At 36.8% G+C, this 71,652-nt stretch overlaps 5 protein-coding genes across 7 annotated transcripts; 2 read left to right on the forward strand and 3 right to left on the reverse strand.

The window, feature by feature from the left end:
- The first annotated feature begins 2,289 nt into the window (after positions 1–2,289).
- Positions 2,290–7,932, forward strand: LOC137742064 (uncharacterized). The gene is made up of 8 exons (XM_068481809.2): positions 2,290–2,549; positions 3,900–3,937; positions 5,262–5,327; positions 5,457–5,540; positions 5,621–5,655; positions 6,669–6,754; positions 7,497–7,562; positions 7,699–7,932. The coding sequence occupies exons 1-8, from the start codon at positions 2,483–2,485 to the stop codon at positions 7,731–7,733; spliced, it is 477 nt and encodes a 158-aa protein (XP_068337910.1). The 5' UTR covers positions 2,290–2,482; the 3' UTR covers positions 7,734–7,932.
- Positions 7,933–19,708: 11,776 nt separating this feature from the next.
- On the forward strand, positions 19,709–25,406 carry LOC137742206 (putative E3 ubiquitin-protein ligase ZFP1). Of its 2 annotated transcripts, XM_068481998.2 has the most exons (7): positions 19,709–20,020; positions 20,210–20,268; positions 22,650–23,534; positions 23,739–24,133; positions 24,297–24,389; positions 24,602–24,769; positions 24,924–25,406. In XM_068481998.2, the coding sequence occupies exons 3-7, from the start codon at positions 22,688–22,690 to the stop codon at positions 25,068–25,070; spliced, it is 1,650 nt and encodes a 549-aa protein (XP_068338099.2). In that variant the 5' UTR covers positions 19,709–20,020; positions 20,210–20,268; positions 22,650–22,687; the 3' UTR covers positions 25,071–25,406. The 2 variants fall into 2 exon arrangements, with proteins under 2 accessions (XP_068338099.2, XP_068338100.2); XM_068481999.2 differs by lacking the exons at positions 19,709–20,020; positions 20,210–20,268 and adding an exon at positions 22,209–22,558.
- Positions 25,407–26,856: 1,450 nt separating this feature from the next.
- LOC137741711 (ras-related protein RABA1f) lies at positions 26,857–28,784 on the reverse strand. The gene is made up of 2 exons (XM_068481420.2): positions 28,365–28,784; positions 26,857–27,606 (listed from the first exon to the last, which is right to left on the reverse strand). The coding sequence occupies exons 1-2, from the start codon at positions 28,580–28,582 to the stop codon at positions 27,174–27,176; spliced, it is 651 nt and encodes a 216-aa protein (XP_068337521.1). The 5' UTR covers positions 28,583–28,784; the 3' UTR covers positions 26,857–27,173.
- An 8,990-nt stretch (positions 28,785–37,774) lies between these two features.
- LOC137743877 (basic leucine zipper 34) lies at positions 37,775–40,609 on the reverse strand. 2 transcript variants are annotated; one of them, XM_088678946.1, is made up of 5 exons: positions 40,498–40,609; positions 39,588–40,269; positions 39,342–39,432; positions 39,093–39,219; positions 37,775–38,536 (listed from the first exon to the last, which is right to left on the reverse strand). In XM_088678946.1, the coding sequence occupies exons 1-5, from the start codon at positions 40,601–40,603 to the stop codon at positions 38,334–38,336; spliced, it is 1,209 nt and encodes a 402-aa protein (XP_088535072.1). In that variant the 5' UTR covers positions 40,604–40,609; the 3' UTR covers positions 37,775–38,333. The 2 variants fall into 2 exon arrangements, with proteins under 2 accessions (XP_088535072.1, XP_068339912.2); XM_068483811.2 differs by lacking the exon at positions 40,498–40,609 and having other exon boundaries at positions 39,588–40,427.
- Positions 40,610–51,709: 11,100 nt separating this feature from the next.
- Positions 51,710–55,402, reverse strand: LOC137743727 (glutamate receptor 2.8). Its single transcript, XM_068483672.2, has 5 exons — positions 55,129–55,402; positions 53,334–54,577; positions 52,899–53,211; positions 52,402–52,799; positions 51,710–52,323 (listed from the first exon to the last, which is right to left on the reverse strand). The coding sequence occupies exons 1-5, from the start codon at positions 55,397–55,399 to the stop codon at positions 51,931–51,933; spliced, it is 2,619 nt and encodes an 872-aa protein (XP_068339773.2). The 5' UTR covers positions 55,400–55,402; the 3' UTR covers positions 51,710–51,930.
- Positions 55,403–71,652: the final 16,250 nt, after the last annotated feature.

Here is a 71,652-nt window from a genome sequence, read left to right on the forward strand (position 1 = left end):
AGGCCTTCATGTTTATACACATATCAAGGCGTCATTCAAACCCATAATATGCCACAGTGCCTTTCCCAACTCAAGAAAGTAGGGTCGACTCTTCAAAGTCTACCTAACATGGCATGTGGCCTGACCTTATAGCTACATGTGAGGAGTCTCGCTTATAAATAGCCAAGTATTGAAATATACTACTATGAATTCTCTTTATTCTATTGGTTTAGGTTGATATTGGTTGAACTTGTTAAGATAACAATTTGGGTTCAAGAAAAACGGTAATTTGACCGTTTAGATTAAGGACATTTTGGTATTTTAATAGACAACTAAAGAGAACGTAGGTCATGATTCAAATCCTTCTTTATTTTACAAGCTCAACGTAACTAAAGATAAATTGAAGAAATCATAGAATGTTGTAGTGGACTTGCATGAATAGCAAGGTCGATGACTAATTATTATATATAGTTTTGAAGAAATTTGATCTTTCAACCACAATACTAATCCACTAAAAGCATTCACATTGGTTTAAATAGGTGATAAATTGCGGCCAAGTTTTTTTAAAACAAAATTGGAAATAACCCTTTTTTGTGTGTGATTTTGATTGAAAAAACCTTGTAGGCAGTATCTGGTTCCAAACAATCGGATAAGAGAAAGGTGAAGATTCCATTTCCATGTATTCCTTGCCTTTTATAATGTTCTTACACCACCCAATTTTCCATGAACATTGACTAATGTGCATTTGGGGACCAATATGTAATTTTCTAGGAATAGCAACAAAAGAAAAAGAATATATATATATATATATATATATTTTTTTTTTTTCTGAAAGAATTGTTACACTAAAGAAGAAAAGAAACAATCTTTACAGTTACACAATGCAAAAGTGGTAAAAAGTAGTAAATATAGAAAGTGGAGAAAGATATTGGGAATTTGGATCGTATCCGGATTTTAATGTCTGGAGCCTAAGGATTAAGAAATCTGAGCTCTTAGTTTGTGTGAAAGAGAAATCGGATCCCTTGATTTGTGGGAGGCAAACCATTTGAATGAGTTAATTGATCATTAAGGGTACTTATTGGATCACTGCTTTGAGTTTTAATGTGACAGAAGGTAGAAAAAGGAAGTTGCTTTATTTACAATTACAAAAAAAGAATTTAGGCACATCTTATTGTTGAACTCAGTTTGAGTGGTCTGTATTGCTTGATTTTGAACTCCAGACAGTGAGATCCGTAGTGGATCTTTGTTTGGCAACTTTTGATGCATATGCACAATGTATTTACAAAGATGGAAGCTATTTTGGGCATTTGCGTTACGATTTTTGCGAGGTGAAACCCATAATTGTCATTAGCAAAATTCCATTCAATAATAAATATAAATGAGAATAAACTCAGTAGGATTTTAGCAAGTGAGAATATGGTTTTGGATTGTGTTTGCATAGTTCCATTTTTTTATGGTTTAAGAAAATTGTAGGTATCCACCCATCGTTCGATCTTGATACAATGGTGGACGATAAGGTACAACATCAAAGGCTAAATAATCATTTACTGTTAGATTAAGGTCGAATGATAGGAGATCATAATTTCCTTGGACCATGGGGTGTAAGAGAACAATACCGACAACTTGCATACCATTGTTAGTAAAAATCACGATACGATATTAACTAGTTTTCAATCTAAGTTGGTGACAAACACACAATTTTATAGTTGTTTGCCAAATGCGCAAACCACAAGAATCACAAAAACCACAAACTCATATTTGGATAATGATCGTCGCTCTAAGATCTTAGGTTAGGCAATAAGGTATTGTCACTGCAAGAAACTCTCATCGATAGAGTGAGTGAGTGAGTGATCACAACAACGAAGGCTCTCCTTGATAGAATGAATAACGACCACAAACAAGAAATGAAAATGGTTAGAAGATAACAAAAACATAAAATGGAACAGAGGGAAAAAACCAATACAGATTGCCACCGACCGCAAGGCCAAAGAGAAATGTTGGCAATGTGAGTTTTTCTCTTTGTTTTTTTCTCTAGCTACTTGGATAAAAAGTATTGGGTAATGCTAGGGAAACCAAAATTTAAACTAAATTTGCAAACCAAATGATATGTCACCAATAAGAAACAAGCACGTTAATCAACGGTTAAATAATAATCCAATCATCAACAATTACATCATTTGATTTACAAATTTAATTTAAAAAATTTGATCTTTATAGCATTATTCAAAAGTAGTTACTTGGATATAAAATTTCAGTAATATGGTTCAAAATTAGCAGCCCAAACTCCAAGTGTGTACTTTGACATGGATCAAGATGGTTAAATAGACGGAAAGTGAAAAATACACCCACGGAGAGACGGTAGGTTTCAAGTGCAAAGAGGCAAAACCCAAAAAGTTGCAGCAGCTGCCTGCAACAGCTATAAATACTCAGCCAAACCCTTTTCTCTAATCCCTACCTTTTCTTCTCTTTCTCTGTCTCCCTCTCTGCAACTTTAATTGAGAAAATGGGAAGAGGAAAGTTCAAGGGCAAGCCCACCGGCCACCGCCACTTCTCCACTCACGAAGAGATGGGTAAAAATCCTCCCTCTTTCTCTATCTCTCTCTCTTTACTTCAAATCTGGTTCGAACAATTTATATGTTTTTCTCTATATCTGTATATGTATATGTATATGTGTATTGATATGTGTATGGGCAGGGTCTCAGTTGTTTTCGACTCTGTTAGATCTAGATTGATTTTTCAACCTTTTAGGCATTTCTGATTGTGGAATTTTGGTTGCCAATCTGAAATTTTGTAAATTTTTCCATGAAAGTTTGTTCTTTGAAGAATATTTTGATAATTTCGGCATGTGGGTTCTATTTGTATTAATTCAGTAAGCATTTCTGGTTGTAAAATTTTAGCTAGTCTAAAAGCTCGTAATTTTTTCGTGAAAGTTAGATTTTTTGAAGAATATTTTGGTCATTTTCGCGTGTGGGTTCTTTTTGCGTAGTTCAGCTTAGGAGCAGTTAATTGGATAACCTATGTAAGAAAACAAAATGGAAAACTTGTCCAAAGTGGTTGCTTTTAGCTTTATTGGTAGTGGCTTGGCTTGAAGACTATTTTTGGTATGCGGGTTCTTTTTGTTTTCAACCGGCTTAATGTTCTGCAGTCTGGACCAGTAGATTGGATAACCGTCGTAAGAAATAGAAAATGATAACTTGCGCAAAGTTGTTGCTTCTAGCTTATTGGTAGTGATTTGCCTTGGAATTTGAAATATATTTGCTGGAGTATTTACTCGGGTCGGCTTGAAATTTGGGATGATTAGTTGGTTAAATGAATCAATGTAACCAAGCTTTATTAATTGCTAGTTGGGGACCTTGGGGTTGGTGCATGAATGATGAATCCCTTTTCAGATATATTCTCTGAAAACATTCTCAGTCAGATTTTCACTTCCCCGCTACTTTTACTTGAAAAACCCATGACTTTGTAGGGACACTTTGAAATTTGACGCTTTGAAATTTACAACAAATTAAAGAAAATATGAAGTTTAACTATTACTTGGGTTATAGTATATGTCAGACTAGGGAAGAATATTTCCCTCCACTATATTAATTCTACTCATGGTTTCTCTTGGACGGCTTTATTGGTTTATGTAAGGAAAAAAAATTAAGATTTTTTTTATGTCAGCAATTAAGATTTGTTGTTTATGATTGTTTAGTTGTATTATGAGTTTATCAGTTGTACTCCTGAAGACTGTATGAAGTTAACGGTTTGTGAGTTTGTATATTTGGGTGATGTTAGCAATATCAGTTTCACTTAAGCTCAGACATTTTTCTTCAAATTAGATGGATGATTGGTAAAGTTGTTTCAAATGCTTTTGAACTTTTATATCTGCTATGAGCTGACTCAGCTTGCCTTTGTGTCTATACTTCAAATGGTTGCAGTTGCCGGTAGCTCTGCTCGTCCACGTAGTTTTAAAAGGGTAATAATCTGTCCCTTCTCATTTTGTATTACACTTTTCCTATATGATTTAATTGAAGACACTGCACTTTTCATGCTGCCGTCATGATTCTCAATTTTAGAGGCGACAGTATCACTAGGCTTTTATAGTATTTTGTTTGAGCATGCATACATACACAGATGCATGTAAAGTGTATAGGTGCTCATTATGCTCATTATGGAGTTTGCATTGATGGGACTACATAGAATTGGAATGTTAAATTAATGCACCGAAGACATCTATATTAACTTAATGATGTTTCATATCCGTCATATTACCAAGGGAAAATTATTTTAGCAGAAGTCACAAAACCAAGAAGTTCTGTAACCCAAACTTTGTGGCTGATAGGAATCATATGAATCGTGGCTGAACCAACCATTGGCAATAAGAATGCATCTTTTGTTGATGCCTCTAAGCATTACATGTTTCAAAGGATGACCATGTGAAACAAAGTTTTCTTGCCCTGTAGGGCATGTCTCCTTTTGGCAGTTATGGGCAGGCTGCAGTGTTTAAGGGACTCTTGAAAACCCATCGACCCAAAACCCATAATAGATATGTCCCTAATATGAATCTCATATAAGTAAGGACGTATTCTGATTTTGGTCCCTGTAGAGCTCACATTTTCCCATAACACGCTGAGTTTGGCAAAGAAATTGACAAAATTATTTCATTGTCCTGAAGTTGCAACAATTAGTAAGCTACATGTCTAAATTTGAAAATTAAACTACTGGAACCAAAATGGAACTTCTCCCAAACTACGGGGACCAAAATCATATTTTTCCCGACAAATGAAAAAGAATTCTTAATATGAATTGCTTATTGAGTAGCATGTTATATTTTTCCTCCTTTTGGGGTTGAGCTCAAAACAGTCAATAAGTTCTCCTGATTTGCTCCTATTGTAGTCTGGCATTGGGAGTAGGACTTTGAGTCTTTGATCCAGTGAAACACACACGTTAAACTTAAAGTAAGAATGACATGGGCAGGCCATGAATGTTGGGCTATTAAGTGCTTAGTTTCCAAATATGAGATTACATTCCAAATATGGATATTAGCTATAAGCCTACAAATAACATGGGCACTGATAGTTTCATGTAGTAATTTTGCTCAATTACCAGTTTAAGAAAGAGAAATTTCTTGTGCCATTGATATCATTGTGTACAACGTATGTGAGCTATATAGTGGCTTTATTGATTATATCCACCCTGCCTTGTCTGTTACTATGTCCCCCTCTTTCTCTTGCATATGGATGAATTTAAGTTTTGTGCTGTTGCCGGGTATTAAAGGTTTATTTCTTTGATATCGTCAGGAAGAAGCCAAAGAGGAGGAAGTAGAGTCTGAAGAAGAATCAGAAGAAGAACAGGAAGAATCCGAAGTCAGTATGCTCATTATTTCTATTCCATTCTTCTTTATATTGAACTATTCTATTGTTAATTTGGAAGCATCTACGTTTCTTATTAATTCCTACATGTACCTTACTGCAATTTTGGCTATGTGTTAACAGAAACGGAAAGGCACTCAGGGAATCATTGAAATTGAGAATCCCAATCTAGTAAAACCAAAGAATGTGAAGGCTAAAAATGTCGACGTAAGTTGGTGAAGAGAATTTTTGTATATTTTCAGTATTAACTCATTATAGTAAATTTATTTTCTGTTATTGTTTTACAGATTGAGAAAACGACTGAACTCTCGAGGCGTGAAAGGTATGCAATGTTCCTTACCTCCTGTACATTCAATATCTATGGAACAAGTTCCGTGGCAAGTATCTGAGCAGTGTCTAAATTGTGAAACAAAATCTTGGTTCTTCATTGATGATTCTTCTATCCCATTTTTCTTCAGTTTTATTTTCACATATTTATAACTTGTTAATATCAAATATATGATTATTAATGCATCTTCCATGCGACTGTCAGTAGAGCATGAGGCTTTAATAGTGGCATCCAGTTTTATCTCTAAGCACCGGAATTATCCTACATTATCTAGGCTGACCTGGATTTTTTTTTTCTTCTCCTGTTTCTAGTTTTAGTTTTGATATCACACAGGCAAAAGAGACCACCGGAATTTGTTCAATGGATATGAAATCTGTTAAACTGTACCTCATATGAGGCTTTTGACTCTGTACCCTATGATGATATGACCTTAAAACATTTTTGTTTTGGTCAAGCCCTTAAAACATTTAACTCATCACTCTGTTTTTAGTGTTCTGAACCATAGGGAAGCGGAATTTTACACATAATTTATCAAAAATGAACTTTATAGGGGTAAATTATAATTTGTTTTTTAGATTATTTTCACCAGCTGGCAGCCACACTCTTGAATAAAACAATAGTTTTATCAAAAGTTATGTTTTGCTGAAAGGATTTAGGAAAATGGTGGATGAAATTGAATTTATTGAAATATGTTTGTCATGTTATGCTTATGCCCTGGCATTCTGTCTGTGATTCCGTGTATCTTTAGTCATAGGGGTACTGGATGTTATTCTCATAGTTTTATGCTTCCAAATAGTACTTTTGACGATTGAACCTCCTTGAGGTCACATAATTTTTAGTTGCAGTTTTCTATTTCGATATGATTGATTTGTGAAATCTCATGATCAATATTTTCAATTTCGTTGTCCATAGAGTCAAATATTTGTTCAATTTCGTTGTCCATAGAGTCAAATATTTGAGTGATCCAAGGCCAAGTATTGTGTCAACTTAATGTCCATCCCTTGCAGAGAGGAGATCGAGAAGCAAAAGGCTCATGAGCGGTACATGAGGTTGCAGGAACAGGGAAAAACGGAACAAGCCAAAAAGGATTTAGGTAATGTGGGAAATTGACAAATTCCAGCTTTGTATTTGGCAGTTGATTTACTTATATTAGGCACGTAATGATATGTTAGCTGAAATTTCTTAATTCGCGTACACATAACATGGGTTCCGATATTTTTGCTTGAAAAGTCATTTTTTATCTTGTAATTATGTCTCCTTGCTGATATGTCACTCCAGTAACTAGTGGCTAAAACTAGATGTATGCTTTGCCCAAAGTTGAGTGACAATTAGTTGTACGGAAGAATCATAGAATGTCCAGGCCATCCATGGTTCTTCCTGGATAGATTTTTCAACTTAGGTGGTGACTTTTTGTGTACTCCAACCTATGAAAGTTCTGTTTCTGGAACTTTGCAAGTGATTTGGAATTTTGTCTTCAGTCACCTGCATACTTACAGTGTCGTTTGGTTGTGCCGAATATCGATGTGATCATGTATCCCTGCATGGTTCTAAATGCTTTTGGTTAATATAAAGATGCAGCTCATAAAATTGCTCCACTGTACCCACTATCATATTGTGTTTTCCATATTTGCTTTCCTTTATGGCTTTCTGGCATCAAGTTCCAGGATATAGGAATAATTTCTCAATGCGTTTGTTACCCTTGTTATGTGCGTCTCTGTATCGCTTAACAATATGGTCTGTGACCCTGTATATCTCTATCTGAGTCGGTAGTTTATTTTCCTGTGCATCGCCTCTATTGCCATTGTTTCATTCTTTAATTTAAGTTGTTCTTGCAGAACGCTTAGCCATGATTCGCCAACAGAGGGCTGAGGCCGCTAAGAAGCGAGAGGAGGAAAAGGCTGGTGTGTACCCTGATTCATCATTATTTTTTTTGTTCCCATTTGTGATACTCCTCTGCCTTTCATGTTTTATTTGTTCAAAATCTTAATAATCCTTCTTCTTTTTCTCCTTACTCAAAATGGTCTATGATCATTTCAGCTAAAGAGCAGAAAAAAGGCGAGGGACGCAAGTGAAATAAAGTTATGGAGATGCCCAGTAATTGAATTCGGCTGCTTTCCATTTAACGTTTGACCTTTTTATCTGTATTATCTGTAGCCCAAGCAGACTCAAATTAAATTACCAAAGTTTTCGCAATCTTATTTTACATTACTAGTGTATTTATGAAGTGTATGGAAATTGTTCGTATTTTATTGGAAACAAGGTTTGGGGAAAGTACCATTTTGGTCATCTAAACTTAACATCGTCTAGGGATGGCAATTCTAACCGTTAAATTCGATAACCGTGGATAACCGTCCGAATGGATTGGATTTGGATATGAAAATTCAAGTATGGTATGGATATGGGGAAAATTCGTGAAGTTTATTCAGTTATGGTTTTGGATATGGTTATAGGGATCTTTAATCCGTATCCGTCTCTGTATCCGACCTAAATATTTTATATATACATATTTATATATATATTTGATATATAATATAATTTTATTCAATTTACCAAACTCTCTCTATACTAATTCATTATGCATGCATCAAACCCTATATTATCTTTATTATGCACGATACATGTGGCATACCAACAATCTCATCAATTCAATACTCTTATTGTTATACTCAACTAAATTAATTCATTGAATCATTTTATATATCAATTATCAAATGTTATAAGTTTATCAGATTCATCTCTTCAAGAGTCTCATTGTCAAGAAATTGATGCGTGTTATCATGAACAACTTCAAATATATTGTTATGTTTTTTCTAAGGGAATTGTTATTGGCACTTCAAAATTCTTATTCTACACTCCAAACTTTCTATATTTAGAAAGAAAAATACACTTGTGAGGAGTGCAGAATGAGATTTTTGGAGTGCAATAACACTTTCCTAATTGGATGTTGCTATTTAATGAAGGAATTAGTATCTACTAAAATTTATAATGTGTCAATTTGATGAATATAATTTTTTTTTTTTTTTTTTGATGAAGATGGATATAACCGATAACCGATTGAAAATCCGTTACCTAGTGGATATGGTTATGGATAATCTCTAATGGTTAATTTGCGGTTCTAAATATGGTTAATTTTCGTGGTTATTGGGATGAATAAAGTATTTTCGTCCCCAAACTGAACTGTTGCCATCCCATGGTCGCTGTATACAGGTTTCGGTTACGTTGAGTTGAGCACACGGTAATCCTTTGTGAGTTTCTTGTTCAACTCACTCCACTGTATCTTTTGCCTTGCAGAATTTGTCGGTGAGTGAGTTGTTCGAACGAACTTTGCCGTTTCAGGTACCTAATGCTTCTGTAGTACTCTCTTTCTCTCTCTCTCTCTCTCTCTCTCTCTCTCTCTCTCTCTCTCTCTCTCCCTCTCTAGACCCTCCTACCTTGTAACCAAATTTTCAACCTTTAGTGATTCTATTCTAAACAAATACAAGAACAAAGAATCTCTGAGGCTTAGGATAAGGGAGATAAATGGAAAACATAGAAGTCGTGGCCGGCGGGTTTTCGACAGGCAAACATCCTGAATTGACAAAAAGCAGGCAAACGTATGCGTATCTGTCGATGGTCTTTGGTTTGAGGTTATGGAACGTGAAAGAATCTGGTCTTAAACCACTGTTTAAGCAAATTACAGAAGGAAGAAGGAAGATACTTAAATGTCTGATTTGGTTTATTTTGGCATCATTTGGGCGGCTGCATGATCCACAAACCTTTTAAAAGCATAATCTTTATGAATGATGAATCTCTCAATTTTACAATGTGTTTGTGCTTTGCTTTTGTCCAAGCTCAAGGTTTCTGCAATCAACTTGTAGCTTTCGCTTTTGCATAGAAAGTGAATTTGAAAGCAAATGCTTGTGTGTTGTTTCTTTGATCGAAGGGACGGATTCAAACTTAAAACCTCTTCCAAGATTAAGAAGATAGATACTATTGGATCAAAAGCGAGCAATTCCTTATTTTTTTTTTTTTTTTTGGGTTGTATTATAATAGTCTTCAACTCACTAAGGGCATCGACTCCAGCACTAGAGATCCCGTATTTGACTCCCACATGCCGATGTTGCATCTTTTTTCTGGTTTTTTGATGATTCTGGCTCTTTGCAAAATAAAGATAAAACTAAGTACAATAGAAGTTTTCTTCCCACGACAACCCTTGCAAAGCAGAGAGTCACGTTGGTTAAGAGTTGCCCTTTTTTCTTTTTTTTTTTTTTTTTTTTTAATTCTGGCGAAGAATAACCGTGGACATGCCAAGTGATGTGGAACGTTGACTGGCTATTGTTTGTACTTTTGCTAGAATCCAACATATGCGTAAGGATTGAACAGTTATGCTTAATTTATTAAATATTTATATGTAGTTAATAAAAGTTTCTCATGGACAACTCGTAAACCCAAATTTGATGACATAATTAGATATTAAATATTGGAATGGCTGGGCTGCTGCTCGGCAGCCTAAGAAAGAAAGAGAGAACAACAGAGGAATTCGAGTCTTCATTTCGTATGTGGTTTTAAATTAAAAGTAATTGCAAGTGACGGATTGTTATGGTTGTTAAGGTTTTCATTTTCAATTTATTACGTCCGAGTTTAATTTTTCTTTCTTTTTTAGATTTTTAGCTAAAATAGCCATTGAGATTGATACAATTTCTTACTTTGGTTTCTAAAATTATTCACTGTCAATTATTTTGGTTGTTATGTGAAAAATCTCTTTTTAAGTTGAAGAAACCACGAGATCAAGTGGGGTGGTTAATTTGACAAAAATACATTTGTTGAAGATTTTTCATAGAACGACCAAAATGATTTACGGTGGATAACCTCAAGGACTACTTCTATTGATTTTCAATCTCAATAACCAAAATGAAAAATTATGTCAATTTCAGGACATTTTGGCTAAAAATTGTCTCTTTAGTGTTGTTAAAATAGAAATATTTCTTGTAGTTAAAAAAAAGAAAGGTAATCAAACTATTGATTAATCATAATTTTTAATTCATTCTTTGACTCTTGGCTAATTGTAAGAGCTTAGGAGCTGAAGTGGTTTGGATTAAAAAGAACGTATTGAAAACTTAAAAGTTTAGAGACATGACTTTAGTTGAGTATAACTGGTGGGTAATCTCATCTTCTTCGCTCTTTTTTTGGTCAAAAACTAATCTCATCTTTATAAAAGGGGATTGTTTCTTTGAAGATGATATGAACCACATGTTTACTTACAGGGTAATACTAAAAAAAAAAAAAAAGAAATTTAGTGTGCCGGGAATAGGGTCCAAAACACTAGATGTCATAATACAATAGGTTGAATTTTGTTTTTTTTTTCAAGTTTTGAACTAGTTGTATTATGACACTTCGTGTTTTGGTTTGTGTTCCCGGCACACTGAAAAACCTCCTAATATTAGGGAGACCATCTATTAAAGCATATTTTGTAAATCATATGACGTGGTTCTTGATGATTGAATTATTACTTAAATGTTGATTAACATGTTTATTTTCTATCAATGCACATCAAATACAAATGTAGTCAAAAAATTAATCTACATAGCATTACTCTTACTTATATAAAATGAGTATTGGTATTTTTCCGATTCTTAACTTCACTCTTTTAACAAATTTTATATTTACCAAAACATGGATATTATAACTATTTTTATTACTAACATACATGTATTATAAAGTGTGAATTCCACATTAATGACATATTTTAGAATCATATGATTGTTGAGTGTTTTGTGCTTATCATAATACAGGTGTTTAGAATCATTTCATGGTATTGTCATACGCATTCGTTCTCACCTCCATACCAAGTAAACATGTCCTCAACTCTAAACTTTTCTTATGTTTACTAATACATATAGAATTAGAGAAAATGCGGGTTTCTCCTTGAAATATATAAATGAATACCTGAAAATTGAGATTAAGATTAACTTAGGAATAAATTGATCTGAATACATTTCCTTACTTCTCATATTCATAAATTCTCCAATTCACATCTCCTTACATTCACATTAAGTAAACATATCATAAAATTCATAATTTAATACCCAAAATTAAGAAAACGATTTCTGAACGCTTTTTTTCTTCTATTTTTGTTTCTTAACTTTTTTTTTTTTTTTTTCATTAGTCACTCTAAAAGCCAGAAAAAAAAAAAAAAAAAAAGAAAAAAGAGGTAATGAGCCCACCTCAACTCAATCCTTGTTATTTTGGGATTTAGAAGAGAATGGACCACATGACAAAAGCTGCACTTTCCCTCTATAAATATGTAATTTACAACTCTGATAACGTGTTTACGTATTCGTAATCGGAATAAAAATGTGGAATTGAATTTCGATTACGGAGTACTCTAGTGTTTACTAAACATGGAGGAATCAAAAAAGTTGTGGGGACCAGAAAAATTTTGGAATTCAATTCCCTGTATTGGTGGAATTAGATTTCCTAGATATAGGTGGTAATCCAACTCCTGCTTGTTTGGGCAATCGGAATGACACTTTTGTTCCCTTTATGCCCTCACTTACTTTTTTTTATTTCCAAGACTATTCTTTATAAACCCATTAAACTATATAAAATATTTGATTTGGGACAAGGGCATTTTAGTAATCATACTGGTTTATATCCCGATTCTACTGAATTGGTAAACAGCTTTATGGAATTCTATTCCAATTCCAGAACATTTAAGTAAACAGCTTCAATAAGAATCCGATTTTGACTTCTCCTCATTCCAACTCCTCCTCAATTCAATTTCTTTTATTTTCATTACCGTTACGTAAACGCGCCATGAATGTGAGGAATATTCTTTTGGCATTTTGAACCACTCTTATGGCACCAGTAGACTGTAACAAAGTATGATTCTCTTCTTTTTTTTTTTCTTTTTTTTTTCCTCCTCATTTTTTTTCCTCCTTCTTCTTCTTCTTCTTCTTCTTCTTTCCCCTTCTATTTGAACGGTTATAGTTAAATCACGTTAAATTTTTATATTATTTTTTTTAGAAAGACAAAATGGAGAGTGTGAGAGGAATGGAGAGAAGGAAATGAAAATAAGAGGAGAAAGAATCCAAGTTCGACCGTGACATAATGTTTTTTGTCTAAAACAATGACGTGGACAAAAATAACATATAGTTTATTTCATTGTTAAGAGACAACCGTAGCAGTTTCAAGAAGGCCTTATATAGGACAGTTACACTGTTACGGTTACACTCCGTACCACCAAAATAAAGGCATACTTAGTTTTTGTCCACATATCATTGTTTCATTAGCATATTACCTTGAACGGTTATAGTTAAATCACGTTAAATTTTTATATTATTTTTTTTAGAGAGACAAAATGGAGAGTATGAGAGGAATAGAGAGAAGGAAATGAAAATAAGAGGAGAAAGAATCCAAGTTCGACCGTGACATAATGTTTTTTGTCTAAAACAATGACGTGGACAAAAATAACATATAGTTTATTTCATTGTTAAGAGACAACCGTAGCAGTTTCAAGAAGGCCTTATATAGGACAGTTACACTGTTACGGTTACACTCCGTACCACCAAAATAAAGGCATACTTAGTTTTTGTCCACATATCATTGTTTCATTAGCATATTACCTTGAGGTCTGAAGAAAGTTGCTAAGATTTTTCTAATCCTCCATTCTCGAAAGGAAGAACGTAAAATTCTATTTCCTTTCCACAAGGATCAGGAGATTAGATATAGCTGTAAAAAAATATTGCAATATAACAATGTACCTGCACCATTTAAGTCGTCTCCCCCATCTCTCACATATTTCTGCTTATCACAATAGAAATAAGTTGCAATGAGGATAACGATTTCTGATTTCAAAACACACATTTCTGAGCTCTGACCAAAATAAAAAAATTAACACACTGACTGAAAAGCCAAACGGCGGCTTCGAGAAGAGGATGACACAGAGGAGAAAGAAGCACGATAAAAACGTTTTTGTTCTTAATTTTCTGTTGTGTGTGTGTGTGTGTGTGTGTGTGTGTGTGTGTGTGTGTGTGTCAGTGCGTGTAGGTTTATTGTTTAGGTCAACAATTCTACATATTGTTTATTTTGTAAATGAGTTTCTTGGAAGTGGGTTTTATTGGTCACCAAAGTATTCATGATTTATCGTTTTTGTTTCAAAACAAAATTAATTAAAGAAAAGATAATTAGTGATTATTTAATGCCATGTGGGATTGATTAAGGGGTGAATCTACGAGAAAGGATCCTCTTCGGATTCCTTCCATTTGAGCCAATTGAGCACAAAATATGAGCTCTTGAAATTTTATCAAACAGTTAAAGTTATTATAACTTTTAATGAGACTCCTTGTTTTTAGCTGTTTGATTAATTTTTCGTGCTCAGTTGGCTCAGGTGGAAGGGATCCGGAGAGGATCCATTTCCCGAATATACATATACCTAATGCCACCCCCAAAAGGTACTCCATCATTTTAAGGACGTGATATTCACACTCATTCTACTTTTTACACATTTTTATTAATATTTGACCATTGATCTTTTCTGGATTTAGTAATATCATGCATTCGATATCATTTGATATAACAACATCATTTGTTTTATAAAAATGTCATTATCACATGAATTGATGTCCCTTTTTTTTGGCATGTGGATATGAAACCATAATGCAATATTGTGGTGCTGGTGGTGGTAGAAGCGGTCAATTTTGTACATAGTACACGAGAGAAAATTAATAGTTATGCTCTTATGTTGGAAACAGTCGTACTCTGAAATTACGTAAAATTACTTGTTCTAATTGCACTATTAGAAATCATCGTATTACATACATGTGAAATGCATTTGTATATGAGATAACCTTACATGTGTCCAATTGATTATTGTTCTAGTCATAGTTTTTTGGGGTTTTTGAAATTTAATCCTTTAAGAAGATTAAAATTAAAAAAAAAAAAAACCTGGTGTTAGATTGAATATTGATTTTAGTCCCTAATGTGTCCTTAATTCAAAATAATTAATGTGCATTTTATTTAATGTCTCCCATTAAATATTTAAATTTATTAATACACAAATTTTAATTTATTTTTTGACCAAAAAAGATTTTTTTAATTTATTAATTTTATTTAACATTCTTCAAACTTGAAAAACTCAATTAATGTACCTAAATGTTAGTACCAAAATATATAATATTGAACTAATATATTTAAATGTTAGTACTGAAATGTATGTACCTAAATATATGCACCAAAATGTATTAATATTAAATTAATGTACCTAAATCTGTGTACCGAAATGTATGCACCAAAATGATAGTACCGAAAATGTATTATATTGAATTAATGTACTTAAATGTTTGTATCGAAATGCATATACCCAAATGTGTGTACCTAAATGTATGCACTGAAATGTATTATAATGAATTTAATATACCTAAATGAAGAAGATAAAGTACATCGAAATATATTATATAACAAAAATTAGTTTATCTAAATGTTCACAACAAAATATATTACGATGAATGAAATGAAAATAAAAATTATAATGAAATAAAATTAATACATTAAAAATTAGAAAGAAAATGATAAATAATTAAAACATCAAAATATAATTAATAAATGAGGTCATTAATGTATCAAGGGACTAAAATTAGATTTTGATCTTACTCATGGTTTTAATCAAAACGTCATCTTTGCCAAGGATTAAAATGAAGTTTTCTATAGTTTTTTTTTTTCTGTTTGGTTAGAAGATCTCCTAGGTTTTATTTAATTAACAAGATTCAAAACGATGAACATTTGCAATAAGTTGATGAATAGTTGCAACTATTCATATTACGGGAATATTTTGTTTACTACTCTCAAGTAATGGTGATATTCATCACCCAATTTATTAAAGGTAGAAAAATTTGAATTTCAAAATCTGTGTAGTTAATAGACACAAATCTCACAAACTCATCAAATGGTAATAAATATGATGGTGAACATTAATATAATGAGTGTTTGTTCAACAACTCTCTTACAATTTATAGAAAAAATAAAATGCAAAATAAAAGTTATCTATTTTCTATCTAAGTGAGAGTCACGACCTAGGCGGATGCCTATGAGTCATTTCTTAATTTTCAAACGCCTAAGAAATGCTAGGTGGAAGTTTTTAAAACAGTGCTTGAGAGTGCTAAGCAAAAATACACTATTCATATCATGGAAGTGTATCTTTGTTGGCAGACGAGACTATTTTTACGAAGGAAAATAAATTATTAAGATATTTTTCGGGGATCTTTATTGGCACATTAGTATTCTCATTTTGTACTCTAAATTTTTTATATTTAAAAAGAAAAATAGACTTATAAAGAATGCATGATAAGATTTTTAGAATGTCAATGACATTTACTATTTTTCTAGCTCATCCTGAAAAACATCTTCATAAATACAATTGTTTTTCTTAAAAAAAAATATATATATATATGTCACATCCCGGCCCGGGGCGGATCACTTCCCGGGCCCACTCCACCACCGTAGCACGATATTGTCCGTTTTGGGCTTACCATTCCCTCACGGTTTTGTTTTTGGGAACTCACGAGCAACTTCCCAGTGGGTCACCACTCCTGGAAGTGCTCAAGCCCCCTTCTCGCTTAACTTCGGAGTTCCTACGAAACCCGAAGCCAGTGAGCTCCCAAAAGGCCTCGTGCTAGGTAGGGATGAGAATATACATTTAAGGATCACTCCCCTGGGCGATGTGGGATGTCACAATCCACCCCCCTTAGGGGCCCGACGTCCTCGTCGGCACATACGCGATCAGGGTTAGGCTCTGATACCAATGATCACTTCCCGGGCCCACTCCACCACCGTAGCACGATATTGTCCGCTTTGGGCTTACCATTCCCTCACGGTTTTGTTTTTGGGAACTCACGAGCAACTTCCCAGTGGGTCACCCATCCTGGAAGTGCTCAAGCCCCCTTCTCGCTTAACTTCGGAGTTCTACGGAACCCGAAGCCAGTGAGCTCCCAAAAGGCCTCGTACTAGGTAGGGATGAGAATATACATTTAAGGATCACTCCCCTGGGCGATGTGGGATGTCACATATATATATATATATTATTAGCAATCAAAATGAGTTACTATGCATTATTTCTTCTTTGTAATTTTTTTTAATCATAAAAGAGTGCATAATGAATTTTTGAAATAATAACTCCTAAAAAGCATTATCGTTAAAAACAAACAAAATAAAGCAAGTAGTTATTTACTATAGTAGTGGAAAGGTATTGATCTCTCTTACATGACGGCGTGAGTTCAAACTTTGTCGGTGGCTAATCTAACAAAATCTATCGTTTAACCCAAAAAAAAAAAGAAAAAAAAAGGAGGAATGACATATATCTCCTCTTTTTGTTGGGAAACTAAAAAATATATTCCTTGGATCCCAAGATATTCGCATCACAATGTCACACCCCGACTCGCGAATAAAGATTATTCACGAGTTAGGGTGTGAGCCATATCTTAGCTATAAAAATAAATTTTACAACCAAGATATGGTGGAAAATAAAATAAAATTATAACAATTACACCATACATCAACAAAATCTTACATTCAAAATTTTAAAATATGCAACGAAATAACTATAGTGCACAAATTAATTCACAGCAAAAACTACTAACAAAATAATAATTAGATTGTAACAATTCTTTCAAATGCATGAAATATATGCAGATGAGATGGATGAATGTACTCACTCCCTTCTAATCTCGTCAACACATACCTAAGGCACCCAAGCCTGCATGTCCCATACCATGCTTATACTACTTGGCTTCGGATACGTTAGAGTATGAGTTAACTCCCGTTCATCCCTTAAACCCAATTTTTATAATTAAACTCTCAGTTTCCACTTTATTATATAGGCATTTCCCCCGACGCCCAATTGTATATTCAAGTCCTTCCCCCAATGCCTAACATATACAAGATTTCATTATTTTTATAATCAACCAATTGTATACTCAAGCCCTGCACCCTACGCCTGACATATACAAGGTTCAATATTTTATATTCAAAGCAAACTTCAGCCCTTGAATATCCTCACAACTCAAACACTTTACAAAACTCAACACAATTGAACTCTCTTTCTTGCTTTGCATGAATGTTTATGTATGTGCCATGTAACAAGGATATCAATAATCACATGCTCTATAACATCAGCAACACTAATTAAACTGTTAGTAGCCAAAATTGTATTATATATGCAACACTAATCAAATTGTTAGTAGCCAAAATTATATTATCAATAATATATAGTATGAATAACACACAACAATTAATTGAGAACTATTACTTTTACCATTTTACTCCATCTCTCTCTAGGTGATATTGATGCATAAATCCATTTGAATTCCATAGAGCAATTCTGTTGGCTAAGCTCTCATGCATTTTCTAGGATTTGTCCTCCCCTTATTTTACAACATTCTCAAGGGAAGTAAATGGATATTTTTGATAGTTTGGTGGGAGTGCTTCTTATGACAATGATCTCCAAAATAGAAATGCATAAACAACACAAGATTTAAGTGGTTCACCAAATCGACTACATCCACTGGGGTTTGCTTTCATTGTATTTCACTATATATGAGAGACTTACAAATACAATGAAAGATGGCTTAAAGCCTTAACAACATGTAAAAGAAAAATAAAGAGGTATATGAAAGGGAGGATGGCTTTTTGTTGGAGTTGCTTTATTTCTTCTTATTTCTCTCTCTTTTCTCCCTTTTTTCTCCATTGGTTCTTTACTCATTCCTCTATAAAGATTGTATGACATCTTCATTCCCATCTAGTTTGAGGAGAAAGCTTCCAAGCGTGCCAATAGGAAGAAACCAAGTATTGTGCTAATCATTACCATGAAATGTGTTCCAATAACAAGGCAACAAGTGTTGTCCTACTCATTAAGAATGAAATGTGGTCCAATAGAAAAACAACAAATGCTAAGCTAATCACTTGCCCTGTTATGTGTTCCATAGAAACACACCAAATGTTAACCTAATCATGAACTAATGAATATCATGCATGATGTTCCTTGTATCAAAGGCCACATGAAATGTTCTAACCACAATAAGTTGTCATCTTTCTCTAGTTATAGTGGTGAATATCATCCTAATAATTAAGATTCCTATAGATTGATGAGCAAGCACTTCTAATACCTCAAAGTGTTGCCACCTACATGCAAATAGACTAACATTCACATGCTATAGACTCCACCTCTTCACCCTAATTATTAGCTTCTATTAATTACCAACTTCCACCTCAACCTATCTAGAGTAGTGACTAACCTCTCCCCTTTATTCTCTAATGGTTGCCAAAACGCCACTTAGCCTTTGTGAGAAAAATTTAGCCAAACTCATCATAATCCCCTTCTCCAATTCAAACTAAAAATATCTCTAATTACATATGAACATGAAATAATACTATAGTTTTTGAAATAATCTTGTAGCAAAATGAACTTATGTTGACACTAGTATATATATCAAAAGTATAAATTCATGTACACATAGCGTATAAAAAGAAACCCAATAAAATTATTACATAAAAATAACTTCACTCATCATATATAATCATCATTTTCTTTTAAATACGGGGTATTACACACAAATACAAATTAATTTCAAATTAGATGATTAAATGTAGTAAAAGTCCAATGATTTTTTGATCCACCTACACTTTATTTTCTTTCCTAAAAAACAAAGGTGCAAAATTTAATGCATGAGTAAGGCCTTAAGAAGTCGAGAGAATTTTTAGTGTTCAAAACACAGAACAGAACTATATATTATCATACAATTATATAACAGGTTAATTATTTTTTAAATTATATAATAACACGTAGTATTTAGCCTCGTATTCCAAGCTCACTATAAAATCTCTCTAACAGGTCAGGTGTGTGTAACTTGCCTTCGAGAAACAGAAAACTAACGTTGTTATTGGGCAAGTAAAATCTCCATTAGAAAATACAAAATCCAATCTAATTTTTACATAATTTAATTGAAATAAATAAAAAATTAGATTTTAATAAACCTAATTATTAGCTAATAAAAACAGAACCACCTAAGTCATAACTGGAATCGAAAAAAGTGACCGAAGAAAAACTGGAAATAAAATTAAAAAATTATTAAATTTGTTTTCCTTTTTGAAAAATTAAATTATAAACGGTCAGAATTAGAAACTCAGAGCCATTAAACCGTATATAAAATCAATATTCCTTTCAATCCTGATTCCTGGATATAAAATAACAACACCCAGAATTTCAATTCTCTCTGTGTCCCAATTACATTGAATACCCCATTCTCTCTCCCCTCTCTCTCTCTCTCTCTCTCTCTCTCTCTGGGAGTACCCTTTTCGATCTCGCTTGCTTTGATCGGTTTTCGTTACGGTGAGGTTTTTTTTTTTCTACGCCGATTTCACTGAAATTCTCAAACTTTTTCATGATTTTCCCTTTATTTGCTGCAAATTTTGAAGCTTTTATGGCCGTTAGCGTTTAATTTGAGCTCTAGGGTTTTTTGCTCTTTCCGATTACAATTTCGACGATTTGAATTGGGTATTTTTTTTTTTTCTTTTGCAGGAACTTTTTGAAGAAATTCGGCATTCTTCGGATATAATCCCTTTGTTTATGATAATAAAGTATGTAATTTGTACTTATGTTAATTTTTTTCTAAGAGTTCGGGAAATTTATTTATTTTTTGTTGAAATAAATTTGGGTTTCTTCTGATTTTCTTAGCAAAGTCAAAGAAATTATAAAAAAAAAAAAAAAACCTTCAAATTTAAATAAATATTACATATAATTTGCCCCCCCTTAAACTGATGAGCAAAACTAAGGGGTAATTTATATATATCCAACGGTACACGAATTTATGGAACCAAGTTTGTTGAAGTTATCATCTGCATGTTACTTTTTAATTTTTATTTTTAATTTTTTTTTATGTTATATTAGATTTCATGGTCTAATCTGTGATTGTATGGTCTAAAGCTGTGTGGTATTGTATTTTCTGTCGCTTGATTTTCTTTCTTCACGAGGTTTGTCAATATAGGACTTGTTTTTCGTAGCTCATAGAATCTCATAATTATGATAATTCGCACGTAACCGCTGATTACATTGATTTGGAGTGTTTTGTTTGTTTTCGCCCGTGAACCTTAGCTCAAGTGGCCTGAGAAGGGTGAGGTGAGTATGAAGATCCTAGGTTTGAATCGAAAAAGGACGTATTGTTTGTGAACATGAGATCAATGCTACACTTAAACGCGGCGGATCCAGGAAATAATATTAGGAGGTCAGTAAGAATAGCTAGCGCAGCGTGCAATTTTTTTTACCAGAAATAGCATGCATTTGCCATTTCATTGAGTCTTGGTAGGCCTGAAGTCATTTGGAAAGGCATATTACACACCTGTTAATGTATGCAAGAGGCAACAGCCAAGGTATCCATGGACATTCACCAAGTCTTGGTAGGCCTGAAGTTAGTTGGAGGGCATGAATGAAGCCAACTCTAATCTTCAAAAGGGCAGCACCCAAGGTATCTATGGACATTCACCGAAGTTCGGAGGGTCAGCACCCAAGGTATCCATGGACATTCACCGAAGTTCGGAGGGTCAGCACCCAAAGTATCTATGGACATTCACCGAAGTTCGGGGGGTCAGCTGCCCCTCAATGCATCCGCCACTGCTTAAACGTGTGTATGGCCGAGTGGGATTCTTTGGTAGATGGGTTAATCAATAATGGGGAAGTTTTTTACTTTCTGAGGAGAATAGGAAGTTATGTATGGAATTAGTTTGGACAAAGTCATGGATAAGACTTCTTTGTATGGTTTATGGGATGTGATGAGAAAGGTAATATTTGTTGGTATAAATTTGGAAGAGTGAACTTCTCTCCCACATTTTCTTAAAAATATTTTTTAACAGTGAAACCTGTGCTTCCCCCTTCCTTTAGTTTCAGGTGCACATGGTATCTTTTAAGGTTACAAACTTGTGGTAGAGAGTAGTAGACTAAGACAAGCAGTGGGTATTTGTTTTATCAAAGTATGCTTATCTTTCATCATGTTTCACTAGGGAATGGGGATTCATGATTTTAGTTACCTTTAAAAAGAATGGATAATTGGATTTTTGGCAACCTAAAGAGTTCACATTATCTCGTACGGCGGATGAAAGAAACAGTTTTCTTTTTGAGATATTTTTTGCTTCTTGAGGGTTTTCTTATGCTTTCCTTCCACTCCTGAAGTATTTTGTGGTCAGTGTGATCACCCTGTTATTGTGGCTGCATGGACTAATCTTTTGCTTGAGTTTCTATGATGATTTGTGCATTTTGAGTATCAAATTTCAGTTACCATGTTACTGTATAATTGACCGAGCCTTAATTGGAAGATTGATTCAGATGTTCTACCAAACCTTAGGTTATTTTTATTGTGATTGACAGTGACATCGGTTGTGCTTAGGTACAAGATTTGAACTTCTTACTCTAGAAGACTCTATGACCTGTTTTTTTTATTTTTTATTTTTCTTATTTTTTTATCTGCTTCTTCTTCTTTGAACAAAAAAATTTATATAGAAAATGACCTTATTTTTATTTTTCAAAGATTGTTTATAATTTAACTGAATCATTCATAAAGGATGGCAAAGGAAATTAGTGCTAAAGTTTGAACGTTGGAGGGTATAACATATAGACCTGTTCACCCACTCCACGGGGAGTGAGGAATTCCACCGTCAACCAACCTTTCAGCTACTAGATGGACACTTATATTGTCTGTAAACACTAAAATAATAGCTGAGGATAATCAAGTGGTTAAATGATTGCGTATTTGGATTATTTTTGGCATGATCCTTAAATGGACACTTTAAAAATAAATGGTTTAGATAATTGAATCACAATGTATAGTGGATCCCAAAAAGTTGGTAACCCTGGAACTCCTTGCTCACTGTGAAGCAGGTAACTGGACCGTGTATGCATCTAAATGTTATTTTTTGACTTGTTCCATGTTCTATAATGTCCTAACTGATCATTTGACTGATTTTTGTAGATACCTTGGCTGGAGTGAAGGGATTATTTGAGACTTCAATGGGGCAAAGAAATATGCTATGCCCTAGTCAGATGATCGATTTGGAAATGAATCAACAAGGGGAAGGTTATCTCTGTCCCCCACCCTCCGTCCATTTTGGGGGCGCTTCTAGTATCCAACAGCACAATGTTCACACAATGGTAACAGCTTCAGGGGGCACTACTCGTTTTGATGCCCAACATTTACCCGAGGGTTATGATAATGCCGCACTCTACGGGATGGCCCAGTACACTGGTGTTCAGCATCATCATAATCTTGATTTGGGTGTTGCGACTCCAGCCAACTATTATTATTCATACATGACTCCTTCGTCTAGTACTGGGGTGTTACCTGTTCCTCTAAATCATGGTGCTTCTGATCCGTCGCCATCTTCTAGCCATTATGGAGCCATTGGAATTTCTGCAGATGAGTATGGTAGAAATAATCGCATAATGGATGATGCTAGAGGTCAGTTTAAGAGAAAAAACCCTGAAGGCCTACCAGGGAATTTCCAATATCTTAATGCCTTTGCAACCCCTAGTTCTTCAGTGCCTCCTTTGAATTTGAGGAATCCTGATGGAGTTGCTGTAATGGATGCTGTAACTTATGCCTTGCCTCAGTATGCAGGAACTGGCAATCCACCAATTATGGAAGCAGGACCTCAGAGTAATATGAGGAACAGATCAGCTACAACTGGGCTTGATTCTGTTATGACACATGACCATAACCTTCTAAATCAAGTAAATTATGCGGGTCAGCACTTTCAGCCGGCTGGAACACTTTGGTTGGATCAACATTTAAGTAGTAACAGTGGGGATGGAAGTTCTCCATCCTGGAATCCAGTTCCTACTATTCCTTTTATGCACGGTCAGTACTGGCTTGTATTTTCTTCCGTTATAATTGGATTCCTATTTGCATCTGCTTAGGTCATTTAATGTCTGAAAAGTCATGTTTCAGTTGCTCTTACAACGTATTGATCTAATTAAGGAAACACACCTATGTGTCTTAATTTAATGATCAGTGTGCTAATTATTAATTGGAACACTCACTCTCTGTGGCTCATTCTCACAGGGGGTAATGTCACAGTAGGTTCTATGGACAGCGCGAACATGGGTATGCAAAGATATCATGATTCATCTAGCAACAGAAATTCCTCTATTCTCCGGCATCCTCCTCTGCTCAACCACCACCATCATAATCAACGTGTAGCACCACCCATGCAAGGATTAAGAGGCCACAACCTTAATTTTATCCCCCAGGGTGCCACAGCAGCTTCATATAGATTACCCACAAGTTCCTCGCGCAGCACCATGAATCCTTCTCAGAATGGTTTGGAGATTGGTCGTAGGCAACCAGGATCTATTCCCTCGAATGGTTTTAGGGTATACAGGCCACACCAAGGAGTTATTCCCGAGGCAGATTTAAGACACCAGAACCTTCCCCACTTCAGAGTTCTTCAGGCTGATGTAATCTCTCTCTCTCTCTCTCTCTCTCTCTCTCTCTCTACACACACACATACACACATATATTGTTTGTGTGTTATTTGGAAGTATATGGTATATGCATTTAGTATTTACCATCTACGTTTGAGATTATATTTGGCTGAACCTTTTTGGAATTTTTTTGTAGGAGGGTGTCATAGTAGATGTTCCTAACTTTTATGGAAGCTTTCTTGACCAGCACAGAGACATGCGGTTGGACATAGAGGACATGTCATATGAGGTAACTGAAGTAGTTCCATTCTTACCTACTTGTTCATTTAGATACATCAACGAATTGCGGAATCGTGCAGATAAGCAAAAGATAAAAGAGTTCCTTAGCTATGCCAATGGATTCTCAGATATATTTATGTTCTTACCATTTTTATTCTGTTATTCCGATAGTTATGCTACTTCTGCAGAGTTTTAACCTGAAAACCCCACTTTCGACTGCAGGAGCTTCTTGCATTGGGGGAGCAAATTGGCCATGTAAGCACTGGGTTGTCAGATGAGGCCATTAGAAAACAACTAAAGACAAGGTCTTATTTATCATCTTCAATTAATTTAAACCTCGAAGATGCTGGATCCCCAGAGAAGGAAGCCGATTCCTGCATTATATGCCAGGTACCATAAAACTTGTTCCAACATATTTTTTTCGTCTTGATAGTTACGTGCAATTGAGTAGCTTCATACTTGTGAATCTCTAATAGTTACCGTTTAAAAAAAAAAAAACGATCTTGCTGGTCAATTCACCATTGTTGCGTTCGGCATTTTACAGGATAATTACAAGAACCGCGAGAAGATAGGAATTCTCCATTGCGGACACGAGTATCATGCAAGTTGCTTGAAGAAGTGGTTGCTTGTGAAAAATGTCTGCCCTGTCTGCAAATCCGAAGCGTTGAACACAGGGAAGAAGAATGTATAGAAGGGGCGATAGTTGAATGACAAAGGATTCTTCCTTTGTTCTTTCATCTAACTTTATTTTGTTATATATTTTTGTATATGCACCGGCATATAATATATATCGACCAATTGTTACCAACATTGGTCATGTACCTATCAAACTTGTACAGACCTTTTTTTTTTTTTTAAATTTTATTATTCTGCCTCTGCGGTATTACTCTTGGTAATTAAGCCACATTTTGTTCATTTGTGCCAACTATTTGTTTATTTTTTTGAATAATTCATCTTTGTCGATGAAAAATGATCGGTCGATGCTGAATTATGACTATGAATGAGAATTTAATGTTTTTGTTTCTTATGTTGATATTAGGCACTGTAAATTTCATGTTGCATGTTTGTGGTGTGTAGCTCCGTTGGTGACTAATTGGATATAGAATATGGTACAACAAGTTATGAGATTCTTTTGAGAGATTATAATCTCTAAATTTGAGAATCTATTTAACAAAATATAGTAACACTTCAATAATTTGATATCTAATTAATTAATAATCACGATTAAATAATATTTTAGGTTGGTCTTGACTTGAGAATAATGTGTTATGTTAATAGTTTGCGAAATTTATAATATTAAACATCATAAAAAAATTCATACAAGTCTCACGCAATACATAAATTAATAGTTTCCTGATTTCTTTACACCTTTGACACGAGAAGCCATTGATGTATGTATGGTGTGTTGTGTTACTATGGCTTTTTTTACTTGAATAGAGTTTTTGCTTGGTTAAATGTTCATGAAATAGAACAATATATTACATTGAATAATGTACAATTTGTTTTTTAAAATATTTTTAAATTCATAAATTTACTTGATTAAACAAAATGCATAAATTTATTGGTCCAAGGTTTTATTTTTTATTTTTACATGCGATATTATTTACACTAAGATGTGGGGGAGCGGTGTAAGGGCTAGTTTGATATTGTTGTGCTTTGAAAAAAAGCTGCTTCTGCTGTACTGTGAGAATAAGCAGCTGTGAAATAAAGCAGCTGAGTGTTTGGTAAACTTTTTTGTAAAAGTGCTTTTGAAAAAAAAAAGAAAAAAGCAGTATTATAGTGTTATAGTGTTTGGTAAACTTTTATGTAAAACAGATGTGAAAAAAAAGCCGGTTTTTCAAAGCTGGGTTTTGCAGCTTCTTGTTTTTGACTTTTTTTCACCAAAAACTGTGAAAAAAAGCTGAAGCTGAATGTTTACCAAACACAGAAACAGCTCCCAGCTTTTTTTGATACCAGCTTTTTTCAGAATCACCTTAGTACCAAACCAGACTTAAGCCTTATAGTGGGCTAACCATAATAATTTTGCTCGAAGTCGTCTGTGGCAAGAATTGAATCTTCTCACTTACAAATGAAGAGGAATACCACTAGGCCATAGTACTAAGTGTCATTGGTCTAAGGTTTTTAAATCAAAAAGGTTTAACGTTAGTCGCTTTAGAAAGCAGTCTCCTCCATAGCACCCTGAGTATGGCAGACTCCAGATGTTTTTGACCGCAAATTTTTATTTGAAAATCAAAAATCAAAATCTAATGGTTAAAACACACGAAGTACCTCGTACTCTACAGCATTCTAGAATTTTCTTCTGGTAGATAAAAACGGCGTAAAAGATTTTGACTTAATCGTAACAATGGCCACTGAAAGTGTCCTCGAGTTATATTTTGATCCCTCAACTCGAAAATGTTTCGGAGTCCTTAAAACCGCCTCGTGTTATGATGTAAAACCTTTTCGATTGGCAATGTACTTATGTGAGCCATAAAAGGGAAGGCGCTAAATCATCATACATTCAACTAATCATCCATCCGATACAAAAAAATTATCCAGAAACTGTTCCTAAACTAGAGCAAACGAAAGTATCAACAAAAGATCGTAGGTAAATAATCAAGAAATTGACATAAGACGGAAGCTGTGACATTTCTTTTGACTCCAAAACTAAGAGCCGACCCCAAAAAACACAAGCAATACCATACGGTAAAAAGTTAATGACAAATTCCATGTGTTGACAGGTACAAATCTTGAAACTTTAGGGGCAGCAAAATGAGAAGACGACGCCCTTCAGCTTGACCTATCGCTCTCACGATTAGGCAGAACAGCAACCATCTTTCTTAACAGCAGAAACGTCATCCTTGTTTCCGACATTTATGGTCTGTCCCTTGGGCAATGCTGCAGGATCATCTCCGACCTCTAGTGCTTTCCGGCTGACTACATGGTATATCTGTGTTAGGACTTCAGTGAAAGCATTTTCAACGTTCATAGACTCGAGTGCTGATGTCTCCATAAAGAAGGTGTTTTCTCTCTCAGCAAAAGCCTTGGCATCCTCAACAGAAACAGCACGCAGGTGACGCAGGTCAGCTTTGTTACCCACAAGCATTATCACAATGTTGGAGTCTGTGTGATCCCGTAGCTCCTTTAACCATCTCTCAACATTCTCAAATGTCACATGCCTGGTGACGTCATAGACAAGCAAAGCGCCAACAGCTCCTCGGTAGTATGCACTTGTGATTGCACGGTACCTTCAACAAAAGAAAAAATTACTCAAAACTTAAAATTCAGGCAATCATCATTCACAAATGACAACAGCAACCACATCAAAATAACAAATTATTAAATTTCCTGAAACCTATTATCTCAAATCTTCTAGTCTGCTACCGAAAAGGTTCAGCAACACAAACTAAGGACTACATCTGCTCGGTAGAAGGAAAGCAACGAATATTCAGTACCAATCCTATTTCCCAAAAACACACTATTCAACACATAGAGCCACATTAGTAGAATCCCTTGTTGGATTTACATCTGACGGTACAGGAGACATCTTCACATACCTGATGACCTACTTATACTGTTCAAAAGTTTATCTTTCTGCAATGAACCAAGCAGAAAGAACTAAACATGTACTTTTTCGATGCTCAATTCTTTTGAGATTATAGCTTACATTTTCTTAATTTGATAATTCTATTATTCAATACAAGAGAACATGTTCAAATTCAGCAGTGATCTTACATTGGTGTCAGATTCTGTTCAGCGCTCAAACAATAAACCGAAAACAAAAATAAAACCCAATTCGCTCACAGATCTCGATTCGTATGGCGAACGAAATCTCTAAACAGTCCCTTCAATTTTCCCACATTTTCTCAGCACCCAATTACCCATTTCCCCACATTTTCTCATCATCAAATCACCCATTTACCCAAATCCCATAACAAGAACAACATAAAAAGAGGCAAACAGATTGAAATGATCAAAGTATGAATTGGTCGAGAAAGTTAAAAACCTTTCTTGGCCAGCGGTGTCCCAAATCTGGGCCTTGACGATCTTCTCATCAACGTGGATACTCCGAGTGGCGAACTCGACGCCGATCGTCGACTTCGACTCGAGGCTGAACTCGTTGCGCGTGAATCTCGACAAAAGGTTGGATTTTCCCACGCCGGAGTCGCCAATCAGCACCACCTTGAACAGATAGTCATAGTCGTCATCGGCCCTGTACGCCATGGCTGCCCTCCTCCCTCACAAATCCAAATTCGACTCGGCGGTTAGGTTCGGTTAGGTTCTGGTTTCCGGGTCGGATCCGAATTGGGTCCCCGGATTTATTCAATTGGAAGAGCGCCTCGGACTCGGAGGCATGGAATGAAGGAGGACGGAGGATTGTGTGAAAAGGGGAAGGAAGGCGAATTTGAGATTTTCTGCCGCTGATAAAAAAATGATATGATATTTGGAGGGTATATCAGATTGTGCCTCGTGGGCCCACCCCAAATTTGAAGGCCCTTGTTTTTCACTCCTGGGCCTGCAGGGTTAATAGTTATTTTTTTTACGAACATTAATGAAAATGATTTGAAAACTTTAAATTTTAATAATAACGATAAAATAAAGGGTAAAATAAATAGTACTAGGATTGATTTTTTAGTGCAAAAATATGATTTTTCGTTAAATTAAACAGTACATAAAGTTTTTTGTTAAAATTCCCTATTTTCTTAGAGGTATCTTCGTACACTCAAATTTCATTAACCACTCGTACACCGATACGTAAAAAAACATTTAGGTCGTTTTAAAAGTACTAAAGGAGGTTTCAAATTTTAAGAGGAATGTCAAGCAATCAAATTTAAAAGTATGAAGAATTCTCAACTGACTTGTCAATTCTACGAGGATTGACATATGAATTTTCTGTTGCCAAAATTGACATATGAGAAAAGTGCTGCCAAATTTTTTTATAATTATCTTATTGGGTGAGTCTTACAAATATCATTTATAAATATACACACACACACACACACACACACACACACACACACATATATATATATATATTGGAAGAAGAGAAAATTTGACATTTGCCAAGTTAATTATTAAATTAACATTTGATATTTATCTTTTAACACATTAGAGATGCTTTTAGTGATTCTTAAAGAAAAAAATTATTTATTTGAACAGAGAAGTAGATGAGTTTGTGGTGACAAAACTTGGTTACAAAAAAAAAAAAAAAAAAAAAAAAAAAAAAAAAAAAAAAAAAACATCGTTTTGTTTCCTTACATCTCAAGCAATCAAAATCAAGATATATATATTTTATTATTTTTCGAGAAGAAAATAACAATTACAAAGAAAAGACCTTGTAGCAAGAAGAGCTAGCAAAATCCCATAATGGATTTTTAGAATTACGCTTTTTTGGTGAAGCATTTAACTCCAAGATTCCATGGTAAGGGGCCTAGTGGTAATCTATGCCCAATTATACAAGAATAGAACATTTTTACCATAACGATGTGATATATGTTGTGGCCAATTTTCTAAAGCGTGGAGAGAAATTGTAGAATGTTTAGGATAGTGTGATTCTCTCTATGCCCGTCTTTTTATTAATTGTAGTCTAAGAGGAAGGAGTGACTTGTCATCCAAGAAATTACAATTCTAATAGGAAAGACTTGTCCTCCAAGAAATTATAATTCTCTCTATGCATGTGCTCATTATTATAGTGATGGTGATTAGATTGAGTTTTAGATTACCCCTTATTATAGTGATTCATTACTATTATAATTGTAATTACTTGGAGGATAAGTTATTTCTTCCTCTTAGATTAGTATCAATAAAAAAAAAAAAAAAGTAATGCTAGGAAGACTAAATTTGTAGACAAAATTTTGTAAACTAAATAATATGGAAGTTGATGGTTAGATTATTACTTAAGCGTTGATAAACACGCTCATTCATATGAGTAACACATCATTTAGTTTGCAATTTTTTGTCTATAAATGTAGTCTCCATAGCATTACCCTTAGTAAAAGTATTGGCATGTGAGAATCACACAATCTTAAACATTCTACAATTTCTCTCCACGCTCTCACTTGCCGCATCCTCTCTCAACCCTTTAGAAAAATGGCCACAACATATATCACACCGTTATGGTAAAATGTTCTATTCTTGTATAATTGGCATAGATACACCAATTAAATGAATGGTTGGATCATGTGGAGTAAAAGATCCAACGGCCAAAAATAAAAGAAGAAGAAAGCAAACAAAAACAAGAAGAAGAAAGCCTAAACCACACCCCCGATTATGTATAAATAAAATCCAACAGCTTAGAAAATTTTGCCAAATTTAAAACATGAAGCCTGTTTGAAATCCATGACCCGTTTTATGAAGAACCCGTTTGATTTTATATATATTTTTTTCCACAAATTCGTGGCTCCTCATTCAGATCCTCCCTAACTCTACCTTGTCATCTTGTGAGAGTGAGACAACGGCAAAGTGATGCAAAATTTAATAGTGTTGTGAGAACATTGTTCCAATTGAGTTACAGTTGAGGAATCATTGCCACAATTTTTTTCAATGCACTACATATTACGTGCCAAAAAAAACAAAGACTGCGGTATATATTATACCGCTGATGAAAATTAAGCAACATACATATAACGTTTAGTAAACATACGAGAATAAAATCACTTCCAAGTCGAAATAGTTAGGAGAAGAGAGTAAGCAAAATAAGGCCGTTAAGGTCTGCCATGCATCCTGGCCACTCTATACTACACCGTGACCCTCCTCCATGCAAATTATACAGCGGCGGGGCTTTCTAACTAAATCTGCAACCAAACTAAAAAATAAAAATAAAAAAATTACTAGTTACTTCAATAAATTACACTAAAATTTTAGCAGCACATATCCAAAGATTCAGTCTTAACGTCCCAGAGCAAATTAAGAATTTTCAACGGTTTACTATAAGGTGTAAATTGTATATGTGAGTAATTAGTGGCGGTGTAAATCTACCATCCATTAAGCAAATTGGAATTTTTAACGGTTTATTATAAGGTGTAAATTGTATATGTGAGTAATTAGTGGTGGTGTAAATCCACCATCCATTAAGCAAATAAAATATACTAAGGCGCTTTTTTTTTCTTTCAAAAAAGGGACCACTGATGGCAAGTTACGGTTGAGAATCGAGAAGACTCGCATATGCATTTCAACCTCCTCCTGGCCTCATAATTCGTCATTTATCACTGAACCACCCACTCGTGATTAGTAGGATCCGTTGATTCATTGGAGCAATTAGTGGTGATGCCAAATGCCAAACCAATTGTATTTAGGAGATATAATGGGTGGAATTTAAATTAAGGGAGGTGTATTCAATTGAGATTTTGAGGGATTTTAATTCTTTTAATGAATCTGGGGGTATTCAATCAGGATTTTAAGTGATTCTCTGAAATTCAATGTGTATTCAATCAGGATTTTAAGATAGTTTATTAAAATCCTTAGAAATCTGGATGCATTCAATTAGGATTTTAAAGAAGTTTATAACATTCCAAGTGTATTCAATTAGAATTTGATTTTAAAAAAATTCAAAAAGTTGGGGAATTAAAGGGAATTGGAGAGATTTTGTACTGTATTTTAAGCATCCATAAATTTTCATTATCTCCATGAGATTTCGAGGGATTGAACTTCATAAAAATCCATGAATTTATAAATCTATTAAAATCTCTTCAATTCCCAATTAAACACACAAAGAAACAAAATTTTTGTATGATTCTCCAAAAGTCTCTGTCTCTCCCCGCCATAACATCATCTGTATTGAAATTGGAAAACCCTATTAAATATCTAGTTAGGAGAGATAATTTGAATTTGGACCGGCACCATATAATTTAAAACTCTGTCCGTTTACCACTCGGAGAGAGAGATCATAATCGAATATTATTATTAATAAATAATAATATAAAAAAAATTGAATAATTAAATGATATATCATAATCTTGTTGTAGTCATATTTAAAATAGAAATGTGATTCTGTAAATCCTAATGTATATATGGATATCTTTAAATATTCCTTTTAGTAGTTAATATCCTATTAGAGTTGTAATCTTATTAGGGTAATGATTTAATCTATCATACTACTATAAATATAAATAAAAGCACAATAAGGTGATACAACATACACATCACAATTAAATCTCTCTCTTCTCTCTTGCCGCCGGCCTCTCTCCGTCTCTAATCCTAAATACAATTCAGTCAGATAGACCTACAACATGTTATTAGCACATTCTTGCTAGAAGCTAAGGAACTGAAGGATCGTAGGAGGAGACTATCTTCTACAAAATTCAAAGATTTTTATTTGTTTTTTGCAAATCAGGTACGCTTAAAATAAAGTAAGATATTTGAAACGTCCATGAAGCATGCAAACATTCCTCATGATGCATGAACCCTCTATATTTATATTTTCCTTCCAACACACACACACACATATATATATATATATATATCATGTCTTACGCAATTATTTTGTTATGTGGAATTTGTGAGTCAAAGCATATAAATAAATTAGAAGCAATTTAGAAAAAAAAAACATTCAGGGAAAAATACGGCACGGCTCACAACCGCATCGTTGTGGCACCACTGCCGACAACTGCAGTTGGCTTGCAACCCAGCCGCGTGGAGCAAACATGGAACGGCGTCGTTTGACGCTTGGACCACACAATAGTAGCCCTTTAGGCTTTGCTGCTCACGCTAGACAACCTAAGCCTTAGGCTTGATAGGGTTACACGGGTCTGAAGCCCCCAACCTAATCTAAGAACGCCTTTAGCTTTCTTGGCCCTTGTCCCGCTCGTCCCTGGCCCAACTCTAGTAGCCCAGAGTTGTTAGGCTTTTCTTGACCCATGATTAGGCATGTCCCCAGCAGCCTATTACTTGTTGGGTGTCGCCCAACCTTCAGCCCACTCGCCCCTAGCTTTTGTTGCTAGGCTTGACCTGCCTCGACCCAAAAACCTGAAACCCAGCCTTGGCTTGGCTTGCCCTGTGCCTGGTTTTTGGGCCTAAACAAGCAGTTTTTTCTCTTAGGCTCACCAAGACCACACGGCCTAAAGGCTTGTAGCCGAGTTGCAGAGCCTGTCCTTGTGTAGATACCAGCCCACATTTGGCTGGGCTACATTATTTTTTCGACCCAATGCTAATTTTTGGCATCCCCGCGTTATAAATCATAATCATGCCCAATATTTTTTTTTGGGTACTTTGGTTTACGCTAATTAATTTTAATTTAATTATCACTTGGTTTATCACCAACTAAAGCTAATATGACCTGTCTTTCATTATTTTGCTTCCACAATCGACCCTATTTGGTCTCGATCTATTGATTAATTAAAAGTGACCTGCATTCCATTAATCTGATAATTAATCCAAAATTATTGACTTGAATATCACTTTTGGACATTAACGATTCAATAATTTATTTTTATACTTTGAATCGTTGACATCCTTTCATAGTCCTGAAGCTCTCATACTTGACTTCCCGAAACAACTTAAATCCATTACACTTCAATCAACATATTGCATTCTGTGTTCTTGTAGGAACCTCTTCTTTATGAATTAATCGTTCATAAAATTAAATTGACCTGTAGTTTCATATTTAGTGCCTTTGAAACTCGAAGTTTTTATTCAAAACTGACCACATGAAACCTGCACCTTTCATGTTTACATTAAACCAATACATGTCTATAGAACCTGAATGTTCTACAATGTATGTGTATGGATTACCATATGACTAACTATGTTTTGTTGTACCCTCCGTTTTAGGGACATGTTGAACTTGAACAAGTCTGATTTCACTGCTCTGGAAGTATTCATGACGTGAAGCTCCATCTTATTGCAAAGAGTATTACAGCCACCATCGAGGCAGCTACTGATGCTAGCCCCATCGACGAAGCTCAAAAAGCTACTACAATGATCTTCATTCGAAGACACATCCATGATACATTGTAGATCGAGTACCTCACTGAGGAGGACCCACACACCTTCTGGCTGACTGTTTCGATCACCAGAAAAATATTTACTTGCCTGAAGCAAGACATGACTGACAACATCTACGCTTCTAAGACTTTATGTCCATGAATGAATACAACTCTGAAGTTTGTAGAATCTAATCTCTGCTTAAGTTCTATAAAATGGACTTCACAGATGCAGATCTCTGAGAAAACCTACTCGACATTCCTCAAAACAACCATTGTCCACAAACAACGTATTTCATTTCAACTAACCGAACCAAAAATCAAGGGAAGTTAAAATGCTCAAGAACAAGATTATCTGAATGATATAATGTTAGTGTAGTATCTCATAGCAGAAAAAGAAGGAATCATCACCATAACAGCGCAGGCGTTGGTAAGGTAACTGTCAGACTTTTTAAGAAGGAATTCCAATTTGTTAGGATCTACTTTCGATCCAAGTATCTGTAGTGGAGCCGATGCTGGCTTTCTTAGCAGCGTTCAGAGAACCAGACCTACCCGTCTCGTCTGATCCGACTAACTCTGAATAAACTTGGCGACTTTCTTACCTTATAAAACCATTTACTAAACCAATCAACAAAGACCAGGAATACGCTCGCAGATTGAAGAACGAGTAGAAAATTTGGGTTCCAAGGTTTGGTTGAGAAGTTTATGAATAAAAATTAAAAAAAATGAAAAAAAAATGTTCCGCTGCCGGGAGTCGAACCCGGTAGATCAATATTCCAAGTTTAGTATTGCTACAGCGGATTTGTTAAAAGCTTCGTTTACTGTTTTTATTTAAACGTAAATTTGCAGTCATATATTGATTAATTTTTCTACTATCGGAAAGAGTTTATGCACATTTTTTTCTTCACATTTTGCACATCTTGACTTAATACGTGAATAAAATAGAATGTCACGTGAAGTATAAGGAAACTTATCTACATTATTATATTATTTGACAAAAAAATCATATAACGGTGATCCGTTTTATGTATGTCTTGTATCTTTATTTTCTTGTCCTAATATATAAACTCATACGATGTAGTCACGAGATTTTTTATATTAGTGCTCTAGAGCATCCGATACTATGAAAATTTTAACCGTTAAAATTTTAAATTAAAACAAAAAATTTACCCAAAGATAGAGGGGCTTGATGTTCACCGAAATATTTTTTCTAGCAGTCACGAGATTCTCTGTTCACACCCTTTTTCTAGTAGCACGGAAGGAAAGGCTTGATGTTCACTGAAATATTTTAGTTTTTTAGTGAATTCACTGGATTTCGATTTGGTTGACTGGGATTTCAATTTTCTTTTCCTTTGTGCTAATTGACAGGATTTAGATTTTCACTTGTTTAGTGGTACAATAACTGTAAACGCTGAATGATCAGGTCTTGTGTAACACTGTGACAGTTGGACTCTCACAGGCTACCATTGCGCTAGGAACTGAGGCAGGACCATTTAGAATCAGTGATACTTTGGCTTTTATGCACATGGCTCTCGAGTCTCCGTTCATTGATCGTGATTATTACCAGTGCTGGATTGGACTGAAATCACATTTCAAACGTGGAAGGGAGGATTAAAGTGGAGACTGCCATGCCGAGTTTAGACAAATCAAAACCGTAGCGTACGTATACGAAGACTGTAAGCAAACACACAACCCTACTGTGTACACAGTGCAATAAAGTAAGTGTCATTGTACCAAATGTGTGTTTGTATCCGCTTCTGTATTAAAGTACTCTGCGTTAAACCGGTTAATTTATGGCCAGCATGAGGCTCAAAGATCATATGTATCTTTAGCTTCAAAATCAAGCACATAAAGTATCTTATCAATAATCATGTGTTGAACTTGCAAATTTCCTGCACCATATATTGCTTTTGTGAAGTAATTTTCCTCTGTATCGATTCCGGTTAGCGCACAAGAGGCTATGAAAGATCCTAAACGGAAGAACAAATGCAACGAATGAAGAGATGCAAGACAAGTGAAACTGGTTCCTCTTCCGTCGAAAAATGAATTGGAAATTTGGAATGTAGATTTAGGAGTTACACTCTAAAGCAGATATTAAATGATACGGTTGAAAGATACAAAGCCATATTGGTGACAAAGAGATTTCTTAACAACTTAAGGGTGCGTTTGTTGCATCGGACTGTCTCGGACTGGACTAGCTGCAGGGACTAAGCTGAACTGGCTTAGACTAGACTAAGCTGGATTAACTTAGTGATGCGTTTGGTGTAGTGTCGAATTAAGAAGTAGGATAATAAAATTTTCAACATGCAATTCACAAATCCGACACCAAATTAGCACAAACAACTCAAATTGGGTCCAAACAGGGACTCTTTCTTCTTCTTCTTCGAAAATTACAAGCAGGGACTCTTTCTTCTTCTTCTTCACTGGAAATTACAAGCAGGGACTCTTTCTCCATGTCATTGTCCCTGGAGCCCTGGAGCACATTGCACATTGCACACTACACACACACACATAGCAATATGCTTGAAACCCATCAAACAATCAACACAACGGGTAGAATCCAATCAGTCCATAAAATTTAACAAATTGACAAACTCTAACACATAAACCTTAACTAAATCGCATTATACAACCTGCAAAAACTCAACTTAAATTCTGAAATTCAAAGCCTTTCAATAAACCCAGATTCCATAAATAAATAAAAAATAAAAAAACAGATGGAAAAAATTCAAAAGAACCAGAGAGAGTGAGAGACAGAGACAGAGAGAGGGTTACTTCGACTGGGATCGAACGGGGTAGGAGGAGGGGCGATTTAGGTGGAGGGCGACCACAATGCTGATGAGGGGAAGCAGTTCACAAAGATGAGGGTGATGAGGATGAGGATGAGGAAGTAGGGCAAGGAGGGAGCAGGGAATGCAGGGAGTGATGGTGACGACTCTCTCTCGCAGGTGGTCTTACGAGTCCGGCCGAAATTGGGGTTCTTGGCCAAGAACTCCTAACGAAGTCTTTAATCCCAACAAGTCCCATCTAATCCCATTAAACCTAATCCTTGTGCAAACCAAACATGAGACTACACTAGCAATTAGTCTAGTCTAGTCCAGTCCCCCCTAATCCGGTCAAACAAACACCCCCTAAGTTTTTTAGGCTAGTTGTTATCTAATTTCGACCTATTAGGTTTAGTGTCAAGTCGTCTAGTACAACTAAGTGAATTTAAGATCTAATCTTTGGCCCAAACTTAAATGGATGTTACCCGAAATAATGCAATATCATACAATTGTCGATCTTAAATACCAAGGGTTTTTTCTTTTTTTCTTTTTCATTTGATACATTAGTAGTCTACGCTGAATTCATTTAAGTAGAGAGAAAAAGATTTGAATTTGGATGCAAAAGAAAACACATTGGTCGAACCAATTTGGATAAACTAAGGTATGAAATTACAATGAATCATTCAGAACAAATGGCATATTTAATCAAAATTCAGATAAACAATCCAAGATGCATATGAATTTTGATATATTTTACAGTTTTTTTTTTTGAAAAAAATCAAATAACATTAATATTTGGCATAACACATTATTAGTCCGAAGGGGAAAGAAAAGCACAGAAAAAAGATACAACAATTAGACTCAGACATGACCACTCCTCCCCGGACCAGTTCTTCTTCAATGTTACAGATCCCTCCCTCCCCGCCAAGGAAAAAAAAAATCCCCAACCATTCTTCCAAAATTAATCAAAAGTTAAAAAAAAAAAACAAAGAAATCTGAAAATAATAATCTGAAGAAAAAAAAAAAAAAAAGGAAAAAACAAAGCCAAGTGGCCAACCTCCCCAACAAAAATAATTGATTACTGAAAATAAAAAAAAATGTTTTCAGCACCCTATCCAAGCAGTCCACGTGTCCATGTTCTAGCCTCCAATCTCACTACATTGTCAGGGGTACCACATATAACGCATATAAGTGGAAACACTTCACGTGAATGTAAGGCCAAAGTTAGCATTATATGCCACTATATGCATCTGCATTGTATATTATATCATTCACGATGCATCTTCGACTTCAGTTGGGAATTTGCTGCTCATTGTGATCCGTACAGACCATGATGTCTGGGTTTGATTGCTGCTGCTGCTGCTGCTGTTGATGCTGTTGATGCTGTTGAGCGTTTTGGTTTCGGTTTCCTTGGTTGTCCATCTTCTTTAGGGTTTGGTGGTGATAGACCTGCCTTAACCTCTCTATTTCCTTCTTTAGTGCCTCTTGATGAGCTGCAAAATGTCAAGTTGAAATAAAATTTGGAACAAAAACAAATTTTGGGAATTTGGATAAAATGTATGTTATTATTTGGTTACATGTAAGATATTCTGAACTACATTTATTTAAATTATGAAAAGAAAAATTCAAACTTGAATGCAGTAGAGAGCACACTATTCTAGCCAATTTAGCTACACCAGATGTGAAAATAAATCTTGAGATCAACACTCTTAATCGTATCAATGTTTAATAGAAAAACAACTAGTAGTAACAATTAGGGTTAATAATAACGCAATAGAATACAATTATGCTTCCACTTTCTCTTTTTTTTTTTTTTTTTTTGGGAAGGGATTAAAAGGTATTTCTAAATCAATACTTTTTTTTTCCTATTAAGGAAGTTGGACAGCGAAAGGAAAGAAAGGACTTTCGGTGATATTCCTATGAATTTGTTCTCCACCATAAGATGAAGATTGAGATAAAGCCTAAAGGGTTCATGCATGTATTATCTTCATATCACTAAATAAACACTAATTAATCATGGTTTATTAATTAAACTTATATCTTAATTACCATCTTTGAAAAGCTTGTCTTGAGCCAAAGCAGCAATCCGTTGCTTGAGAGCACTATTATCAACGTTTAGAATCAACCTTTGGTGGTCTAGAAATGCAACCCTTGGTGACAGCGCCGATACCTCCGACTTCAAATATTTTCATTAATCACAACACATACAAGTTTAATTAATTCAATTATTCACCAGACCAAGTTAATTACCAATGATAAGGAATTAAGCAAAGCAAAGTAATTGATCTTCTTGTATACCTGTAATGTTGTAACGCTGCGCTCAAGCTCCGAAATATATTGCAATTTTCTCACTCTCGACCTCTGTGCTGATTGCCGGTTTGCCAAAATCCTACAATCACAACCCAAAAATGTTTGTAATTAAATTAAGCTATCTAGTTATAATTAATGACATTTTGGCAGCAACCCAAATTTTTTGATTGTCCAAACCGTGCATGCATAATCTTGTAACAAAATTGTAAATTAAACACATTGTTGTGAAATTACCTTTTGACCCTCTTGGGGTCAGCCGGGGAGGTGGGCGGTGGCGGATGAGATTGAGCATTAGCGTCAGCCTCGCACGACGAGCTTTCAACCTCTCCGGGCTCCGTTTTAGGCTGCTGCTGCTGGTCCAAATGAAGCATCAATGGCTTCATGTTATTATTATTGCCATTATTAATATTGTTCTCGTTGTTATTGCTGTTCTGGTCGGACGGCGTGGACGGGTTGGACGACGAGATGGTAGGTGGCACGGTCACGGACATGTCGTCGGAGAACATGGACATGAGCTGCTCGTCGTCTAGTCTATCGAAGCCGAGGTTGTTGGTCGATCCGTGATGATGCATCATGGTGGCGGTAGGATTCCTGCATTCCTCGTCAAGTATCAACGGGGACTCGAGAAAGGCAATGGAGTCGCTTGCAGACCTCCGATGGGCCCCGCGCCTGGCGGAGGAGAAGTCGAGGAACTCGTCCATCCAATTGCACGACGAGGATTGTTGTTGTTGGTTCGGTTGGTTGGACGAGGGTTGAATTGCGGCGGCAGAAGTGGTCGTCGTGGTGGGGATGAAATTGGCCATGGCGGGTAGCCTTTGGTGAGGGAAGGATGGCCAATTTTGTGTCATGCTTGGTATTTTAGGAGGTAATTGTGCCATTCTCTCAATGTGACCTCCCCTCCCAAATATAGGGTACCCTAAAATATGTGTGTTATTAGAGAGAGAAACCCAAATCCAAAACCAGAAACCAAATCCCAAGGAAAAAATTGAAAAAAGAAAAAGAAAATGGAAACACCAACAACCAACCCAACAAACAACCTACAACTGCAATGATCCCTTAATATTTAGGGCAAATAAATCTCGGGAGTCCTAAAAAAACAGTAAAGAGATATATTAAAGGGAAGTGAGCAGGGCAGCAAGAGTACATGGGCAGCTGCAGGAGAAGCAGGAATCAGAATGCAACATGCAGCTAGCATAATAATCACAAACATAAATGAATGAGTGGCATTTCCTTTGGATTTTTGGGGACATTTTTTTAAGGCCCTGAGGTTTTGGAGAGGGAGGGAGGTGGGTCACATGGGGGTGGGGATTAGGGACAGCTAGCAACAGCTGGGGTGGGAGGGAGGTGAGGAGGATTGGGGTGGTGGGACTCCCTCCAAAATGGTTTCGATTCACTACAGGAAAAAGTATCCCACCACTGCATTCTCTGCATGGTTTATCAACCGAAGGAGAAATTTTTCAGTGTGATCATGGGGTGATATATCACATGTCATTAAGGATGGGTAACAGTTATGGTGGACGGGTAATAACGGTTATTTACCCATAACCGTTTATGTTCATACCCGCATAACTGTTTATCCGTTGGATAATTGCATAAACAGTTATACTCATACCCATAACTATTTATAAACGGTTAACCATACCAATAACTGTGTACCCATTTAACCATAACTATTTACCCGTTTACCCATTTTTGAATCCGTTTATCATTTTTTTTACTCATTTACCCATTTTTCATCCGTCTACATGTTTTTTTTTTAACAACTTAAAAATTAGAAATGATAAATTTGTCATAATTTTTGTTTTTTTTATAATTAAACACCATTATAGGTACATTTTAGCATGCATTTCCTTATTTTAATCATTTCAGTTATCATACAATTCCAATAATTGAAATAATAGTTTACGAACGATATTTTTTTGCTATACCCAAACAAGTCTTTAATTATAGACGGGTTTATCAGAATATGGATATCGTCGTAGAAAGGTCACTGCAGTCGTTTGCACTGCAGGAGCAAAGAGCAAAGAGCAAAGAGCAAATGGCTTTTTTTAGGATCTTTGCAAACTTGGTTGAAATCTCTATATATCTGAATGAACGACTGAACCAACATTACCATTATTTTGACCAAAATAAAAATCAACATTAGCATTACCCCCTCACACCTCGTAGCATTTCCAAACAAGACGTCAAATTCAAAACATTAAATTTCATTTAAATGGGTAAATGAATATCCGTTATAACCGCCGGTAATACTCATAACCGTCCATTTAAATTTCACAGATAAACGGTTATACCCATAACCATTTGTTCGTCTAAACGGTTACCCATAACTGTAACTGTGAACTTTCAATGGGCGGGTAATTGCGGTTACCCAAACTCATGGGTATTTTGCCCATCCCTACGTGTCACTATACAAATGGTGGGATATGTGTGTTAAAAAGTTAATAACTCAAAAAATAAAATTTTCCACCACTTATATGAAAACACGTGGTGTACCCTTCGTATTCCGATCACAAATTTCTCTAACCGAAGGGAATCAGCCCCCCCACGCCATGTGCCGATGTGACACCTCATCCTCCCCTTTTTCCCTCTCAACCCCATTACATTATGTGTATGGATAGTATTTCTATACTATATACTATATATGATAAATCTCAGTTTACTACCCTTAAGTTTCGTGGTTTTCAACATTTTTTACATGACGTTTTTTTTTCGTCCTAGAGTCATACCTAAAATGTTAATTTTGGGATAGTCTCATACATCTGTTAGTTTGGCTGTTAAGTCTCCCGTTAATTGATGATGTGACACCCACATGGACAATGACTGGGCACCATGTGTCAATAAGGGTCCCACGTGGATATTAAAAATAAAAAAAATTTAAAGTTGTCTTTTTCCCCAAACCTCAACCCTCCATCCCTTCTCCTTCCCTTCTCTTATCTGCACGCACCCAACCTTTGCACATCCATCATTCCCCTACCTCACCCCCCCCCCCCCGACGGTGCCGTCCAACACCATCGCTCACACGCCACACCCTCCCTCCTACTCTGCCACACTTACCGCGCCAGCCACATATTCCCCCTTGTCGTCGTCGAAGCCCCAGAAAAATCGAAAAGCTCAGCCTCAAGAGGATGGACAGGGAAGGCAAGGTTAGCCAGATGGTAGATCTGGTCAACCTCAAGCAAAAGTGGCTCAACGACGTCATGTCGGATGAGCTCGAATTTCGGCAAGCCATATGGTATATCTTGTCGACCTCGAGTAGATAGTAGATTTGGCCCCGCCTGTCACGACGATCCGAAACCCCTTTCGTTTTAGCCCTAGTGGCACCTTCCTGCTAGAACCCCAACTATTCAACCCGAATCTACGTTCTTAGGCCGGCTTGTACTGGGTCATCACCAGCAAATCGAAGTCGTACCGGACGTAGTTCAAGATTGGGACGTTGTCAGAGGCATAAGGAGAGCGAGGGGTGAAGGACGGGAAGAGGGTGAACCCTACGGTGGTGATAACAATGTCGACAAGGATGAAAACGAGGCGCTGTTCTCGGAGAAAGTACTGAATCAGGCGGGTGCAAAGGAGATAAGGGAGGAAGAAGGGAAGAAGGGTCGAGGGTTTGAGGAAGAAGACAACTTTTTTTTTTTTTTTTTTTTTTGTAATTTTTTAATGTTTGATTTTTAATATTCACGTGGGACCCTTATTGACATGTAGCGTCCAGTCATTGTCTACTTGGGCGCCACGTCATCAGTTAACGGGAGACTTAACAGCCAGACTAACGGATGTATGAGACTGTCCCAAAATTAACACTTTAGGTATGACTCTGGGATGAAAAAAACTTCATGTACCAAGTATTGAAAACCATGAAACTTGATGGTAGTAAACTGAGATTTACCCTACTATACATGTATCCTATAATTTAACGAATTGAAGCACTGAATACATAGTGTGTTTGTGTGTGTATACATATTATAGATATCACTTATGTATTACACTATGCATGTACAAAAGATATGTCATATGGATACGAGTTTGAAGTTGCTTGTAGTTGTAGAGCATTATTGAGCTTTTTTTATCCTTTGGATACAATAATGCTGCAAAAATCTATGGCACATATGGCCCATTTTTGTTAGTTATCTCACACCATTGACCAAGGTCTTGGGTATGAATTTTGATTGCAATCGATTTGTAGGATCTAATAGTTATGGGGAATGATTTATGCATTCTTTTAACTTTTTTTTGCCCTATTTTCTTATAATTGTTTACCTCAATTTGCTTTTTGTAGATATTTTTATTGTGATCGTAAAACCGCCTAATAGTATGATTTTGACAAAGACAATCAAGTTGTATGATCAATCCAAAGATATTATAATACGTGATATTAGTTATATTATATTCTAAAGTGTAACTATGATGCTTATTTATGTCATATAATACATAGATTAGTAGAGAGTGCTATCCAATACTAACATGTGGTGTGATCACAACATTGTCATGTGACTGTCACACCACCAATCAGGTAATGTGGCTAGACCAATGTTGTAACATGTTATATTTATTGATGTTAAATTATAAAGTATAAGTTCATCGTTTATCTATGCTATAACACCTGAATCATTAACACTTAGTAGTGATCATATCATTTTTATGATACATAAATATGTAATATTATTTTTTTTTCTGTAATGAAAAAGAATGGAACGTGACCATTATTATACGATCAAATGGCCATGTTAATTCACAAATTGTCGTGATTTTGAAGTATGTATGTACAAGTAATTAGGGATGTGGGAGACTAATTACATATATAAGAGAAGTCCTATATATTTGGGTATATAAAATACATATAGTGGAAGGATGTAGGAATTTAGAGAGGATGAGCTGTGAAAGGGAGGGAGAGCCTGTAAGAATCATGTCCTCCTCCTCCCATGTGAATTGCTAGTAAGAGTCCACCTTTGTTTGCTTTGTCTCCAAATCAGCCTCACATGGGAGGGTTTCAGAGTCCCCTTTTGCCTCTCTCTCTCTCTCTCTCTCTCTCTCTCTCTCTCTATATATATATATATATGCATGACAAGTTTCTTGGTATTTTCCATTATCTTATGTTGGCAGTCATGTTGGGTTTTTAATGAAAGTACTTAGGAGACACTAATAATGATTAGTGGAAAAGTTAGAAAGCTTGTTAATTAATTAAGTACTTGATCCCATAGTTTGTCCCATAGGTGTACCCCATCTACATGCATTAATTCATTTCAAATTTCACCCACTTGATAATGTACTTATAGAACACATAATCCTAATTTGTTCCACCATTTGTTAATAATCAAAAGTCAAATGTATCAATAGTTGTAATTCAGTATTACGATCTGGTGGTATTCCTCTTCACTTGTAAGTGAGAGGTCTTAGGTTCAAATCTCGTAAGTGGAGAATTCGATATCAAATTAGGTTGCTCATTATGTAGCTTAGTTGAACTCCCTCTCCTCTTAATGTAAAATATATCGGTGTACTAAAAAAAAAAAAATATCAATGGTTTGTAGCTAGGGTTTCCATCATCGCCTCCGCTCATCACGTAGGCTTATTCCATGATTAATATATAATTTTTATAACCGACCTATTGCTCTAATTTTGTAATGGACAAGTTTAAGTATAAACCTGTGAGTTCAATATAAATTTATTTTTCACCTCTAAGTGTAAATAAATTGTTGCATATATATATATATATATATATATATATATATATAAACTACATAAAAAAAGGAGAGTTTGAACAAAGAACAGTGAGTTGATGCGTTGAGTATAACCATACAACGAATATATGATAATCAGTGGTTTGCATGTGCCTTTCCTTTACCATTCACAGCTAAAAGAATTTCCTAATGTAATACAATAATAATCCTTTCTGTTATTTCGAATCCCAAAAATGCTACCGTACAGGAAAGGGGAGAACGGGAAGGGGGGACTGCAAAATACGAATACAAAGCATTATTGAACGTGGAAGGAGCGTTGAGGGCCCTGCCTGTTTTTTCTAGGTTTTTTTTTTTTAATAAAAACTAGATGGAGTCCACACAAATAGTAAATACAAAAAATTTAAAGAGAAAAAAATAAAATAAAATTATGAAAGAGAGAAGTTGAACAAAACTGTGAGAGAGAAAAAAAACGTGGGTACTTTTTTTCTGAGTTTCTATTTCTTTGAACCGGAGACATGACTAGACAAACTTAATTACATTCCTCATCAGCTTGACCATGATTAAAAATATGGGGTATTACTTTTGGTCCAAACTGTTGAAAGTTCAGAAAACAATGGCCGTCGAATTGTTATTAGCCATAAGTTCTTGCAGGCAGAGATATCTTAACATTAGATAAATTTCTCATGATGGAGTCAGATTGATATTTTGAATGTTTGATCATTTTGGAGTAGTGCTGCCTTTATATATATAAAGATGGTTTTTTTATTATAAATGATCATTAAAATTGACCCTCGTCATCAAGATGGTTCTTAAAATTAAAAATCAATCAAAGTAGTTTCTGAAAATAGGTGTTGCAAATCAATGTGGTTCTTCCGTCACAATTCTGTTTAAAATTCTGTTAAGTGATGATGTGACACATAAATGGGCCCTACAAGATTTACGGGTTTTTATCACAAATGATCCCTGAAATTGACCCACACCATCACGATGGTCCCTGAAATTGACTCACACCATAAATATGGTCTCTGAAATTGAAAATCAATCAATATAGTCCTTGAAAATAGGTGTCGCAAATCAATATGATCATTTCGCCACAATTCTGTAAAAAAAATTGTTATGTGCTGATGTGGGTTTAATAATTAATTTAAAAAGTTGTCAAAATACTTTTTACAACCACGTCGTTTATAATGTTGCAATCAATCACATAGCGTATGAGAGAAGCCTTGCGCCACAGGGCGTCATATCGCATTATTTCATTCATCTCATTCGTCATAGATTGATTCTTTTAGTTAACCAATCAATTCTACGTCAACACTAATCAACGGAACACGGTTCGTTATCGTCACTTTTCATTTATGTCGGTGGTAACCATATAAATGAAACATCATCTATGATAACCCATTCCAATTCCATATCTCATCCAAACTAGTATACAAGACGAAGAACTTCAGGTCTCGAGAGTAATCCGAATTTAATCTCATGAGATGAAAAGGTTTGAGATAGGGATCGAGGGACAGATCCGTTCGTGCTATATTCCTCCAATTTTAAGGAAGTGAATCCTCGAACCAAGTGATCTGCCACACTTCTGGCGTACGACAGATTGATTAGCTAGTCGCCAATGTATAAGGGTCGGCCACAGTAGTGGCGTTCCTGTTTTTGGGATAAAGGTCCATCGTACATTTGGTACATATCTTTGCAGGCACATTTGCAACGGGTATTTGTGATCTCGTCACTTTTGCTAGATCAGAGGAAGTGTTTGGTTATACTCTGACGATCTAGATTGGGATCGAGATAAGACATAGTAGGGACATCTTCTTAAGGAATGTTGACGTTCTTATCTCCCCCTAACGATGGGAAGACTGTCTCATAAAAGTGACAATCCGCAAAATGAGCGGTAAATAGATCGCCTGACAAAGGTTCTTAGTAATGAATATTAGAAGGAGAATCATAACTGACATAGATTTTCATCCTTCCCTGAGGACCCTTTTGTTCTTTTGTACATAAAGGCAGCGCAAAATGGCACATAGACCGCACAACCAAAGACGCGTGGATGCAATATGTCGGGTTCAGATCTGGTAACCAACTGACACGTGCTTTATAAGGATGGGTCATAACGGGCCTCTGGCGGACCAACATGGTTGCTTACAATATTGCATGGCCCCAAGTAGAGATCGAGAACTTTGGTACGTATGACCAATTGATCGCACAATCATTTGAAGGTGTTTAATGAATGCTTCTGTTGGGTTGTTTTAGGTATGAACATGGGACTGGATGTTTAACTTTAAAACCCAACCGACATGCATTATCCATCAAAAGTTTTCAATGTAAATTCTCCAACTTATCCAATCAAATAAATTTGATCAGATAGTCAGGGTGGTGAGCCTTGAGCTTGTTAATCTGAGCCGCCAGTGTGGAGAATGCAGCTTGTGGACAACAGCCACACTTGTGACAAACGTGTAGAAGCATCAACCGATACTATAAAGTATCTAAATAGTCCACAGAGTGGTTGAATTAGTCCACAAATGTCCCCTTTGAATCCTTAGTAGAAAAGATAGAGGGTGCTAAGGTATAATACGTGTCCAGGTATGATTTCTTTACTTCTGGTAAAAGGATGCCCAAAACGGTGCATACGAATCATCCAAGATATCCCAAACGTACATACATAGAGAAAATTCCTTTAGAATCGTAGGCTTCTGGCCTACCACATAGTGGGCCTGAATGGGTATATCCATTTTTTAAGCGTTCCATCTTCTTTAGAATATGCATTTTTGCGATATTCGTAGGAAGTGCAATATGGTAATATGCTAAGGAATTTTACTCTATTTTTCTACATTGGTTTCAATATGGTAATAATACTCTCAACTATCCTTAAAGCTCAAAAAGGGCGTTTCCAGAACGAGTGAGTATAAGGCTTCCCTTTTATGGTAAAATTAGTACCGTTTGACAATACAGGACAATACCATGCCCCGCAATCAGGTTGGATAAGCCTGAAAGGTTGTCAGGGGATGATTAGGTATGAAGTTAGCATAGAACCAGATAGCTAACTTTCCCACAAAACATACCTAAGCATGAGTTAATTGTAGTCACATGTGGTAGTTTTCGTTAATTAACTCTTTATTCGAGAATAATAGTGACATCTAAACACCAATCTTAAATCCTAGAACAAAATAAATTATTCATAAAATAAACCAAATATACAAGGGGGTTCGGCTAGTATGGCCTTCCATGTCAAATTTCACTCTTCCAAGTGTGTTAAGTGGAGCAAAATTAGTCTTATAGATTGACTACAGGAATGGTACTCCTCAATAACATTGGTAAAGGTATAGAAAAATGCATAACCAATGATCTATTCCGTCAAAACGGAGTTAGATTCTGCAAGGTTAAGGTTCGGAAAGACTATTCCTTATTCTTGAAGTTTTAGGTGCCAAGGATCATGCTCCAAGCATGATACCACCTCTTGGCAAGCCCAGATTCTACCATAGGTTGTAAAATAAACTCGAAATTATGTTGTATGAGAGAAAGACAGACCCAGACTTAGGTTCAGTAGGCTCCAGCCGAAACTGGAGGGGTCTGTTCGGTAGACCTCTGCTGAAGTAGAGCAGTACCATTCTCTCACAAGTGTGGTAGTAGTCAGATCCGAGAATTTGGTGAACTTCTGCTATCTATATTGCTACTTCAGGAGCAATTTAGATATAGAAGGACGAGAAAGATTTTCTTCCCGTCAAAATTTGATCGGATATAAACTTCAGAATTGTACCTATTCATGGACGTAAAGGTTTCAATCATGTTTTACTTCAAGCAAGAATTCATCTTTGCATGATTTGAAACGGTCCATAGCGAGTCAAAGAGCCATAGAGTCCTTGGCAGTGAGGTACTTCCATTTGATATGCTTCAGGCATAAGTCTTCGAATGAAGATTATAGTGGAGGCTTATTCAGCTTTTCCACACCATAACTGGCTACAGTGAATTTGCAACTAGTCGTAGTCAAGCACGGTGTCACGTCTTGTATCCACATAAAGTAGTTTCTTGTTCAAAACTTCCAAATCAGTGAAATCGAACTTTTTACGGTTCGACAATACACTGAATGGCAGAAATAAGAATGTGATTGGTGTTTTAGGAAATAAAATTTCCATAAACATCAACGTTAGAACATTTAAGTTCTAGGACATGGTTTGGTTTAAATGGATTTAAGCATGGAGAACTTTAGGTCTTAACATGAGTGTTGCGCGTTAAGAAACTTCAGGTTTCTATGGCACTTTTTCGAAACTTCGAGTTCCCAAGTATGAACGTCAAGTTCATAATTTGTCACATCCCCGCCTAGACCCCCATCACATCCCTAGCTCGACTCCACGTAGCACGATATTGTGCACTTTGGGCCCCGACAACGCCCTCATGGTTTTGTTTCTGGGAACTCACACGAGAAAGACCCAGTGGGTCACCCATCATGGGATTGCTCTAGTCTAAACTCGCTGAACTTCGGAGTTCCGACGAACTCGGAAGCTAGTGAGCTCCCAAAAGGCCTTGTGCTAGGTAAAGATGAGAATATACATATAAGGCTTACAGGATCCTCAGATCTGGGCGATGTGGGATTTTACATAATTCCTGCAAACAAACGTAATATATACAAAACAAAAATATATAAAGCAAGAGATTATAGTGGGTAGCTTCGGGACCCTTTGTGTGAAAGTTTAGGGAAACGACCCTAAAAAATATATGGAGCTTCGGGTCCAAAAAAATTATTATTGTAATTGGCTTGGCTACGGGCCAGCGTGAAAATTTGGATTAATGGAACCCAGGCCCAAATATGGGCTAAGAAAGAAAAGTGAAAACCAAATCCCCATTTATAGGGTTTAGGGTTTCATATGGGCTAAGTAAATAGGCCCAAAAGAAAAACATTTTTTTTTCACGAATTGGACTACAGGTCTAACTGGAAAAAAAATGGGCTTAAAGCCCCAAAAAATGGAGAATGAGCCCAAGCCCAGAATGGGCTATTTGGCAGGCTGCTGATGCAGCAGGTCTCAGAAAAACAAAACAGGCCTTGAGGTCTTAAGCCCAAAAACTGGGGCTGTTTATTGGGTGTGGGCCGAGAGAAGTAAAGGCCCAAGGCCTCTTATGTAAGATCCGAGCCCATTTACGATGGGTGAAGGGTTTTGTTGGGAAACAATGGAGACCGACGGTGTCATAGGGGACGGCAGCGAGCATGGATCACAAAGGTCGAGGTCATCGTCGTGGAATCTCAAAAAACAAGACGGCGGAAGACGGCTGGGGAGGTTCCAAGAATCGCAATAGGAGTCGACCGGAAAAATTGATCTCCAACATCGAGATCGACGATGGTGGATAAATTTTGGTATCACCACTGTCCTGCAATCACCAAGATTTGGTAATGAGTGCGGCCGCGAGCACAGTCCTCGATTCCGTCGAGGTGCAGAAGGCTAGACGAAGAAGACGCCTAAAACAACGTCGTTCTGTGCTAGGGCCAGGAGCTACGTGGCTCAACTGGGTTTGGCTCAGTCATGGGCTGCAAGCCGTGGTGTAGACACACACTAGCGCGAGCTTGGTGCTCAAGCACTGGGCTTTCATAGATCAGGCCCAGTCTAAAGTAGACTAGGGCATGTAGGTCTATTATGACTTCTAGGGTTTCAACATCTTTTTGTTTTTTCTTTCCTTTTTCTTCTTTATTCACACATATTCAATTCACATAATAACAATATTATGGATATAATGCATAAACAATTTATGTAGAATCTAAAATTCGTAAATTGTAAAGTTGGGTCATGCATTATGGTGAAGGTTTATACAATCAAGGTTGAAAAAATATTGAGATACACACCGTTGTTTTAGAAGAACCTGGATTGCGTGATGAATATAGTGAACGGGTTTGTAGGAGTTCTTTCTTCAATTTCGACTTTCATCTTCAAGGTTGTATCACGTTCAACATAGAAGAGAAATAAATTGAATCAATAAAAGTATATGAATTGAAAAAATTCAAAATTTAATCAATTAAAATAAGGGAACTTTAACGAAAAGCTCCCGGTACTGTTTACTTTAACAAAAAACCACATTTTTACACTAAAAAGTCAATCCTGGTACTATTCTCTTTATACTTTATTTTGTTTTTATTATTAAAACTCAAAGTTTTCATGCCATTTTCATTAATTTTCCTTTAAAATAATTGGAACGTAATACTCCCCTGATTGAAGACGAATAAATTCTCTTTAGCACAGCTTGAAGAGCGTGCTGATAACGTATTGTCGCCTATATTTAGTAGAGAGGTGCGGCAAAGGGAAGAGAAAAAGATTGGAGAATAGACTTGAGGAATTGTGTGTTAATTCTCCAGTCCTTGTGACTTTATTTATAGTAATAAGGAGGGAAGAAACTTGCTCTCCAAGTAATACAAAGTCTATTAGGAAAGATCTTCTAGATCCCAAAGGATTCCTATGATATCTCTACCTAGGATTTACACAATCACATATTGATAAGAACCTATGTCATATATATATATATATATATATATAGACTGCATTGTGTTTACCAACTTTCTTATATATAATGGTGCTGATCATGGGGACATGGTGGTGAAGAAAATGATGGAAGCCCTCTGCTGGTTCTTGAGAATCAGACCCTTCAAGTAACAATTCTGCGGAATAATAGAGCACAATCTACTTCGAATCGTAAAGCAATACATAATGCACAACTTTAGGGACTTTGACTGATGATTATTCTTTTTCACAAAACTAACTGATGATTATTCTTTTTCACAAAACTATGTTACAAGTTTCAGTATTAAAAAACACCATGTTACAAGTTACAGTGTTGATTCTATGGCATTGAATACGAGCCAACAGATCGAAAAGAAAAGAAGAACTCCTCACTAGCCAGTAACGTGTTGCAAAAGGCATCAATGTCTAGACTTGAGCCTGCAAGGCAGATGCATTCGAAGGATATGCATGACTTTCTTCATTAATATCGCTGTCTCTTCTTGAGACCCTTCTGTTTGGATTTCCCCATCGTTTCATTACATCCAATATTAACTTCCAGCTGGTTTTGTGTACAAGAATTGATTTACGAATGCGAAAAATGTAAACCACAAGACCAATTGTCGATGTCCCCCCTGTGAGTACGAATAGTACCCAAAAGCTTTTGGGGCTTAGACTAGGATTAGCACCATCTGTGTCTGCATCCAAGCACTTCAGAGAGGCCAGCATCTTGTTCTCTAAAGTCCGAAGGTCACCCCTTTCGGTTACCTTTAACATTGCTTCCGTTACACTAGGAAGCAACATAGACCCTTTTGGAAATACCTGTAGCATAAAAGCTTAGTTAATATATGGTTACTTGAATGCAGAAGAGATTGACTGGGTGAAAAGCTAGATAATTACAAATCCAAATCCTCCAACTTTGAAAGTCGGTCCCGCTTGCATAAAGGCTTTGCAGTATTTTCCAAGGAATATTTTTGCGAAAGGGGCTTCGAGAAAAGCAGCAGCAATTACTTTACTTCTGAGGGCTAAGGCATATTCTTCTGTGGAGTTAAACTGCATAATATTGTTGTGGGGGAAGTGCAAGACTTCCGTTAAATAGGCTGAAACAAAGGATGCCCTACAATAACCAACCATGGCGTTGGTTCGCAGCAGTGCATCAACATCTGCTACGGTAGGTTCAAGCTGCTGGACAGTGAGCAGGCTGGCAAGGTTAGCGGTGTATGTCTGTGTGATGATTAGCGCCATAAATAGCCAAACCACCATTGCCATCCGAGACAAATTGCTATGCAGCTTATCTCCTTTGCTCAGTTAATCAAATAGAAGTTGTATTTAGACAATTTAAAAAAAATAGAGAGGAAGAGAGTGAAATTAAACATCAATGCGGGTTAAGAATTTACCTTGTAAGGAGAAGAGAGTGGTGAAAGATAGCCAAATCAAGCTTCCTATTTGATTTAGCACAGAACCTTTAAGTTCGGGACAGTAGTTTCGCTCTATCAGCCATACAACAAAGCCATTGTAGACATTGATGGCTCCTATAAGTGCCCACATTGCTTTTGTGAAGGGTTTCATGAATAACCAAGCTTTGTTACTTGTTTTGAACCTGACTGGAACTATCATTATCAATCCTGATTCGGTATAGGGGTGTGTGAATTCTGCGTGTTCATATCTCCGGGACACTATTGCTACATCACCAACTACAGCATCAAATTTCTGCATGACAAGTTTGATTGATCTTAATTATTCCATGAAATTAAACATCAAATATTGGCATGCAATTTGGATTAATTAACCAACTACATGAAGAGACTAACTACAGAAAGTAAATATCTTACATGCAAATGGATTTGCTTCACTAAAGAATCATATGTTCCTTCGAAAGGAAATAACTCGTAGGGAAAATTGTAAGGCAGCTCATTTACGGTTGCTTTGAAGAGATCTATTGCAATTCCACTGAAAGATAAGTTATTTCCCAATGGATCTTTCTTCACATTTACATACTGTTTGAATGTTGCTCCTGTCGGCACACCAATTCTCAGCACGTTTGCATTTGTTGTTGGTACAGCCCACCCTTTTGGAGTATACCAAGGCCCTCCTGGCCAAAAAACTTGTCCCAAATTTCTCATAGAAGATCTGTTAGTAGCACCTTCACCGATAGTCTGTGAGAATCCTAATCCATCTGACCAGTATCCAACTTCTCTGTAACTTTTTCCATTCACATTGATGATTTGAAATACATGTTGTGGAGCTAATTTTTGGTCATTGAACTTAATTCTTCCACTTAAGCCATGAAAATCGCTTCGTAAAAGTTTTGCCAACAATTTCCTCCCTTTGCTGTTTTCTGTCATAGCTTGAGCCACTGCCCTTGCAGCATCATAAGCCTGTGCTGCAAAGATTCCGGGCTCATTGTTACCGTCTTCAGGATGTTCCGTGCTAAACCTTTTTCGAAACCTACGATCAAAATCCTTAAATTGGTTCCCACTTTCGGGGAAGTAGCTCTTGACTCCGATGATCCCTTGCATTGAGGAGATGGTGGAGGCATTAAAAGAGTGGACAAGGCTTGTAATAGGATCAGTGGTGATCCATACATAATCCTTTTCCATCATCTTCATTTCTTTTGCCTTTTCAAATAATTGCACCGCCAATGGCGCAGACAAATGCACAACAAAGACTCTACATTGGTCATTTTGAATCTTCTCAAGCTCTGTGATTAATGAAGAAGAAGCAAAAGGAGGGAGAGCTACCAGACGGCTAATTTCTGCACCAACTTGTCTCAAGGCATCAGAGAGGTGAGGTAAGACTTCATTGGCTGAGGAATCTCTATCTCCGTAAATTACAGTGACTTGATGCCATTCCCAAGACTGAACTATATCGGCAATTGCTTCCATTTGTTTCAACTGGTTACGAGAAGCTTGAACCAGAAAGGGCCACATCTCAGCTGCCCACATTGGATTAGCCTCAGCAAATGAAACAATTGGGGTATGAGTCTCACTGCCAACCTCAGCTACTAGTGATGTCTCTTCCCATGTTTGAGGTCCTAGAATGGCTTGCACTTTTTGCTCGTCTATAAGACCTTTAGCTGCAGATTGATAAAATGGCACATCTTTCAACAGTCAATTACTTACCTTACTATTGAGTTTTTTCAAGCTAAAATTAAAAGCAAAGAAGAGAGAAAAATGAATGCATATATGCATGATACATCGATCCCTATATGCATTAAAATTCCTAGTTGAAGAATATACAATTATATAGCTTTTGATAGGGCCGGTCTAGAGATTTTTGAGGCCCAAGATGACATAAAAAATTGTGTCCTCACTTTATATAAGAAAATTATTTTTTTTCACATGTAAGATATCGATAAAATTATACTTAGAAAAACACTTCAAACTTAATAATTTAGAAACAAGGATAAACTAATTTATTTTGTATCGTGAGAAGAAACAAAAAAATTCCAGGTTTACAAGTAGATAGATAAGAGTTTTGTTTTCCATTCTCCCCTCCCCATACTATTTGCCGTTGTAAAAAATAAAAATAAGGGACACTCCGGCACTTGGGCTTCGGAGTGTCAGTGCAACATAGATATTGCCTTTATAAAAAATAAAAACAAGGAAGGTTAGAAAGCTTAATTACCTGCAAGAGCTGCCTGCGAGGGCTTCCTCTGAGAGTTTCTTACGTGCAGAACCAGTCTCTGATTCCCAGTGGTATCAAAATGATCATCCAGTGCCATTTGAATTGCCACTCTCTCTTCTTTACCAATCCGAGAACTGTTGTCGATAATAGCACCTAGTATTCCCATCCCGGGTCCATTCTCGATTGTATTGGCCTTTCCAAATGTTGTAATTCCTTCCCTAAAACCTGAAACTGTGATCAGGAAATAAAAAAGAAGAGCAAACTGAGACATCCTTTGTTGTTTTTGTTTTGAAGAACGACTTCAGAGCTCTCTTCCTATTTATATGGACAAGATTCAAGAATGCTGCCATACGTTTTACTCGGTCAATGTTAAAAGATTTCCTCCTTTTTCTTGAGTCATAAGTCAGCACTAAGACTTAATCAATACTTCGGTCTTTTTTCCTTGCAGGAACATATATACATAATATTTCTGCCGTATGGTGCGTGGAATTAATTCAACTTCTTCTTGGCCAAAATTACATCCTGTACACAGCTTAAAATTTCTAAATTTGTTCTTTTTATATCTTTGTTAATTAAACTTCCAATAACTGATATGAATCATTAAGTTACTCATACACACGCGTAGTGTAAATTTTTTCATGTCAGATTGTCTTGCAACAGAACTAGAATTCTTCACATTGATTAGGTTGAGTTTTTGTCGAAATGTGTGATCAAGCAATATAATTAAATCTGTCAAAAAAAAAAAAAAAAAAAACAAACAAATATTGTGGTTGGCAAATTTAAAAATAAATAAATAAAATAGAGCTTTTCGGGATCATGTCGACTTTAGTTTCTTTTGGATTCAAGTTTTTCATATATATATCATGAAGGTAATTACGTGGCTGATTGTTTAGCCAACTGGATTTATTGGTGGTCGGATTCTTATCCCTTGTATGCAGCTGCAACTTTTGTTCATAATCTTTGGGGGCTTCTGAACTTTCACTTCTCTTAAGAGTTATTTTAATGGTTTTCTTATGATCTAATTTTGAGTTTCCTTGTTGGTTTGAGCCTTGGTCATTCTTTCTAGCTCTACCATTTTCATTTTTTGTTGTTTCTATTAGCTTTTTGATACTGTATTAGGGTTGGGTTTCTTGTCCCTCTAACTTATTGTACTTTTAATTTTTATTTTATCAATTTATTCTCAACAATGTCTTTTCCATGATACCAATACTAAAGTGAATTTGACATTGTTGTTTAATTGAAAAAATATTATCAAATCGACTCTTGTAAATCTATACTTCCTTGCGTAGTTTACATCCATGTGCAAGAGAAACCTAAAAGAAACAGACTAGTAAATTAATTGATGCTCTAATAATATCTATTTAATTATTAATTAGAATTGGCGAAGTCAAGGTCACCATTTGAATTTCCTGGTAATAGCCCCCTATTCTTCATACACCTTTCCAAAAGACAAAATAAGTTTTTCTTTGAATTTTCGTCATTTGGAATCCTTCATCAAGTAATGAGTGGTCAGATTCTTTACTAGCTGACTTTTTAGTTTTACTGAAATTCATTTGAGTACGTTCGACTGCTCTATACGAACACATTCTATACTGACTGCACATATTTTCAATCAGGAAAGAGCTAGTAAATCATATTTTGTAAATTATATGTGATGATTGATAGTTGGACTTCTTTTTTAACGATTTAGAGAAGGAATCAAACCTTGAACATTTACATCATGTGATTTACAAAATATGATCTAAAAAGATAGTCTCTCAAACATTATCCTTTCAATAATTTATTTGTTAGACTGTTAATTTGACTGGCATTGTTTCCTGAATTTATTTATTTATTTATTTTACAAGAACTTATTTGTTGGACAATTCCTTCTAGTCAAATTCATATATATATATATATATATATATATATATACACGTATGTATGTATTCATATTCTGAACCATTAGTTAAATTAGTTTATGAAAATTGTTAGTCTATCACGTGCTATATACGTGATGAGAGACCGCATCAGTTCTACGATATTTAGAGAATCTTCGAATTGAATCGTGAGTTGAGTCATGATGACTCTCTCGTTCTAGATTATTTGCTCAAGCCAATAGAATAGAAACTTCCTTCACATTACTCGTTATTTTCTTTGACAATTTAATTTTGACTTAAATAATTAAGCTGATCATAAAATGATTGAAGCTCAAGGTTTGTCCTATCGTCCTTATGTCCACACGGAATTGGTAAAGCATTGGAAGAAACACTTGAACCTCGAAACTTAAACAAGAAATTCATAACACACGAAATAAAATAAACATCAAGAAAACAACAATTGAACTTTTCTATACAACGATATTCTACTAAAGGGTAAGGGGATTTTTTTATTCTAAAGGGAAGGGGAGATTGGACTAGACCACAAAATGAGCTAGCAATCTAAGTATCGAACTCAACACAAATATAATACGTCATCGTCATTCATGTGAGTCGAGCTTGAGATCTTTCATTCATTAGTGAATAATAAAGAGGAATACCAACTAGTACTACAATTTAGTTGGTGTTAAGGCCCAAAAATTTCACCTATAATTTCAATAATATCTCAAAACCCAATCATTGCATACATGTCACAAGCCAAGCTTAAATTCATGCATAAAGTGCAAAACGAGGGGTATGTAAGCTTATAATCATGCTACACTAATAAAATAATGTTATAAAATGAACATTTGTAATATCACACCAAGCCAATACAAATCATGCATATTTATTGTGCCAAGCAATATAATAATATTAATACGGTGACGTCACGCCAAGCACACGACACCCTTAATTGGGCCCAAGTCACGTAATGGGGCTTACTGAGTGGGTCATGGTGTGGATAGTTACGGAAGTTCGGTGGGCCTACGTGGAATTAGAATTGTGGAAGATTTTGCTGCTTGAGAGCACCAAAAATCCAAGCCCATTATTTTAAGCTCCACGTAGGAAAGCTTGAGAGTGAACAACCTTATCCTTCCCTTTTTCCCTTACAAACCAAGTAAGACACTTAGGAAACAACTAAAACTTAAAGATGAGCTGACTAAATCAAGACGAGATCACTTTTTGGCCTAGAATTGCATGCTTCTTTAATGAGCAAAGAGAAGAACTATTTTGTCCAAGCTCATATAGGAAAACGAGAGAGAAAACAGAAGGGAGCGTCACCAAAGATAGAGTCATGCTGTGGGACTTGGTGCAGGAAGAAGAGGCATTGGGCAGCGTGTTCAAGCTATGCTTCACGAGGCTACCAACCCTATGCGACATTATACCAAAGAAGAGCCATATAGCTGCAACACTGGAAAATGAGAAGAAAAGACTCAGCAAAACATGAAGAAGATAAGAAATCAAGGATTCTCCAGCTGGAAATTGGAGGAATCCATGCACTTACAAATTAAAAAAGGAGTTTTAATGAAAAGCCCACTGTACTGTTCACTTTAACGAAAAACCACATTTTTACAATAAAAAGTCAAACCTGGTACTATTCACTTTACCTTTTATTTTGTCGTTATCGTTAAAACTCAAAGTTTTCAAGCCCTTTTCATTAGTTTTCCTAATAAGGCCAGTACATTGGAAAACAACAACAATGACAAGGATGAGGACAAACTTGGACAAGAACGCACCAAGAGCAAGCTACCTCTAAGTGCTAGAAACCTTAGTTCTTGAGCTTTAAGCTTTTCCTTTATTCTGAGCCTTCCCATAAGCTTCCCTAGTCTCTCCAAAAACTACCAAAGCATTAGAAACCCTAGATTAACCATCCTAAAGCCATGCAAGCAAGCATAGACGTCCTCTCTCATGCCAAATTACTAATGGCCAATTTCTAGCTTGCACGCCACGCTTCATTTAGGCAAGTTACTCTTTATATGTAATTACCCAGTCATTGGTTCATTTGGAATGCTTCTTACGACGTGCTAATGCTTTCGAAGTATTTTAGGACTTGATGCCGGAAAAGAACCAAGAGAACTGAGTACTTTCACTAATGTCCAAATCCAACTCGATCAAAAAGGTCCCCAACAGTTGGTAACCACACTATCTAACTATTAATTAGACTAGAGTCTAGACACAATAGTTGGTAACCACACTATCTAATTATTAATCAAACTAGAGTCTAGACACTCAAGCAATATATTTACCTTTATCTTATAGGCACCAAATGCTTATTCTAGGGTCCGTCCTAGTGAATCTAGACAATGTCGAGAACCATGAAATAGACTAGCAATTTATATTAATTTAACACTTACGATACCTTGATTTCGTCATCTACATAGAAGCATATATGAGTGCAGTCTCTCCTTTTAGCTTGCCAAACATTCAATGGCATATGCAGTCGTACAATGCAAGTGCATACGAAATATGAGGAAGAGAGCAGTCTAGCATGAGAGAAAAGAGCTAGCTTGTCAAGTTAGCAAGGCGTGAATGCCTAAGAATCCAACTAAGGTTTTTCAAATTTTTATCGGATAGTAAACCTCTTTACTCTTTAGAATCGAGGCAGCAGGCAAGTCATCCTTGGCTACCATATCAGGAAATAATTATTGTAGTTATTATAAAATTATTATGATTATGATAATGTCTTCCTGATTAAGTCAAACTGTAACAATCCGTCCTGAAATTACAAACCTAAAAAAGTATTTTTGTATTTTCACCAAAATTTGAGATATTTTCCTTTTAAAAATTATTTTTGGATCTTATTTAGTGAGCCCAAGGGCCCACCCTTGATTTTGTGTCCCCGGTCTCTCTCTTCGTTTCTCTGAGCTCTCTCATTTCCTTCCATCTCTTTTTGCTCACCCCTGGATATCTCTCCCTTATCACTCCATCTCGGCTCTCTCTATCTCAACCCCCTCCGAGGGTTTTTCTCACTAACAAACAACGCCACAACAACAACAACATCTCCATTATCACCCTAGTGAGCTTAGAATTGAAAGAGAACACCTCGAACCCCTCCATTTCTCTCAGCCTACACTGTTCAGCAAAGTTCTTTGACGAGTTTCCTCCTCCTCCAGTGAAAGTAAGCCTTGAACCTCGTCCAAAATTTTTAGATCATGTCTTAGTGTATGTTTGGAAGTGGTTTTAAAAAGTTTTATCGATGTTTGGACGTAGGAACCTCACGGGGGAAACTACCCTAGTTTTCCGATGAGCACCCCATCTTTCGAGGAAAATTCTGGCCAAACCACAGCGATATGGCCGACATGCAAGATATCAATCTCTTCGTCTCACTGAGTACTACAACTTTCCTTTTTGTTTCACCCAATTTCATTGAGTATTGAATAAGTTATACTCATTTGAATCTTACCCAGTTTTCGGCGACCTCTGCAGATTTCGAGATATTTTCTGGCCAAACCACGGAGAGTTAGACGTCATGCGAGGTACCATTCTCTTTGTCTCTTCGAGAACTATGATTTCTGTTTTTGAATCACTTGATTTTGTTGAGTATTGACAAAATTATTAACGTTTAAAATTTGTTCAGTTTTTCGGCTGAAATCTGGCCTTTCTTGAGGTCCGGCGACCCACCAAACCCAGGCCCTTTGGGCCGTTCCTGCCAAGCCCAAAACCCTGGGCCACCCAACCCAACCCTTTTATTTCTTTTTGTTTCTAATTATTTTGTTAATTTAAAGGCCTTGGGCCTTATTAGCAAACCCAAAACCCTTTTTGTTGAAGGCCTTTGGGCCGTAGCCGTTGGGGGCCCTGAGCCCAGGTCCCATAGCCCATTCCTTTTAAAAAATCCTAGCCCACCTATTTAACTAAACCCTTTAACCTTTCAAACCCTAAACCCTAGCCGGTCCAAACCCTAAACCCTAGCCGGTCCAAACCCTTTATGTGGAAGATTCTGTTAGGGAATATTCCATTAGAGAATATTTCGTCAAGGAATATTCTTTGGAATATTCTATTGACGTTTACGAAATTTATCCGAGACTCTTCTTAAAGTAATTCGACGTCCTGAATCTGTTTCCGACATCCGTTTTCCCAAATTCAATTGCCTTAATATAGTTTTATTAATTGTACCCTTTATGTGCTTAGGACCAATTTATTGTGGCGTTCTGTCTCCGCTAGTTTGTGTGGCTCTTCGGCGGCTAAATATCTGTAAGTGGACCCCTTCTAAAAATGCATGTTTTAATAGTAGAAATGCATACATGACAAACATGATTTAATGATTACGTTTTATGAAATGTTTTATGAGATAACATACTTATTGAGGCTAATTTGAATTATTACTATTTTTCCTATATCCTGTGTTCTTATAGAATATTTGATGGATGACGACATAATATTTAGAACACCTCTTTATAGTATAGATGATGGATGACTTTATACTATGAAGATGATTTTGAGATATATGTACCTATGTTTGGAAAGATTATGTTCAATGGTTTTGTGCGTAGCTATTGGTCACTATATATGCCTTCGGGTGGGTGTAGGTTAGAGCCTTTGGGCGATTGATGTTGTATGTGCCTTCGGGGTGGGTGTAGGTTGGAGCCTTTGGGCGATTGATACTGTATATGCCTTCGGGTCGGGTGGGTGTAAGTTGGAGCCTTTGGGCGATTGATATATATATATATATATACATATATATACCTTTGGGTGGGTGTAGGTCGGAGCCTTCAGGCGATTGATACTATATATGCCTTCGGGTGGGTGTTGTAGGAGCATGTGGGCGATTTATACTTGTGAAGGAAGGTTGTGAGGGAGTTTCTAAAGGAAGAGTTCTATGTTTTACCTCCAGGCACGTGGAGTATGTTCTGCCTCCGAGCGCGTGGAATATGTTCTGCCTCCACGCGCGTGGAGTATGTTCTGCCTTCAGGCGTATGTTCTGTCTTCAGGCGATTATGATACCACTAGTTAGCACACTATATACGAGATACGTTTTATGAAACGTTTTATGGCACGCTAAGGTTTTCGGAAAAACCTATTACTTATGATACTAATAGTTTTCATAAAACCTGGGGGTTAGTATGTTGATAACTGTTTAATTATATATATATATATATATATATATATATATATATATCAACTTGGTCCACTCATGTTTGTTTTGCGCCTCTTTCAAGACTTAGAATCGAGGCATACAATACCGGCGTCAAGGAACTTTTGCATTGGCATCTTTGAGTCCACTTGGTGTAGGATCCATCCTTTGTTTCATTCAATTTTATATTATTTCTTTTAGTATTCTAGTTAGTTGTATACTCTGAACACGTTCTTTAAATGATTATTCTTTATTCTTTTATATTTATAAGTCTTATCTATCCCTTATTTTCAACATTTGCACTCAATAAATGGCTTTCATCACCCTTGGGTGTCGGCCAGCACGTGCCTATCCTGGTACTTGGAGAATATCGAGATCAGAGCGTGTCACAAACATTAGGAAAATGTTATCATAGTTATTATAATATTATAATCATTATAATTTATGTTTTCTAGCATAAGTCAAATGCCACAAATTGTGGATTACGGCTTACATGTCGTAATAGTGGTTGTGTGCTTGATTGTAATATTTGTATATAATACCTAGTATAGAAAGAATTATTCAATTGAAGAAATTCTTTCGAAACAATTATACATTTTATTTTCTTTACATGGCATCAGAGCACCGATCATGGTGACTCTAAACGCTCATCCCACTTCCGCTACAAACACAAGCCAACTTTTTTTTTCTTTTCTTTTGAACGCAAACACAACCGACATGACAGGAAAAGATCAAACACCAACAGAAAAATTTTCGTTTGCCAATGCAGCCGACAGACATGTTGTTGACCTCCACCATGACCACCATATTACTCATCATGCTACCAATATCAATGCTGACATAACTACAACCCCTATTTCCAGTTGGCGCCCATCCAATTCATTGCACGACCTTTCCAGTGAACAACTACAACAACTTGCTCATATTGTGTCCATGATAAATTTCAATCGTGCTTCTGGTAATCATAATGTTTATGCAAATACTCCAAGTCAGTTTTCTATTTTTGCTCCTTCAATAAATTATATGTTCACCAAGCCTTGGATTTTGGATAACGGAGCTACGGACCACATCACTTCTGATTCCACAATTTTCACTAAAACTAATTCATTGCCTACACCTGTAGTCAATCTACCCACTGGTTCTACCACCCCAATCACTTCCATTAGCACTATACCATTTAATTCTAACATCACTTTAGATAATGTTTTATGTGTCACATCATTCCGTTTAAACCTTATGTCTGCTAGCAAAGTCACTGATTCTCTAAATTGTTGTGTCATATTGTTTCCTACCTTTTGTGTCTTGTAGGACATGGCTACTGGGAAGATAATTGGCTCGGGTAAACAGCGTGGTGGGCTTTATTACATGTGTCTATTGCAGCGGACACCAATTTATTGCCAAGTATCACATCCTTCCAACTTATGGCACCCTTCTCCTTCTCGCCTTAAATTAATCTCTCATTTATTGTCTTCGCATAATATTTCTTTTGATAATAATTATGGTGTTTGTCCCATGGCCAAACAAACAAGACTTCCTTTTTTCTTAAGTTCAATTTCCACTCATACAACATTTGATTTGTTACATTGTTATATTTGGGGCCCACATAAAATTACCACGCATTCGGGGGCTAGATTTTTCCTTACCATTGTGGATGATTTTACTAGATGCACATGGATATTTCTTATGCAATTTAAATTTGAGACACAACACCTTTGGAAAACTTTCATTTCCTTTGTCCACACATAGTTTAATGCCAATGTTAAAGCAATCAGGTTGACAATGGGTTAGAATTCTTATCCATGAAAGCTTTTTTCCAAAATAATGGCATTGAGTACCAACACACATACGTATATACTCCATAAAAAAATGGGGTTGTCGAATGTAAACACCGGCACATTCTCACCATTGCCCGTGCCCTTTGATTCCAATCCAACTTACCCCTTTCCTTTTAGGGTGATTGTGTCTTAATAGCTATATATCTCATTAACCGCATACCATCACCACTAATATCCAACAAATCTCCTTTTGAGCTTTTGTACAACCGACCACCATCTCTTACTCATTTGTGAGTTTTTGGCTTTCTCTGTTATGTTATTGTTGTCCATCCAACTCAAACGTTTGACACTTGTGCCAAACGTTGCATATTTATTGGCTACCCTCTTGGTCAAAAAGGTTATACACTCTATGATTTGGACACTCACGCATTCCTTGTCAGTCGAGATGTAAGATTTCACGAAAACATATTGTGAACACGAAAGATTCCTTGAAACAAGAAACCAGAATAACGTGTACAAAATAATATTTTTGTGTTTATGATTTTGGGGTTACGATCTCTCTCTAATTTGGTCCTCTGATTCTATCTTCGTAGGGTGTAGGTTTGTGGATGAGTTGTTGATCCAAAGGGCCGTCGGGGCTTGATCTAAGGATGAACAGTTGATGAACGAATGAACACTTTCTTCAAGGGCCGTCGGGGCTTGATCTTGAATAATGGTTGTGTGGATTTCTTCAAGGGCTTTTGGGCTTGATCTTGAAGGTTGATGGATGAGCGGATCTTCAAGGGCTTTTGGGCTTAATCTTGAAGAACGATTGGATGTGTGGATTTGTTGAGGTTGTTGATCCAAAGGGCCGTTGGGGCTTGATCTTAGGATGAACAGTTGATGAACAAATGAACACTTTCTTCAAGGGCCGTCGGGGCTTGATCTTGAATAATGGTTGTGTGGATTTTTTCAAGGGCTTTTGGGCTTGATCTTGAAGGTTGATGGATGAGCGGATCTTCAAGGGCTTTTGGGCTTAATCTTGAAGAACGATTGGATGTGTGGATTTGTTGAGGTTGTTGATCCAAAGGGCCGTTGGGGCTTGATCTTAGGATGAACAGTTGATGACCAATGAACAATGAACACTTTCTTCAAGGGCCGTCGGGGCTTGATCTTGAGTTGGTGGAAGTTCTTCAAGGGCCGTTGGGGCTTGATCTTGAAGGAGGATTTGACGAAGAAACGAAGAGTGCTTTCTTGATCCTTCGGGATTTTCTTGAGAGCTTTAGGACTTTAAGGCTTCAAGGTTTTGGTGTGTAGAGAAATGTATTTGTGAATTGGTTTTGGTGTGTGTTGGCTTTTCTTGGGAATTTGGATGGTTGGAAGCTTTGGAGTTTCAAGGCTTCAAGGATTTGGGGAATTCTCTTCCAATTTGGGAGTAGAGAAATGTATTTGTGAATTGGTTGATGCTTGATACCTTGATGGAGAAGCCTATTTATAGGCTTTGAGAATGAATCACCACCACAAAATATTTTTTTCCTTTCCAAGCACCATTGCCTAATTTTCCCACTTAATGCAATATTGAAATTGAAGTGGTGTAACTTATGGCCTAATTTCCCACTTAATGCAATATTGAAATTGAAGTGGTGTAACTTATGGCCTAATTTCCCACTTAATACCATTTTAAACTTGAAGTGGTCTAACTTATGGCCTAATTTCCCACTTAACACCATTTTAAACTTGAAATGTGTATGCTTTGTCATTGCCCAAAATGAGAAGAACTTGCTTTGATCCGTAATGGATTGAAGTGTGCTTGCCTTGTCATTGCCCAACATGAGAAGAAAAACTTGTTTTGATCCTCAATGGATTGAAATGTACTTGCCTTGTCATTGCCCAAAATGAGAAGAAAAACTTGTTTAGTCTTTCAAGGGTATTTCTTCCTATTTTGTTGAGTCACACGCCATGTGTACAATTTGTACAACACGTGGCGTATGCCATGTATGCCTTGACACGTCAAAACTTTAATGCATTGGTGAGCATTTGTTTTACTGAAATTTCGATGTCTACAAATGCCCCCACTTCAAGGCGCGTCGTATACATGTGCTTGTCACGTGTAGAAGATGCGTTTTGAAGTCCCTTAATGTAGATGTCAACCCAAGGGCCGTCGAGGCTTGATCTTGAATTGGGCTGGAAATTTCTTCAAGGGCCATTGAGGCTTGATCTTGAGTTTGACTGGAAGATTTTCTGGTTTCCTTCAATCGTTGATTTTCCACAAGCTTAGTCTTGAACTGGGCTGGAAATTTCTTCAAGGGCCATCGAGGCTTGATCTTGAGTTCGACTGGAAGATTTTCTGGTTTCCTCCAATCGTTGATTTTCCTTTGTGCTACTCTTGAATTGGGCAGCAGGAAATTTCTTCAAGGGCCATCGAGGCTTGATCTTGAGTTCGACTGGAAGATTTTCTGGTTTCCTCCAATCGTTGATTTTCCTTTGTGCTACTCTTGAATTGGGCAGCAGGAAATTTCTTCAAGGGCCATCGAGGCTTGATCTTGAGTTCGACTGGAAGATTTTCTGGTTTCCTCCAATCGTTGATTTTCCTTTGTGCTACTCTTGAACTGGGCAGCAGGAAATTTCTTCAAGGGCCATCGAGGCTTGATCTTGAGTTCGACTGGAAGATTTTCTGGTTTCCTCCAATCGTTGATTTTCCTTTGTGCTACTCTTGAACTGGGCAGCAGGATATTTTTGGTCTCCCCCGAAGGTCTGAGCTTTACTCCTTTTTTTTTCTGTTTCTTTGTTCAATCTCTCCAATTCGTATTGAAGAGGGTTAGAGGATAGCTCAGCATATGCAGTTGTTGCTTGTCTCCACATGCTTTAATGTATCATTTTCACTTGCCTTACTTGCTCCCCTTTGCAGAAGTGGTCCCTTCTCTGGAAGTGTATCAACCGTTGAAGATGACTACTCGAGAGCAACGCTAGGTAAGCAACCAGGGAATAGATTCCAGGCAGTCGGTTCCAGATCGGAAGACTGACTCCAAGTGCCGGCTGATTGCTTCTTTCACTTTGCCATGCGAGTAAGAACAAGGACAAAGGAAAAGACAAGGAAAAAGCATGATATGAGATACCTTTGCTTTCGACCTTGATGATATGAGATACCTTTGCTTTTGAAGAAGCGGCGAATGGATCAGCACATGTATTTGTTGTGCTTGTCTCCACATACTTCAATCTACCGTTTCCTCCTGGGTCATCTGTACTCCAGGCATATGGTATCTTCTTTGGGGAAGAAGAAAAAATTGAGTATTTCGAAAGGCTTTGCTGGGAGTGCGCCCTCAGAGGTGAGGAAGAGTTGGGCATTTTTTTTTTTTCAGGTATGCCTTGCCATAAAAGATGAAGGTCGACATATATAGGGATTTCCCAATAGCAAGTGGTGGTTATGTTCTTTTACCCTTGTCGACAAACGTCTCTTCGATTTTTTAACAAGCGTCTCTTCGATTTCTGAGCGAGCGCCTCTTCGAAAAAATAGTCACGGGTGCGGCTCTGTCACCACGCTTGTTGGCAAAGGCGCGTAGTTGGGATGATAAACTTCACGTGTTTTCAACTTTGTCAGAGATCTTTTGACAAAGTTGAACGCGTTATCTGAAAAGCCGCGAAAGCGTCGCCGAACTTCACGCAGGAAAATCCGATTTTTTGAATCGGTGGTCGTGTCGCCTTGGCTTTTTATAGAGGTATCGATTACCTCCAACATGCACACTTTGAAGATCGCCCGTTTGTGAAAATCGTCTTCGGCCCTTTCTGATTTTACTCCATCCACCTTTCTCTTTTAACCTTTTGACAATGGCTAACCCGTCTAACATTTGCTTAGATTTGAGTCTCAGCAGTGATCCGAGTGCGCCGCGTCAGGTAAATGTATGGTGCCCTTCTTTCTTATCTTCTAATGGCCCTTTGACAGGTGAAGATTCTGTGATGAAGGACGCAACAACAGCTACGATAGTAGCTAGGAACTTCCTCACTCCAAAAGATAGTAGGCTGCTTTCAGAACGGTCCGATGAGTTGGCCGTTCAAGAGTCCCTAACTCTCAGTGTTCAGTGCGCAGGCTCTGTATCCAACATGGGCCAACGCCTACTTGCTCGATCCCGCCAAGTGGAATCATTGATGGCGGAGGTGGAAACTCTTAAGCAAGAGATCAAACAGCTTAAGCACGAGAATAGAAGTTTGCATGTGCTTGCAAATAACTATTCGACGGGCATGAAGAGGAAGCTTGATGAGCTGCAAGAATCCAGTGGTCGAATTCAAAGTGACCGTCAAAGTGACCGTCAAAGGCTTGCTGCTTTTTTCCAGAGGCACCTTTTTCCTGGCTCATCTAGCGTTCCACCAAGTATTGAGGCCTCTTCTTTGATGCCTCCCGCTTCTGTAGTTTTCCCAAGTAGTGGGGCTTCACGTGAACAACCTTTATGAAAGCTCCATCTCTTTTTTTTTTTTTTTTTTTTTTTTTTTTTTGTACGCACTTGTAATTTCTCGGAGATCAATGAACATGCTTTACTTATTTAGTGTATTGTGCTAAATACAGATAAAACATATACATCACCAAGATGTGTTATTTCCTCTTTTTTTTTTTTTTTTTTTTTTTTTTTTTTTTATGATGTGACTGTACTTGAAGTTTTGAAGTTTCAAGTTGCCTACGTACCCTTGGTTGAGGAGGGATCAAGTCATGACGTAGTTCAAAATGAGTGATGATTTTTTTTTTTTTTTTTTTTTTTTTGATGATTTTGCCGTACACAGTTTATGCTCTTGCGGGCCAGGAGCGTTTGGTGCCGTTTGCAGTTTCAGCTCGTGCAGGCAATGAGCGTTTTGGTGCCGTTTGCAGTTTCAGCTCGTGCAGGCAATGAGCGTTTTGGTGTCACCTTTTAGGCTCGTGCGAACGAGGAGCTTGTGGTGTCGTTTGCAGTTTCAACTCGTGCAGACAAGGAGCTTTTGGTTGTCGCCTTTTAGGCTCGTGCGAACGAGGAGCATTGGTTGTCGCCTTTTATGCTCGTGCGAACGAGGAGCGTTGGTTGTCGCCTTTTATGCTCGTGCGAACGAGGAGCTTTTTTTTGAATTTGTCAAACGATCTTAGAGAGGCATTCCTCACAATCTTCATAGGAAGGAGCCATGACCGAGTAATTGAAAAAGTCTTCTGGGAAGAGGTCGCACATTGTGATGGGGATGGACGATCTTTGTGTCGAAATTTCATCATCTCCAACACTTTCACATTGTTCTGGAGGTTGACAAGAGCTGTTTTGCCCCCTTTTCGACTGATAAACTTGTGGACAAGATGGTTGCTGCTTGTCCAATTTCTTCGAAGCGATCTTCGAACTGCATTCCTCACAATCTTCATAGCAAGGAGCCTTGATCGAGTAATTGAAGACGTCTTCGAGGAAGAAAAGATCCCGCATGAACGATCTTTGTGTTGTAATTTCATCATCCTCAACATTTTCATGTAGCTTTGAAGGTTGACAGTAGCTGCTTTGCTCCCTTTCCGATTGGTGCACTTGTGGAGAAGACATATGTTTCTCGTGCAGTTTCTTCGGAGTGACATGAGTCCATCCTTCAATTTCACTTGACTTGGAGCATGCCCCCAACAGTCGAGGTGAAGACTTTGAGTCGAAAGAGCCAGAAGTGACATCTTTCTTAGGGATTTCATCTTCAGTGCCGTTCTCTTGGGTTTGTTGGCATGAAGATTTGTCAGTGTGGACGATGATGCGCCTCTTTACCTTCAGTGGTCCTTTTGTGTCGACCTCCAGGATTGCTTGGCGCTTCATCCTTGAAGGAATCAAGCTTCGAACGTCGCCTTTTTCTGCTAACCCATCGAGCTTTTCTTCCTTTGGTGTTGTCTTCCTCTTTCCAAAAGGCTTCTCATTATCTTCAAATCTTTCCGAAGCTGATCGTCGCAGAGCAGAGATAGCTGTGTTGCTTTGTTTTTTAGGCTTTAACAACCTTTCAAAAACAGAGCTTTGGGATGTTGGCGCGTTAAGCCTCTTGAAGACGGAAGTTCGGTCTTGCCCACCAATACGATCAAGTGCCGAAATTCTGGGTTTTGAATGATTCAGCCTATCGAAGACTGACACTCGAATAGAAGGTTTAGGCTCCTCTTGATTTTGTTCAATGCTCACGCTGATGTGTTGAGCGCTAGCGTTTTTCGCTTTGCTTGAAATCTTCACGAGTGCATTTGGTGTGAAGCCAAGTCCAGCTTTGTTGTTGTCAACTCCGTAATCATGCTCCTTCAACTTCTTTTGAGTCTCGGTGAGGTCACGATCTTTGTCATTGACGGTGTTTGAAACCTTCTTTCCAAGATTTGAAGAGGAAGCAAAGTCATGCCTAGCCTTTGACATAAATTCGTAGGCATTTGGGTTAAAGCCTTCTTCGGTCTTCTTAGTTGGAAGAGAGCTTGGTTTCACTTTGACGCCATGCTGTGCCTCCAGACGGTTGATGAGTCCGGCGGTTTGCAAGTTTTTCTCCTCTGCAGTCTTTATCAGCCTTGCAACTGTTTCCTTCATCTGAACCAGCTGTTTTTCAATGGAGGTAGTGTCGATAGTCATGACTTGTTCTTTGTTTGAAGCCATGGACTGTGCTTGAATATCTTGAACGGAGACAGAGATGAGAGGTAGAGATTGTCCCACTGGGCGTGCCAAATTTGTGAACACGAAAGATTCCTTGAAACAAGAAACCAGAATAACGTGTACAAAATAATATTTTTGTGTTTATGATTTTGGGGTTACGATCTCTCTCTAATTTGGTCCTCTGATTCTATCTTCGTAGGGTGTAGGTTTGTGGATGAGTTGTTGATCCAAAGGGCCGTCGGGGCTTGATCTAAGGATGAACAGTTGATGAACGAATGAACACTTTCTTCAAGGGCCGTCGGGGCTTGATCTTGAATAATGGTTGTGTGGATTTCTTCAAGGGCTTTTGGGCTTGATCTTGAAGGTTGATGGATGAGCGGATCTTCAAGGGCTTTTGGGCTTAATCTTGAAGAACGATTGGATGTGTGGATTTGTTGAGGTTGTTGATCCAAAGGGCCGTTGGGGCTTGATCTTAGGATGAACAGTTGATGAACAAATGAACACTTTCTTCAAGGGCCGTCGGGGCTTGATCTTGAATAATGGTTGTGTGGATTTTTTCAAGGGCTTTTGGGCTTGATCTTGAAGGTTGATGGATGAGCGGATCTTCAAGGGCTTTTGGGCTTAATCTTGAAGAACGATTGGATGTGTGGATTTGTTGAGGTTGTTGATCCAAAGGGCCGTTGGGGCTTGATCTTAGGATGAACAGTTGATGACCAATGAACAATGAACACTTTCTTCAAGGGCCGTCGGGGCTTGATCTTGAGTTGGTGGAAGTTCTTCAAGGGCCGTTGGGGCTTGATCTTGAAGGAGGATTTGACGAAGAAACGAAGAGTGCTTTCTTGATCCTTCGGGATTTTCTTGAGAGCTTTAGGACTTTAAGGCTTCAAGGTTTTGGTGTGTAGAGAAATGTATTTGTGAATTGGTTTTGGTGTGTGTTGGCTTTTCTTGGGAATTTGGATGGTTGGAAGCTTTGGAGTTTCAAGGCTTCAAGGATTTGGGGAATTCTCTTCCAATTTGGGAGTAGAGAAATGTATTTGTGAATTGGTTGATGCTTGATACCTTGATGGAGAAGCCTATTTATAGGCTTTGAGAATGAATCACCACCACAAAATATTTTTTTCCTTTCCAAGCACCATTGCCTAATTTTCCCACTTAATGCAATATTGAAATTGAAGTGGTGTAACTTATGGCCTAATTTCCCACTTAATACCATT

This window comes from Pyrus communis, chromosome 11 (genome assembly GCF_041283825.1).
Source record: "Pyrus communis isolate YQ-2024b chromosome 11, ASM4128382v1, whole genome shotgun sequence".
Taxonomy (NCBI): Eukaryota; Viridiplantae; Streptophyta; class Magnoliopsida; order Rosales; family Rosaceae; genus Pyrus; species Pyrus communis.

Bases quoted from the DNA above. Each gene is read 5' to 3' on its own strand.
- LOC137742064 (XM_068481809.2), top strand. From the start codon at position 2,483: ATGGGAAGAGGAAAGTTCAAGGGCAAGCCCACCGGCCACCGCCACTTC. The intron at 5,541-5,620 runs GTAAGTTGGTGA...ATTGTTTTACAG, and splicing joins TGAAGGCTAAAAATGTCGAC to ATTGAGAAAACGACTGAACT. The intron at 7,563-7,698 runs GTGTGTACCCTG...TGATCATTTCAG, and splicing joins GCGAGAGGAGGAAAAGGCTG to CTAAAGAGCAGAAAAAAGGC.
- LOC137742206 (XM_068481998.2), top strand. From the start codon at position 22,688: ATGGGGCAAAGAAATATGCTATGCCCTAGTCAGATGATCGATTTGGAA. The intron at 24,134-24,296 runs GTAATCTCTCTC...ATTTTTTTGTAG, and splicing joins TCAGAGTTCTTCAGGCTGAT to GAGGGTGTCATAGTAGATGT. The intron at 24,770-24,923 runs GTACCATAAAAC...GGCATTTTACAG, and splicing joins ATTCCTGCATTATATGCCAG to GATAATTACAAGAACCGCGA.
- LOC137741711 (XM_068481420.2), bottom strand. From the start codon at position 28,582: ATGGCGTACAGGGCCGATGACGACTATGACTATCTGTTCAAGGTGGTG. The intron at 27,607-28,364 runs GTTTTTAACTTT...CTTTTGTTGAAG, and splicing joins GACACCGCTGGCCAAGAAAG to GTACCGTGCAATCACAAGTG.
- LOC137743877 (XM_088678946.1), bottom strand. From the start codon at position 40,603: ATGTCCCCAAAAATCCAAAGGAAATGCCACTCATTCATTTATGTTTGT. The intron at 40,270-40,497 runs GTACTCTTGCTG...CACATATTTTAG, and splicing joins CTTCTCCTGCAGCTGCCCAT to GGTACCCTATATTTGGGAGG. The intron at 38,537-39,092 runs GTAATTAAGATA...GACATTTTGCAG, and splicing joins AGACAAGCTTTTCAAAGATG to CTCATCAAGAGGCACTAAAG.
- LOC137743727 (XM_068483672.2), bottom strand. From the start codon at position 55,399: ATGTCTCAGTTTGCTCTTCTTTTTTATTTCCTGATCACAGTTTCAGGT. The intron at 54,578-55,128 runs GTAATTAAGCTT...ATCAATCTGCAG, and splicing joins CTCGCAGGCAGCTCTTGCAG to CTAAAGGTCTTATAGACGAG. The intron at 52,324-52,401 runs GTAATTATCTAG...TTTATGCTACAG, and splicing joins AAGTTGGAGGATTTGGATTT to GTATTTCCAAAAGGGTCTAT.